At 39.4% G+C, this 51,144-nt stretch overlaps 2 protein-coding genes across 4 annotated transcripts; one reads left to right on the top strand and one right to left on the bottom strand.

Annotated features, from left to right (window-relative positions):
• Positions 1-1,007: 1,007 nt before the first annotated feature.
• Positions 1,008-4,630, top strand: LOC125014367 (G1/S-specific cyclin-D1-like). Of its 2 annotated transcripts, XM_047595360.1 has the most exons (6): positions 1,008-1,538; positions 2,119-2,334; positions 2,804-2,963; positions 3,912-4,060; positions 4,163-4,344; positions 4,464-4,630. In XM_047595360.1, the coding sequence occupies exons 1-5, from the start codon at positions 1,335-1,337 to the stop codon at positions 4,322-4,324; spliced, it is 891 nt and encodes a 296-aa protein (XP_047451316.1). In that variant the 5' UTR covers positions 1,008-1,334; the 3' UTR covers positions 4,325-4,344; positions 4,464-4,630. The 2 variants fall into 2 exon arrangements, with proteins under 2 accessions (XP_047451316.1, XP_047451315.1); XM_047595359.1 differs by having other exon boundaries at positions 4,163-4,630.
• A 6,884-nt stretch (positions 4,631-11,514) lies between these two features.
• bcar1 (BCAR1 scaffold protein, Cas family member) lies at positions 11,515-49,411 on the bottom strand. Of its 2 annotated transcripts, none has more exons than XM_047596451.1 (8): positions 48,931-49,411; positions 23,598-24,338; positions 18,930-19,079; positions 17,616-17,711; positions 16,528-16,917; positions 15,460-16,332; positions 14,698-14,787; positions 11,515-13,063 (listed from the first exon to the last, which is right to left on the bottom strand). In XM_047596451.1, the coding sequence occupies exons 1-8, from the start codon at positions 48,940-48,942 to the stop codon at positions 12,518-12,520; spliced, it is 2,898 nt and encodes a 965-aa protein (XP_047452407.1). In that variant the 5' UTR covers positions 48,943-49,411; the 3' UTR covers positions 11,515-12,517. The 2 variants fall into 2 exon arrangements, with proteins under 2 accessions (XP_047452407.1, XP_047452406.1); XM_047596450.1 differs by lacking the exon at positions 48,931-49,411 and adding an exon at positions 35,183-35,511.
• Positions 49,412-51,144: the final 1,733 nt, after the last annotated feature.

Below are 51,144 nucleotides of genomic sequence, written 5' to 3'. Positions count from 1 at the left end.
CTCTATTTGTCTATATAAGGAGTTCTGTTTGGTGCTGCATGAAGAGAGCGGTGTCAACGGAGAAGAACGCGAAGAAGAAAATTTTCACAACATTAGCAACTGAGATGATTGTGGCAGAGGTGGAGGCCAATTCATTTTAAATACCTATTCATCGACAAGCCACCCATCCTTTACAATGCGTCGCACGACCGCCCTTATAGATAAACTGCCCCTGGTTTTGATATATTATCTGTCCTAGCTCGAAGAGCTGTAGGGACTAAAAAAGGGAGGAAGATGGAAAATAAGAAGAAACACGCAGTATAACAATATGGCCTCGGGGTGTATCCAGTGCCTCGGGCGTTGCCCCGTGGCCCTAATAAAAGTAATTTTTAAGTATCAAGCGGCGATTTGGAGTTGAGGTATGGCGGCGCCCTGGTCGGCCATCTTGCCTGCAGTTGGGTACTCTAGGGAGAGAGTTTTCCAACAACTAAAAGGCTTACTTTACCCACTAAACTGGCGAAACTGTTTCTCTTGATGATAGAATACGACAAACTCCGGCTTGCCATATTATCTAAAAAGGATGTATAATTCAACTTTAACATCATATTTTGTTAAGTGCTGCCGGCGTGTACGCTCATAGTCAAGTTATCCAAGACTAGGTGTAAAATCGGAAGCTATGTGAATTATAGTTTATAGTAAAGAGAACAAAAATTGTCCGTTTGACTTAACAATAACTAGGGCCTGTGGCAGTAAACGTTCCAAAGTGTTTATCTGAGGAAACATTGACCACTCAATATCACATGACTTTACGACTGTATTTGTGAATGTTTCTATTTGACAGCGTTGTGGCCATCTACATGGCTAGATTACAGCAGGTGGTTGAATCAACCTTGCAAATGCCCTGATGTGATCTTCACTTGGTAGTAAAAGATGAAACCGTTATGGTCTTTTATTGTGAAATGCTTATTCGGACGTGCTGTCATTGTACTGAAGCGGACAAGTAATAAAGGATGGGACGGAGGGGGGTTTTATCCAGTACGGTGGAGCGAACCCTGCTGATCTGGTTGGTACACTTATTCTCTCCCGTGCGGCGATAGGAAGAAGTGTAACGCTCCAGACGGCTGTCTGGAGACAAAAGGGGAATCCTTTACTGCACTTTTTTGTAACTACTCCAATAGGTAACAAAAGGTGGTATTCAACCACAAATACGATTTAAGTAGAAGGATTTTAGTTAGACAAAAATATGTAGCGGCTATTATTTGTTGTTGGCTACACCGAGGCTTGGTTTGGTGATACCACACTGGCTTTAAGGGAACAGCTGAAACAGACTCAGTGCTAAAGGCAGGCTACGTTAAATGGAGCCTCAGTTGTTGTGTTGTGAGGGGGACAGGCCTGCTGTCCAGAGAGCCTACCAGGATTCCAACCTGTTGACTGACCGAGTCCTACACGCTTTATTGAAGGCAGAAGACAAGTACCTTCCCGCTCCCAACTACTTCAAATGCACCCAGAGGCAAATAGCTCCGTACATGAGGAGGATAGTGGCTACTTGGATGTTGGAGGTGAGTTTAATATTTTTACGTATTAGTTATCGCTAGCACCGATAATGCGCATGGTTATGCAGATAATTTACAGAGCAAACGTGGTGAAAGCATGTTTGTGTTTGGAAAATTTGACTCAGCCTTTTGAGTCTTTTGAGTTTTATTTTTTTTAATTTTTTTATTTTTACTTTCATTAATAAATTCCTATTTATTTTGTCATCCCATCGGAGCTTCTTTTCATTTTGCGTGATGCTATTCAGTCTTGATTTTCCACCTCTTGGTAAACAGTTTTTACGCGTTTTTGCGGTTTAATCAGCAAATAAACGCTTCTCTTATTATTTAATATAATCTTTATTTAGGCAAAATAAAAGCCTACTAACAAATGCTTGTAAATCGGAAAATTTTGGAATTAATTGTGCATTTTTAGAACCATATACTTGAACTATGACCTGTGAGATTTCTCTCATGTTGCTTACTTTACAATTTCTTTATTTTATTTATTTACCCATGGGAGTTGTGTTTGAGGTGCCTTTGGCAAAATTAGTAAAATTGTTAAACTGATGAATATATGGCATTCTGTGGCAATACTGTGATTGTTCAGGTGTGTGAGGAGCAGAAGTGTGAGGAAGAAGTTTTCCCTCTGGCTATGAACTATATGGATCGTTTTCTATCAGTGGAACCTACCAAGAAGAACCACTTGCAGTTACTGGGAGCTGCTTGTGTGTTTCTGGCATCAAAAATGAAGGAGACAATCCCGCTCACTGCTGAGAAACTTTGCATCTACACAGACAACTCTATCATCCCTTCTCAGCTGTTGGTAGGTCTTTCCGTAGTGGTCACTGCATTAAAACCCTTTGTGTGGAGAGTATAATCTTAGTTTCTGAGCATTAAGACTTTGTGTGGAGAGTAAAATCTTAGTTTCTGAGCATTAAACATAGTTGTGTGGCATCCAGCCTGCATGCCCACTTCAAAAATGTAAGTAGCTACTGAACTGATTGACCTGTGGTACTTTTAGTAATGTCCTAAGTTTTCCCTGGAGATCCCGCAATTCATTTAGCCAATTTCCACAAACATTTTAGACCACGACAAAGTCTTTTCACTGTAGATATTCATGGTCATCTGAGGATTATTCCTAATGATTTGGATCATGCTGAAATTTGTTCCAGTACCACCTTAATTCTCCAAATCACCAGAACTAAACCACCACCATCTTTTTGAATCCCTTGAATTAAACAGACACATGTTTAATTCACATTTGAACCTGTCCTCCTTTCACCCACTCACAGCAAATGGAGCTGCTGGTTTTGAACATGCTGAAGTGGGACCTGGCTTCATTAACCCCTCTTGACTTCATTGACCACTACCTGTCTCAGCTGCCTGTCAGGAAAGAGAACAGGCCTTTACTGAGGAAGCACGCTCAGACCTTTGTTGCATTGTGTGCCACGGGTATGCATGGGCCTACATTACATGCATGATGTTTTAATGACATTTCTGTTTCACTTTATTTCTTTGTCTGGTCATCATATAAAATGTCCTTCGTGGGAATACTGCTATCATCTAACTTTCAATTTAAAAAAATAAAAATAAATAAATAATTATATATATAAATATTAAATTATTTCGCATTTCTTAATGTTTCAATTAGCAATGGATCCATTGCAGGTGTTCTAGTATAATGCATTGTACTGCAAAACAAACACATGCCATAAGTGAAATGGCACAGTAGTGCTAATAGATAAGCCATTCCAGCTGTTGTTAATCAAGGTCACAGTGGGTTTCTATCTTGTGGAAAGTGAGTTAGAAATTGATTAGCTCCATTCAATAGGTAAAAGGTTGCTAAAGAGGCAATAAAACACCTAATCTACTACTACACCTTTAAACCCACAATACAATACGTAATGTTATAATATACATTTGAAGTCTGTTACACAGTGAATTAGGAATTGAAGTGACTTTAATAATTACATAACAAAATCATAAATGAAATCTGAAATCTCAGAAAAATTGCAATTAAACACTTTCCCTTCATCTTTAAGCCCTAGTTACTAAGCAGTTAATTCCTTTTAAAAACAACTTACTACTCAATTGTGGGTAGGCTTTCGTAGTATCTTGGTGCCAGAGGCCTTTCGAGGAAAATTGTAGCTACAATGCTCACTTAGTTTGAATCTCTGCCGTCTAAGATTACAGGGTCATTGGGCAAAAAAAGTTTAATGTTGCATTTTTACAGACATTTTTACAGTTGTTCATTTTTACTCTTTTTACCACATATGCGTTTCTTTTGCTTTTTGACTCCGACTATGATTTTGAGTATTTTTGGCTCTTATTTGGCTCTCTTTGCCATTAGTACTTTAAATATGTCATATTAAAACAAAGTTCCATTATCATACCCTTCAGATGTTAAATTTATCGCCAGCCCCCCATCCATGGTAGCAGCAGGCAGCATGGTGGCAGCAGTGGAGGGCTTACAGATGAGAATGGTGGGCAACACCATGATGTCTCAGAAACTGACAGAACAGCTGGCACAGACCATTAGAAGTGACCCGGTAAGTAGACTGTCTAGGACATAATTGATACATATTATATTTACACTCCTGGACTAAGAATGTTTTGTTTTTTTGAAATTAACATGAACTCTCACCCCTCAGGACTGTCTCAGGGCATGTCAGGAACAAATAGAGTCATTGTTGGAAACCAGTCTGAAACAGGCGCAACAACAGCAACGCTTAGTGACCATGGAAACTAAGAACATCGGTGAGGGGCAGGGCCTCTCAACTACGCCTACTGATGTACAGGATATAAACATCTGAGTGTTGCCAGACATGCTTCGGTATGAGAAAAGAGAAATGGAATGAACTGATAAAGATAGCCGTCATTTTGGCACACACAAATCAAAAATACATATGTGCATTTACATACATTATTTGATCTGTGTCCTGGACTATTCAGTGAATGATGGACAGACTGTCCAAACTCTTCACATGGAGTCCAGAATGAACTGTGGCAGCAACTAGAAGGACATTCTTCATCATGTCCAGGACTGGAATTCAGCCGTTACAGAAGAAATGACTAAAAATAATAATGTATTATAATAAATTAAATGTATGTTGTTTGCATGCTTGCAGTTTTTTTTTTTTTTTTAAATTACAGGATAACAACTACCTCCAATTAAGGCCTGGTCACATAAGCTTTGACCCAACAGAGTACTTAATTATTTGCAAAAATCTGCTGGTTTGTACAAAATAAGCCTTGAGTCACAATTTTTGCATCAGATGTCATGGTGTTGCCTGCACGTCATATACATAACACAGAATCAGTGGGTGCTAAATCATGTTAGATAGTGGACACAGATTTGACATGTATCCCTAGTGCACTGTCAAAAAAAAAAAAAAAAAAATGTTAGACCCATTGTCAAGCTGGTTGGCATTTGGTAAACGAGGGAATGTGACCACGTGAAAGCACAGTTCAAGCTCCAGTTCATCAAACTCACTTGATTATACAGCTGTATTAAGCTTTTAAATAATGGCATGGTATTTCTATGCATCTGTGCATCTACTACACATTTTTAGTTGGTATTGGTTACTTGACCTCAGAAGCATTAAACTGTGCTTTTGGTTTGACAAATGTGTCTCTGGCTGCTGCAACCGTCAAGTGGACCAAATAAACAGTAGAACATGTCAACACTACAAGCAGCCTCCCATCATTTGCACCCACCCACAGGAGTCTACCAACACCACAACTGAATCTATAATAAAAGATGCAGCTTTATTACATGCAGTATATTTTATCTTTCTCTTTGGCATTTTAATCTGTACTTGTGTGGCTTGACTTAAAGTTTTGGTATATCATTGAATATAATTTAAGATTTAATAATAATACTTTAAAAAAAGTAAACCTATTTCTGTTATGGTTTGCCAGGTAAAATTTAGAAGAAAAACAAAATGAAAAACTCTGCCAAATAATCTGATAATAACCTTCCATTTTGAGCTAAATAACACCTTGCAATATACAGTTTCCCCCAATAAGTGGGCGCACATAATGCTACAAAATTGGTCCACTTCTATCGAACTCCATTTGAAACTTTTTATTAATTTTAGTTCAGTTACATTTTTATTTACATAGTGCCAATAACGGTCAGTCAAAAGTGTCTTAAGTTGCTGTATAAAACCCTTGGCCTGAAAAACAAACCAAAACAAGAGCAAGCACGAAGGGTAAAAAAAAAATCAGGAAAAAATTGCCTTTGTTAGATCAATAAATGTTCATTCTGAACTTACTTGATCTCTCCTAATTGAAATGAAGCACACCTGTGCATATGATGAGGATTTGAAACCGACAAGATCCCAGATGTAATAATACATTAGTATATTACTAAAATATCACTGAAATCAGTGCATAACTACATAATGATTTATTTATTTATTTATTTTTTGTCTGCATTTGTCTACATAGTTAAACACCACAGGGTGTCAACGTCATATGAGGTTGATGCAGTTATATTCTAGCAGCTGAATATTTTATTACTTCAGTGCGTGAGTGTGACCATCACGAGCCCTCCCTGGGAACTATACTGTTGATCTTTATTGAGTGTAGTAACCTTGTGTGGCAGGGAGGGCAGTGCTGCACCTCAGTGAATAGAGGGGGCACACCCCCCAACCACCGCCAACCGTCCACGCACTGCAACCGAGTCACACCAAGAAATAATGAAAAGTGACAGTGTCCCTTTTACTGTGCTTCTTCAGTCCCTGATGAGGAAGCATAACCCTACACTGTGACCCTGTGACCCTGCATGTGGTGTGGTGTATTAAGACAGGGGGCAAACAGGAGGGTCGGGTGGGTCAGAGGACTGCAGCACACTACTGTCCTACAGCCTACCCTGACCCTGACCGATCCTGGGTGGACCCTCAAGGTGAGGTGCATTAAAAACTTGGGATGGGTGTATGTGGCGTACCACAGGCAGGCAAGTGAGGGCCATGTCCCCGGCGACAGGGCCAAGGCGCAGCAGCGGCCCAGGGGACCCACAGGTAGGGCGAGGGCCCCGGGGACTCAGGAAGTCCCCTGACCAGACCCTGCCCCCAGCCCAGCACAGCAACCAGGATGTGACAGCCCCCAGAAACCCCAAAGAACCAACGTCGACCAGCCGAGCAATGGCAGGAGGAGGGGATAGGGAGCCCGCCAGCCCAGACCGCCACAGCCCACCAGGAGATCCAGGAAGAGTAGTCCGCCAATACACCTCGACCCGCAGGAGCCACAGGGAACCCCAGGCAAGTCTCCAGGGGAGTGGGAGGCCAGCCAAGTAGACTGCTCAGGGCCGGAAGTCAACCCAGGGGTGAGAAGGAGGAGGGCACCCCTAATACATACTCAAGGTGTTGTGGTCCGGGGATCCTCCTTTGGGAACCTGGATGTAGAGGGCAATAAAATATTTTCCATAACAACAGTCATCATAGCATTACAGTGAGTGAGTGAGCAAAACAAAAATGGCAAAAGCTAGCAGACAAAGTCAAGATGTAAATTAAGGTTGAGGGAGTCGCAGAATACAGACTGTTTTTATGCAAATAGAGTCAATTGATTTTTTCAGGTAGCAGATATTTTCTCCAGTGATATATGTTCAGAAAGAAGGTTCAGCCACTGGGAAATGTTTAGTGACTGTTTGTTCTTCCAGTTCATTAGGATTGTTTTCTTGGCGATGGTGAGAGCTACAAGGATATATTGTGATAGATGGTGAGGTAGACTAATTGTTGCCAGGTCTCCAATGAGGCACAAGCTAGGGGTTAATGCAGTCCAAAATTAAGGCGAGTTTCTGTGTTACTAATGTCCAGAAGTGCTGTACTGGAGAACAAAGCCAGAGAGCGTGGAAAGAGGAATCTGAATTGTTTTGGGTGCATTGGGTACGTATGTCGGATTGGGAGAAGCCCATTCTATGCATCTTGTATTGAGTTGTGTGTGATCTGTGGAGTACTTTGAACTGGATCAGCTGTAAATTCTATTTTTTTGTCATTATATATATATATATATATATATATATATATAAATATATTTTGGCAGATCTGAGTCCAGAAATCAAAGTCTGTAGACAGGGAAAGATCGGCTTCCCATTTTGATATTGGTACATGTATTGAATTTGTGGTTGAGGGTTTTCTTCTTTTTTGGTGTGAGTTTTTTTAATGTTGGTGATGAATTGTGGTGGCTGTATGCAGTCCTGGAGCACTGGGATTTTCTTTCTGATTGTCTTGGTCACCTGTAGGTATTGGAGGAAGTTTCCATTTCTTATTTCAAATATGTCAAATAATTACTTATGATTCATAAGTAAGTTTCCTTGGAAGAGGTGATGGAGGTGGGTGATTCCTTTATGCTTCCAAGTGCTGAGATGAAGAGGGACTTTGTTATTTACAAAGTCAGGGTTGTGCTAAATCGGGGAGAACCTACAGGGTTCCACTTGGGATCCTGTGGTCTCTAGACTTTTCCACCAAGCAGACAGGGTGGAGGCAATAATAGGGTTTTTGAAGCAGTTATGGTGCTTAAGGGTGATTGCAATGAAGGGCAGGTCTGAAAGGCATATGTTGTGGCAGTCTGCCTGTTCCAGTTCAAGCCACAAATTGTCATCTGCCTCTGAGTTTATCCATTTGGTGATGTATTGCAGCTGATTTGCCAGGTAGTAATTTGTAAAGTTTGGTGCATCTAGTCCTTCTTCTGATTTATTTTTTTGAAGGGTGGTGAGGCTACAGCTGTTTGAGTTTGAAACAACTGTAACCAAAATAACAGATATCAGCAACAGCACAATATTTACTTTTCACAGCCAAGCCAAGGTTTTTCAGTTAAATCAAATAATGGCAAAACTTACATTGGAAAAAATTACTTTTTACTTTTTTAAATACCTGTTTATGGATGTAGTGCCGGCTGTGTTGAACAACCAAAATGGCTGTGTTACCTTGCCTGTACATTCTGTTGGAGTATAAAGTGACCCATATCAAGGCAGGCACACCTGTTAAACCGAAACACATAGTCAGGGCTGAACGGGAAACATTTAACCCAATTTTTAACTCCCACCTCAGGGACGTTGAGGACATGGAATCCCTAGTGGACCATGTTGAAATCCTCCATCCTCCAACTTCAAATTTTTGGCGTTAAACTGAAGCTTATAGTTTCTAGTTGCGCTGTCTTCTTTAATTAACACTAACACAGACGGACAGTACACACACTACTTAATTCTTCTGTACACTGCATGTTTTCAGTAGCATGCGGACAGGGAGATCGTCTCACTTGGTTTGTTCTACCATTAACAAAGACAGGCAGGAAAGAACTACTCTAAGATTAGGGGATCATAAATAAGCTTCTTAAATGGACTCATAAACTCAACCCTGCACCAGCTTAAGTACATAAAATAGTGTGACAAAACTGCATTAAAAAGTAATGCACAATAACTAAGGTCATAGCCAGGCTATGAGTAGAAATGTCCTCATTTCAAATCAACTTCAGAGGTGTTGAAATACAAATGGAACCCTGGGGTCAACACAAATAATTAAGGAATCTGAATATACCTCTGATTTGCGTTAATCGGTTAGTCAGCTCCACACGAAAAATAAATGACAGGAAGAAGACAGAGTTTCCTTCTGGCTCTGGCAGGCACTTGTGGAAAGTCAGGGGGCCAAAAAGGCAAAGCCTCCGACAAAGGAATAAAGAAAGGGCTGGTGCAACTGATGTGTCCACTGCAGGTGGCACAACTTAGTTATATCTTAATAACAAACTGAAGCAAAGTCGTAAAACAATATCTCACTATTTAGTAGCCAACTTAACATAAATATGATAAAACCACATTGAAAGTAATTTTCACATTAGTTAAGGTGACAACATTTTATAGTTCCAGCAGTGAAGATTTGTTACTTTTCCTTGTAATTCAACTGAAATAACCTTGTGTGACTGGAGAAGCATTGCATGGCACCATTACGCCTGCTTACAGGAACGATTTTAAAACTACTGGTGTCTGTTACTCTTGGTTTCTAGTGAAAGATTAGCGTTGTTTTCAAGGTTTGTAATCTGATTATGTGTAATCACAGGAGAGAAAAAAAATTAGGGTCACTTGAGCACTCCTAACATCTCAAAACAGTATTAATAATGCATTTTATTACTATTTTATTAGCCAGGTTTACATATACATAGACTTGTGTCTAATTCCGACTGAAGGTTTCAGGTCACCTCTACTGCTTTTAATCCAAACAGCCGTTTTACAGATGTGTGACATGTGCAGATCAATAAAAACATCATGTGACGGATCAAAGATGGTGATCTTTCATCTCTTGTTTTTATGTTATACATATTTATATTATTTGGGGGTATACAAGAGCAAGAAGGATCAGGTTAGCAAAAAGGGAAGGTAAAAAAAAGTGTCTGAACATTCTAGACAAGATCTTCATTAAAACCCCTCCTGTTTAACGATGTATGCTTCACCTTATAAAGACAAGAACAGGGAGACACAGTAAGAAATAAAGATAAAGCAAGATGTTGTTCAAAATGTTTTGCACTCTGAGTAAATGTTTATTTTGTACAGTGTTTTCGGGACACTCCTCAGAGGTTGACTTGTATTAACTGATGGGCTGTCCTGAAGCGTTGTAATCACTCACCTGAACATACATGCCCTCAGCTGGAAGGACGCGGGCAGTTACATCTTCGTCTAAACATTTTTTATTAATATTCTTTTCACATTTTTACATCAGCAGCATTTTTTTCTTGTATATATATTAATAATAATAGTATAATAATATACTTGTATATTGTTTTATATGATGCAGCATAAACATGTTAGTCTTAATTTTGTCTTACAAAAGTATAGTTAAGTATAAATCAATATATAAAATTCTGGGTATAATCTGTGTCAACACACTAAATTCTCTATGTGAGGTATATTTCCAAAATGAAGAGCTATTCATTAACATATGTTATGTGACATGGTAAAATTTATGTCACTGGCTCCAGAAGTTGACATTGTATTTAGGATTAAAAGACCTTCCATTTTGATACGGGAAACTTCCACTGTTGATATGGGAAAAACAATGGATAAGAAATACTGCAAGAGTCTGTGGAAAATGCTCAAGTAATGTGAGGTTTGGTGTAAGCAGTGAATTATTTTTTATTTAATTTAGAATTTATGCTTTTTGTATTTTATCTTTCCTGTTTGTTTTTCAGTTAGTGTGATCATTTTCAATTATCGACTACAGTGATGTTCTGTCACTTATTTTTCTACCTCATCCACCTGATGCATCTCTATTTTTCATGAATAATGAATGAAATTATTGTTCAAATGTCTTTTCAGACTGTGGATCCATGGCATATGTTTAATCCCATTATTCATCTTGCTGGAAAATAATATTAGTTTTGAAGCAAACTGAGTAGACTGCTTGGACTGTAGTCAATGAAACTAAATTGTGGTTGAATGGAAAAAAGTTTCGATGGTCTTCAACCAATCAGTGGGTGCTCAAATAAATATCAGCATATGTTCTTTAAATGAACTGAACTGGCCACAGTGACTGACTGTTGCATTAGCCTAGTTTAAAAGCTATGTACATATTAAATCATTTCAGCATATATATGCCCCATGTCTGATGTGTATGCATTCGCCTCCAGCTATTTCACTAGGAAGTTGATGTGGTATTCTAAAACAAGACATATTACCTTTGTGTTAGTTGTTGGCTTGTGATATGCAAACTGCTGTTTTAGGAGTTTTTACCTAACATTTTGGTAATCCATTTGAAAAATATTTAACCACAATAACTTCCTCAACATGGTGTCAATGTTCAATAAGTGAGATCCAAAATTCAGAAAGCTACATGCTGTTTGCAAAACAAATATGTAACACTCGGGTACCACTCAGCACTGAGTTTGACTATATTAAGATCTTTGGTGTTACATTAAGAAATTAAAGCAAAACACTTATCCTAGCCTACACAACATTGTCAGGTGATTCCATATAACTGAAACTTTTCCTTATTTTAAAAAGTATATATCACTGTACCAGAAAAAAAGAAATGCAAGTTTAATATGATTTGCTGTCTTACATAAATTCTTTTCTAATACATGCCTGTTACAAATCAACATACATACAGTTTAAAAAAAAAAAAAAAAGCATCTATGATGGCACTGATTAACAGCACCTGCAGTAGTGCAGCTGTAGAGTTCTGTGGACATGTTTTGGAAGTGATGCAGTGATGCCTGCCTTAGTGGGCAGAAACCACCTGAGACAATTCATTGAATCCCAGGTGGTTACGTACTGTTCAATCAAAGAGGCATCATGGCAGCATTAGACAACAGGTGATGTTTGAAGGTGGTTGTGTGCTCCAGTGTGTTTTTTGGAAAGTGTGACTTTGTCCAGGATTGAAAAGAGCATAGACATTTTACAGCACAGAGTCATACATATCACCTAGGATTTATACATCATGACAATAACAATATAAGAATCAGAACTGTAATTATTTGGAATTAATAGCAATTATACAGTCAAAAAAAACTACACTTGTATTTTCATCTTTTCTTTCTTCAAAACAAAAAAGAACAACTTATTTATATTTATATTCTTGAAGTTCTTTTTCATTCAGGCTTTCTTACTAAGTGAGTAACATAAATACACTCTATTTACAGTGATTAGTTTACAGCCATTGGCCCAGCCTCTGAAGTTAAAATGTTCCTTTTAGTTTGTCTCCAGTAAAAAGCACACAGAGGAAGGAGTGATGCAAAAGGAATGGTCCCAGTTAAAGGAACAAAGAGAGGGGTCACAGAATGGAAGTAATTGATTCTGTGACCCCATCAAAGACCTTCCACTTTAGAGTCACATAGTGTTTCCATTCTGCATATGCAGAAGATGTTATGGAAGAGGTGGAAAGCCTCAACCCGTCAACCATTCGGTGCTACGGGGAGTTCCAGGTTTGCAGAACTTGTGGGACACTTAGGGTCCATCCCAAGGTATTCAGGGGGTATTCTGGGATGGGCCTGTTTGTATTCTCCTCCCTCTTCCTCCCTTATATCATTAGCAGCTGCCCCAACACCATCCTGAACTGCTGTGTACACCCTGCCAGCTCGTTCATCCTCTCAGTCATCTCTCTGGCTGCTCCAGGGGAGGGATACTGAAGTGCTGCTGTCTTTGTACTGATCACAATGTCTTTGAGTTTTTCACAGAGACTATTGCTGCTCTGAGCCACCCGGGCCCTCACCTCAGGAGACTTGGCCTGACGTGATAGAGTGTCACCGATAAACACCAGCTTGTGCGCACTGAGGATGACAAATTTGCTGTGTGCCACAAAGATCTTCGGTGGCTGGTTGGAGTTTATGGCAGTAAAGAAGGCATCGATGGCATTGGTTACGGTGGTGATGTTCTGCTCACATTGCTCCTGGTAAAACAGAAGGAGCTGCTGGTCGCCGTGACACAGCTTGGAGGTTGACTGGCCTCCAGAGCTGTTATGGACCAGCTGGTTTGCCAGAGGGTGGTGAGAGGGTGGGACCCAGCCCGTCATGTCGTTGTTGATTGGCCGGCTGACTTCCTGCTCCAACCGCTCAAACTGTGTAATCTGGAAGACATAGAGGTGGATTGAGAAAAATGTGCTTATATGACCCTATACATTTTGTTACTTTGCAGCTTTACTGATGTTTTGTAACCAGGTGAAGCACGGGAGAACATCTCAGGAAACATTCTGAGTGAAATATCTGAGAGACAACGGCGAGATATTGATGATTTTTTGATTTTAGTGAGTTTATCTTGGAGACTTCTGTAAAGCAAAAGTCGTGTTCTGTGGACAACAGACAGAGCACCAAGGGCATTTTACAGTGTCTCTATTGTAGGTGCAGTATGTGAGGAGTCCACGATATTTGAAAATGCTGTCCTGTTCAACTGGCATTCAATGGTTCGGGCTGGCATGACATGGGTTTGACGTGGCAATGACCAGTTCCTTTGATTGTGAAGGTGAATGTCATCCAGGTCAAAAAAAGCTATATTCAAAGCTAAAATCAAAGCTAAAATCACACATTCCTCCTTTATTCAATTTTATTTATATAGAGTCAATAACAATATAAATTGTCTCCTTGAAATCTTGAGCAGAACCCAACTCATATATATGGACACATCTGTTTGAGGCCAGCCGCAAAGTCAGAAAAAGAGAATAACATACACATACGTCTGTCATAGACACATATGTTTGACTAAAGCATACATGGACGGGCTGTGTGTGCTTGATGGCACCCGGAGGGAGTGTGTTGTGGGAGGTGCGTCTGTGCCCAGGACTCAATAGGTGGACACAGCACATCCCTCCCTCAGCGACAAGGAAACACCATGCGACACAATCGACACTGCTGCTATGCAACTGCATCAACCTCATCACCATGGACACTGTTTTGCCAAGTACTTTTTCTACATTTGTTCATAATACCAATGCTGTATTTTTTATTGATTACACTGTTTATTTTATTTTACTAGATAATAATTATTTTAATTTTATTTTAATCTAATCTTATTTTATTTTATCTTTCTTGTGTTTTTTAAGAGTGTTATTTTGTGTGCAACAAAGCTACTGTGACCAAGAAATTTCTCTTGTCCCATAAAGTCTAAGTCTAAGCTTTACCCCCTTACTCTGCTCTTTGAAACTCTAGGGACCACAAGTAAGCCTGCACTTTGAGACTGAAGTGATCTCTTGGTAGTTTTGTGACTCCATGCTTCTCAGCTCCAGTTTGTAGGTCTGTAGAATGTGGAGTAAGGGCTCTTTTAGAGAGCTGAATGCATTGGTTCTTGCCAAAACACAATTCTTTAGCTCACCACTCTCCTTGTGGGGGCATATGCATATTAGTGGAATGTGGGCAGAAAAACAACCTAGCATGTCTAAAATCAGTTTCTATCACAGATAAGGCTTCCTAAAACTTCATACTCTAACAACAATATGTCACAACTGTGTTCAGCAGCTTTTTTCAAAGGTTGTCTGTCTCTTAGTAGCCGAGCTTTTCTGATTCTGATTATGCTTTTAATGACCACAGTTGACCAACTTATTTAATCCACGTATCCACATATGGTCACACAAACACAACAAATAAAGATTACTTGTCCTCTTCTCCCTCGGTCTATGATAGACCGAGGGAGAAGAGGACAATTAATCCTTAGTGACAAGAAAGAGAGAAATAGAGAGAGAGGGAGAAAAAGATAGAGTGAGAGAGGTACCTGTTGCTGTTCCAGTTGTGTCTTGTTTTGTCGGATAATGTTGCCTTTCTCCAGCAGCTGTCTTTGGTTTTTCTCAAACTCTTCCTTTCCCTGGAAGAACAAAGCACAAACAAAGGTTTATGTCGCTTGTCTTAATTACAGTACAAACTTAAAAACACATCACAAGTAATGAACGACTTATATCTGACTATTGTGGTGACAAGCAGGACCCGCTGGAAAAATACTGGAACTAACTCACAGTAGAGCCACAAACTATTGTGCAGGGCTGACCTCTCCTGAATTATGCTGATTCTCAGCAATGTTTTCTCTCCAAATGTATGTGACACTACTGCCAGTCCAACATACCCAACTGGCTGATAAGCCGTGAATAAGGATAAGATCAGTACCAAGGCTGTGGGACAAACAAAAACCAGGGTCCAGGGACCACGGATGTGCATCAAAAACTCAACCCTGGTTAGTGGCTGACAGCTTGCTTGGTGTAAGGACATTTTAGGGCCATCACCACAGCCCCGGTTGTTATTGTTTAATAACACAATTTGTAATAATATTACACCTTTTGAAAACTTTGCTTGGAATCAGCACATCCATTAAATGAGGTTGGCACTAATTCATTCTGCATGCTCTAGAATTCATACTACTTATCATCGCTTCTTTACTACCAGCTTCCACTGGCAAGTTTGCTCGGATTTGTTCCAGTGCAGTCTTACTGTCAAGCTGAAATGCATCACGTTGCATTAAAGAGTTTAAATACTGTGTGTTTACCTGTAGGTGCACGTAGTCATAGTCTTCCATCCAGCCTTGCTCTGTGGTCTCATATGGGCTGTCCACAACTTCCTCCTGCTCTGCAGATGTAAACTTTGGTGGAGACGGGAGGGGCCGCGATTGAATGTTCACCTTCTCTCCTCCCTGAAAGTTTCCACTTCCTGATCCAGTCATGTTACCACTCACCTCCCCAGGGATGGGAGGAAGGGGTAGCTGCTGCTGCTGCCGGGTGCTCCGTTTGAAGAGAAGTGAAGCATTACCGTGGAGAAAGGAAGCAAGCTGCTTGGTGTCATCAGGTATGCCCCGTGCAGTCATTATTAGTCGATCTAAGTCATCCCCTCCTGCAGGCGGTGTTGTGAGTGCCGTATGTGACCAAGCTATTGTGTCTAAGCTCTGACTATGTTGAATCAAACTCTGGAAGACCTCTTCCATCTTCCCTACCTGACGGACCAGCTTGTTCTGCAGTGAGCGGTCAGTGGCCTGGGCAGCATTTGCCACAGCCCCCCGGGCAAATTCTAGGAAATCTCTGACAGTGGCACGCACCCGGTCAGCAGCCTGATGAATGGCTGGGAGATTCCCCTCCAGGTAAGCAGGGCTTCTCCAATTACCTGTGATGAATGACATCATGAGGGAAATGCTGGACTCAACACCTTGCTGGAGGCGGGTCAGACGCTCCATGGCCTGATCAAGGTCCAAAATTAGGGGTTTCCCTGGAATGGTGCCAGAAGCAGTGAGTGAGGAAGTATCGCGGACAGGAACTAGGTCTAATGATGACGCTGAGTGGTTGCTCCGTGTGCTTCCTGTACTGGAGGCAGACAGCCGCTTGAAAGACATGGTCAGCTCGTCACTGGTTGACTGGGCATCACGTACAACCTGCAGAACAAACCACCATGGAAATAATGCAGAGACTGTGGATGAATGCAGAATGCAAACTAAACTGCTAGCTATTTTCATTTGATCAAATACAAATACTTTATTAACATGACAACTAAATCTAGACCTCTATCTACAGGCTTGGCAAACAAAAATTTTACCCAACATGCACAACTGTCCCTCTAACTGTCATACCTGTGGTGGGACATCATAGACACACTCCTGTCCCCTCTCCCCATCTTTCTCCTCTCGTTCTCGTGGAAAGTCGTAAACATCCTGGGCAGGCTGACCTCTGGAACGCAAGATGGCTGGGATATCATAGATCTCCTGGGGGGCCTGGCTGACCCCACCCCTGTCACCATGATAATGCTTATCAGTTAGGATGGGGGGCGGGACATCGTACACATCTTCTGGAATTGGTGGCTCGTTGTCATCGTCAGTAAAGTTATTGTGCAAGTACTGGCCAGGAGGGATGGAAACTTGTGGCTGTAGTTTGGCAAAGTGGGGTGGCACATCATAGGTTTCCTCACTGAGAGACTGAGCGTCAGGCACATCTTTACTAACAGATGGGGGAAAGTCATAGACCTGAAGATGTATAGGGAGAGAAACATTCTGTATTACTGAGTGCAATACAACAAATGTAATTTTATTAATTGCATGTACAGTACCTGTGTAAAAAATACATTATTTCTTTCCACTGCCAGTGCCAACATTAGTTTTTGTTGTTTTCACCTAAAGTATACTTAGATCTGATAAGTCTGAATCACATTATTATTCACAGTATCTGTGTGTACTGTTATGAGGTATGTGTGTGATTTTACACAGTATATTGACACATTTTAAACACAGACAAAGAACAATTACATTTAAAATAATGTCATGAATATGTTTCTTTATAAATACTGGCATATGTTAATCAAACTGCATCAAAGGAAAACAAATAAGATTAGTTATTAGTTATAGGTATTTAGGGTAACCACCCTTTGCTTTGCCAGGATACTTCCTACAATATTTGCATTTAAAAAAAAATTAAATAAATCATGTCCTTGTATGATTACATTTTAGTTCCTGTTTTATATGTAGGAGAAACATCCAGGACTGTTTTTTTCCTTGAATGTCGAGTATGTCTAGTGAAGGTGCTACAAATTGTTCTCCTTGGTGGTAGAAGGAGTACAGAATTGTAATACTAAAATAATACCCACATATACTGTATATTCAAATTCTAAGCAATTATAACAAAATATATTTATATTGCACAATTACTTCCAAATCCAAAGCCTTACAGTCTGCTGTTGGTTCTTGTCTGTGCTTGCTGGGGTGTCATATATATCTTGACCACCAGAGGGACCCTTCACAACCATGGGAGGAGTATCATACACCTGGACACAGAGGAACAGACAGACATAAATAGCATATTTTATATATGTTACAATGGACGCACACATACAGACACATACATTTTAATACAGCACGTCTAGGATAGGCCTGTATTAAACTTAGACTTACCTATCTGTAAATGCAAAGTGCCCACTGGTAACATTGTCATGCATCAAGCTGAGCTAATTCTTTTCTTTATTTCTGAGGTTGTGATACTGAGTGTGGACTGAACTTTTTTTGGATGGATTCCTATGTAATTCATATCCCTACTACAAAATGAATAAAATGCCAAAAATCTGTTACTAACTGGCAAGACTTGTTGAAGTCTAGTTAACAAATTTTGAAAAAGAAAGGTGGTTTACAAGACCAGCTTAGAAGAATAAATGTAAGATTCTGGTTTACAGGTTTTATCCGGATCAACTACAGTGCTGCTTTAAAGTTTCTGCATCTTTCAAAATGTTCTACATTTCTCCTTAAAATGACTCAAAACATAACTGGATTTTCACAAAAAACTGAAAGCAGACCTAGAGAAGCCAACCAAACAAATGAAACAAACATTAAATGAAGTGTTTTTTGTTTTTCATTTAACCTAAATTATTTTACTTTGGTTTCATTTGTCCTCAAAAAAATTTCCCAGTAGTCTACTGTTTTGTCCACATGATGTTTAGGTAACTGCAGATGGGCAGAAATGTTCTTTTTGGAGAGCAGTGTCTTTGTCATTGCCACTCTGTCATGCATACTATGATTGTTCAGTGTTGTCCTGATGGTGAACATTAACATTGCCAATGTGAGAGAGGCCTTTAGTTGCTTAGAGATTATGCTGCGTTCCTTTGTGACCTCTTGTACTATTGAATCTGAAATCTCCATTTGTTCACAAACTGTCAGATCATGGATAAGCAGATTCCAACTCTTCAGACATGGTTTAGTAACACTTTCTATCCTGATGAGCAACAACTCTTTTGGAGTTCCTCAGAGAGTTCATTTGTTTGAACATTATATATTTTCACAAACATTTGTTGTGAAGGTCAGATGGTGACATATAAACAAACATTGACATTTTCCTGAATAGACAAATACGCAAGTATAATATGTCTGGTTCAATTGTTGATTGGGTTCAGATAGTCTGGTTAGAACTAGGTATGGTCTTTGCAAATTGCACAGTTAATTATTATAACAGATGTAACATATCAGAGATATTAAGCACACAGAAACATTCTGACCTGTGTGTTATACTGCTGACGGGTGGGGGGCACATCATATATGTCCTGCTGAGACGGAGACTGATGTCTTGGTGGGACATCATACTCGTCCTGGTCTGATTTCCCCATGTCATACACGTACACCTGTCCAACACGGGTAGGAACCACCACCTACACATAGAACCACAAAGAATGGAGAGACAGGTGACAACAAAGACATTAGTCTTAAAGTGAGGATGGTACACACACACACACACACACTCAGAAAAATATTACTGCAAAATGAAGTCCTCTATTAGTCCATATAGTCAATTTCTCTAAAAAAAAAAACTCATTAAGCGCGCATAGACACATATCAGCCAGAACATTAAAACCACTATTAAGAAAAGTAAATATCATTGACCGTCTTGTGACAATACAATGTTCTGCCGTGAAATGTTTTCCTGGCATTCATGTACTTATACAGGCATACCGGCATTTTCAGAATGTAACAGGCAGATACATCAACATCAGAGCCAAAAACCCGGGTCAATGCAGCATTCCTGGGAAGAGGCCATAAAATCGCAGGTCGATTGCCGAGTCTTTGACGACACGAAAGGGGCTTTAGACAGGTACCAGACCAGGCACCCCCACCCCATAGCAATGACGCTCAGTGACGGCAGCAGTCATCCCCAGCAGGATGCAGTGTAACACAAGCACATACACAAAAACACTTTAGGAACAACAAAAACATAAAGAACAGCTAAAGTTGTTGACCTGGCCTCCAAATTGACTAGATCCCAAACTGATCAAGAGTTTATGTCCAATTTGCATTGCATTTCTCTGAAGGTTCCTCTTTTTCACAAACTTAAATCTGGTCACCCTAGGAACACAATGAGGAGGCACAGACAAAAGAAACAAGGCAAGACAAATAAGTAGAATCATTAAGATGGGAACAGACAGTCAGGAAGTAAAACTTAAATCTAACAAGAAGGCTGATTCAAATTCAACATTCAACGCCATGATAATGTGAATTTCATAGTATATTTTAGACACAACAGATGACCTTTGCTCTATACAAGACAAGAAGCCCAGTCTTCAAAATGACCACCATAACCACAGAGAAAGAAACGGCTGCAGCACAAAATATCTGATGGGAAGGGGTGATATAATTTTTATATAAAGAGAAAAGAAAAATTACATGTTTTATTTGAACTGGTAAAAATGCTTGCCATCATGATCTAGACTGTGTTGTCACTCTGCTTTCTGCTTTGTTCCTGCCCATCTTACTGTAGATAATCCCAGAGCATTCAGCAGGGCAGAGAACCTGCAACTATGACTCTGTTCAGACCTGACAATAGCCTCCGTTGTGGGGAATCCGAACACAGGTGTGAACACATCTAGAACTGTCATTTGAGAGATCTGATCTCTGACTACATTCGAAGGCGGTCTGGGTTGCATCTGGATTCCTTGGGTAGTGTAAACACACAGTGCATCCTGGGCCACATTAAAGACCACGTACTCAGTTAGTGGAGTCTGCTTTTAGAAAAAACACAAGGCTAGTGATATCTGTTCATTTGTAATCAGAGACTTAAGATATTTTGTATTTTGTAGCCTAACTAAATATTAAATACATCAAGCAATAATTTAAGAAATGAAAGTACTTGTTTTAGTATACTGTAAGGAATTTTGTCATTAAATAATGTGTGGTTAAACAAGTGGTTAAATGGTTAAATACTGATGTGATCATGTTAATGTATAGAAGATAGAAGATTCCAAATTCTGAGTTGGAATATGGGTTTTGCACAGGTCTCAAAGTAATAGTCAGGGCAGAGATCAATAAATAATAACCTAACATGTGTGCCCCAAGTCATGATACATACACAAAAACAGCTGCTTTTACATAGTCTACTGTACTCCAAAATATGTTTATTTGCATGCAGAACACAAAACTGAGATTAGCTCAGAAGAGCTGGCTGGGGGTGCATGATGTGGAGATGATGTGGATATTTTAATGCCGGGCATAAACACAGGTACCTGAAGCTGGTCACTTGCAATAGGATGTCCCAGATCGGATTCCAATGCAAGGTCTGAACAGGACCTAAGTTATCTTATTTACCAAAGTCACATGTGGACCCTCTGGACAATAGCAACAGTGTAAGAAAGTATGAATTCTTAATCAATGGGAACAGAGAATGGTGAACCTAAATTGGTGCTCTTCAACGTTTTTATCCACTGACAGTTCTCAGGTTTTCAATAAGTGCAGTCAAATCCCAAATCTGAAATTGAACATACACATTAAGTGCTAATTAATGTTTGAATAATCAATTATAGGACACACCTGGGTAACAAAACACACCTTTCAGTTGTTTTACTGACAGGACTTGTTCAAACTTGTGTATTGGATCCAAATACACCTGAGAATACCAACAAATCTTGATCTCTTGTCTCATATTCATCTATTGATATCAAACTAATCAAAATAAAGCACCTCACTGTTCCAAGACTTCTGGAGGGAAGAATACTGTATATGCACAATAGTTGTTTGTATTCCATCTGCTCTTAACAGCAGCCGCCCGGGCACAGACGCACTGTGGTCCTATGAGCCAAGTCTCCAAAGCTCTTCTCAAGACACAGTCCCTCTGAGTCAAACCAAGCGCACAAAGTTCATCCATCCTGCCGCCAAAGACCTCACGTTCCCCCCAAGGGCAGATGGCACCACCGACTTGAACCTCCTTCTCCGCTCCTCCACTGCCAACTCAAGCCTGGCACCCCCAGCACCTTTCCTGAAGCTCAGTGGAAATCCCAGGCATCACTCCGGGCAGCTCAGGAGACATGGACAGCGCTAGCAGGATCGCAGGAACACACCAACAGAACACAACGGCGGCTCCGCCGAACTCCACAACCAATAACCAACGACACAGCCAAAAACAAAAATAAAAACCGCACAAAAAGACAAAAACGACAAGAACCATTTGACTGGCGCAATGCACTGAAAAACAACAACAAAAAGTAAGACAAAAGCAACCATTAACACACTCAGAATAACCTAAACAGGTTATTCTCCGTGGAGGTACTGGCGACATGCAGGCACTCTTTTAGGTGCATTGTTCAAAAAAACAAACAAAAACCAAACAAAAACTTTCATGTCAGGACATTCAACTTTACACTCACGCAGCTCCCTCCATAGGAAATGGTTTGTTTTAGTTCTTTAGACCAATGAGTTTCTCTCTTTACACTTTATTTCTCTCTTGACCACACAACTGGTCTTCTTTCAGACAATCAGGAACATAAAAAATGTAGATTTCTACTACTAACCAAGACTGAATAAAATGATTTAATCAGCAGCTAAGACGCAATCTTTACATGTTGTAGTTACCAGCAAAAGGAGCAATGACATAGGTCACATATGTAAGGAGAACAAAGGAATGACTAGTTTCTTCCAAAGTGCATCATCCAGACATAGCACAGAAAATACTGCATTCTTCATTGGGACAACAGCTCTTCCCAGCTGGCTCACCTACAAGAGACATATATCTGACCTGTGGAGGCCCAAACTACATCTGCTGCCGTGGCCTCATCAACCCGCCCCAGTCTTCATGACCTCCTGCAGTTGTCCTCTACTACCTAGATGAACAATTTTATAGCCTGCCCCTGATTCCTCTTATACTCTCACATAACAACATGTTTACTTCAGCCCAATGTACAGTATCTCACAAAAATTAGATACTTTTGCGAGATATTGTATGTCTCTATGACAGAAATTTATCTTGTTTCTCCTGCTCTTCTTTTCTCTCTATCTTCTCTGTTTCTAACCGGCTGGCCTTCGGCAGATGGGTCCCTCCATATGAGCTGGGTTCTGCTCAAGGTTTCTTCCTGTTAAAAGGGAGTTTTTCCTTGTCACTGTTGCCTTCAGGCTGCTCTGGAGGTTTCAGGCTGCTTTTTTCAAAGCGTCTTGAGACAATTTGTGTTGTTATTATTATTAACTATATAAACAAAATTTAAGGGGGGAGGCTCAAATCTCTTACTCCACAAGTCTCATGTTCTGACCTAACATGCCTTCATGTCCTGCATGCAGACACACAGAGGCAGCACAAAGCCAGAAAATCTTTTTGGCACACAGCAGCTACATTTCACTCACAAGCAGGTTCACACATACCTGCTCCTTATCTAGATTAAACTGAACTATATATATTGTGTGTGTTTACTTACTATGAATTATAAGCTTGTCAATCATTTTGTTGTTTATTTTTTATAAATCCAATTCCAATTTGATAATTTAGAATGTTATGAGACTGGTGCCAATTTGTAATGCTGCGGCCTGATATTAAGAGTCGATGCCAAACACAAGCAGACTTATCAGTCTAATAAATTATTACCATCTGGATGAAGACATCAAGAACATAAACCCTGTCTGACACCTCTGCCAGCCTGAATAATGTCTAACTAACTTTTACTTCTTGTGTTAGAATAAAAAAAGGAACATACAAAAAAACATGAACTGTGAAAACACTTCTACCAGCCTGTTAATACCAGCAATAGATCTGGTGATAATAAACACCAGATCAGTGATAATAAACATTCTGTTCTTATCTGGTGTTTAAAAGAAATCAGCCTTTAGACATACCCATCCAAAAATAGTTTTTGTTCATTCACAATTATATTTTATAACGAAAGCAGAGTTACTTTATGCTCTACTATTTCCCTTACCTTGCCAAGGGGCTTGCTGCAACTCTCCCAGTTCTTCTTATCTAAGGAGGGAAGCACCTGATACACATCCTGTGCAGCTCCTGTCCCCCCAGCTGGAGCTGTTCCATGTACAGCTGGCCCTGTGCATGCAGTGGGGGGAATCTGGTAGATGTCCTGTGAAGGTAGCTGGTACTGTCTCTGGCCTAAGATTGGGGCCTTGCTGGGAGGTCCTTGCCAGACCTGTGTAGGGAGTCCACCTGGACCAGAAGGAACTTGGTACACACTTTGACTTTTTGGTTTGGGACCGTGGGAAGGGGGCATCATGTAGACAGGATCAGAGCTGGGCTGTGCAGAGCTGGGAATGGAGTAGGCTGTGTGCATGGATGTGTACTGAGCCGAGGGGAGAGACTTGTTGGCAAACCCAGAGGAGGACATAGTCGCAGCAGATGATGGGGAAGGTGATGGTTTGGCATAGGTGCTCTGAGGGAGGAGAGGTCGCTGAACCTGGGTAGTGGGACAGGAAACAGCTGGATCTGGTGTAGAAGGTGCAGGCTGTTGCTGTTTCTTACTGTCATACATGCCGACCAGGATCTTGAGACGGTTCCCAGGGACAATGCCTTGGCGGCCATGGAGTGAGCAGAGCCACCAGCCATCTAATCCTTGTGTGTCACGCTCCAGTACTGTCATGATATCACCCTTGCGGAAGGACAGCTCATCTGGAGACTCTGCCACGTTGTCGTACAATGCTTTGGCCAACACGTTCTGTACAGATGAAAAGACAGACAAATGTGAATATTTTGTGGATACCCAAAATGGTTCAACTTCCCAACAATCATTAAATGAGTTTTTATAAAACAGGAAACAGACTTTCTCAACAAATGCATTATGGCATAACATTTCTTGTTTAGCCAAAGGTATGCTTATGTATGGTTAGATGTTGGAAACAAATAAACAACAATAAAATTAGTACAGCAGTATTAATGTATAGGGCAGCACAGTGGTTAGCACTGATGCCTCCCAGCAAGAAGGTCCGGTTTCGAGCCTTAGGCCTTTCTGTGTGGAGTTTGCATGTTCTCCTTGTGTCTGTGTGAGTTTTCTCCAGGTACTCCGGGTTCCTCCCACCCTCCAAAGAGATGCTTGTTAGGTTGATTGGTGATTCTAAATTGCCCATAGGTGTAAGTGTGAGTGTGAATGGTTGTGTGTCTCTATGTGTCCGCCCTGCAGTAGAGTGGTGACCTGTCCAGGGTGTACCCCGCCTCTCTAAACCACCTAGCAGGGTTTGAGAACATCTGGAGCCCCAGAGACACCTGTGCATTGATGGGCCTGCATGTACCTATAACCTATATGTTATACCCATATTTGTGAGTGGAGACCAGGATGTATGGTAGGAGTTGATCTGATTGTTTTTAATGCCATTTGTTTTTCTGTAGAGATATGATATTGAGATTTTTGTGCTGTCTTTCCATTTGAGGAGATTTGTCTTTGTAGCAATTTGATTTGCACCCAATTTGGATTGTTCATATTTCAGAGCCAGATGGCATGAAAGTAACCATGTTAAGTGATTGTTGTGCACCAGATGCCATTTTCTGAAATTCCCATTTTGTGTAATACTATATATGTGTTGGGTGAAATTGACTGTGTGGACAATTTTGCAATGAATGAGGTTTGTGACAAAAAGATGTTGTAGATGCACATCCAGGTACTGATTTCTAAGGTGTTTTCTTTTTTATATATATATAGTTGAAATCTGCTTTCTAATATCTTTTTGACACTCCCTGGTGGAAGGGACAAACAATTCAAGTTTCTATGAGGCTGTAAGTGCCTTTACTTGACATTTTGAACATTTCTCACACGTCTTGAACATATTCAGAATCAGAATTACTTTATTGATCACAGGGGGAAATTACTTTTCGTTACAGCAGCTCCAACCCAAAGTGTACCAGTGTTAAGAACAAAGAGCAATCAGAATAAGTAAGAGAATGTAAAAAATATAAGAAATATATATATAACCATATGTAGAACTATAAGTGAAGTGAACCTGTGTTCCGAGTTATTGCTCTACAGAATGGGGATCACATTGCATTGGTGTTGACGTTTTGCACGGATCATTGTCATTCACTGCCTGTGTAGCAAAAACAAACACACTGTCAAGAAGGTACACGGTCTTCATGAAGGTATGTTCAGGGCATAACCTTGGGTTTAACAAAACCAGACAGCCACTTGATTCACAGCATACTCACTTCGTAAATTTGTTCACAAAATGTGTTTATAAATTGTATACCTTCTAGACATTTATATTCCTGGCACCCCTGGGATTCACTAAAAATCCACTTGAACCTGTGTCCACATCTGAGGTCTGCAAAGCCCTGACCAACTTGGATACTAAAAAAGCAGCTGGTACAAACAAACTGGACTCTTTTTTACCTGAAGTTGGCTGCAAACTCCCAAAATATTGAAAGTTTGCTTTCGTTTGTCCTTTGTTAAAAACAGGAGGTGATCCAACTGATGTCAACAATTACAGGCCAATTTCGAAATTGTGCATTATTGCAAAAATCCTTGAAAAATGATCAGTGATCAGTTAAAAGATTTCTTAGAATCCAATAATGTTTTAAATAAAATTTAATCTGGTTTTAGAAAGCAACACTGCACAAAGCAACAAAGTCAATGATTTTACTGAAACGTTTGATCTTAAGAAAGTCTGTGTTGCCCTTTTTATTGATCTTTCAAAGGCTTTTGACACAGTTGACCATGCAATATTGATCAGTATCAAATTGGCATTTCTGACCAGGCATCTACCTGGTTTGCAGATAACCTGTCTAACAGGAGCACTTCAGATGGCCAGTTCTACATCACCTTTACTAAAGATCACTAAAGATGTGCCACAGGGCTCAGTCTTGAGATCTATTTTATTCTTTATCTATATAAATGATCTTTATGTCAACATGTCTACTGCTGCCTACGCTAACAACACTGTTATTTACTGTTGTGCATCCTCTGTAGTGCCTGCACTTGAGCAGTTACAGTCTGCTTTTAATGTTCTCCAGGCCAAAGCTTGGTTTCTACTATGGAAATCACTTGAGGTTAACACACACACACTGGTGAAACAATCTCATCTCATCTCATCTCATCTCATCTCATCTCATCTCATCTCATCTCATCTCATCTCATCTCATCTCATCTTTTACTACTTGGGTCACAGGGATTGCTGGAGCCTATTCCAGCTGTCATTGGGCACTTGACAGGCTGCCAGTGCATCGCAGGGCCAACACAGAGACAAACAACCATTTTCACTCACACCTAGGGTCAATTTCAAGTCACCAATCAGACAAGTGTCTTTGTAGGTGGGGGGCAACTGGAGTACCCAGAGAAAACCCATGCAGACAGAGGGAGAATATGCAAACGCCAGAGATAGAATATAAAATGGAATTAGCTTCAAACAAGTTGTAAAGATAGGTCACCACATCATATGGTTGCACCCTATAATACAAAAAAGAAGAGACAAAAATCTAGCAGATCTGCTGTGACATGCAGTTATGTCTACATAATATGTGGACAGTGATACAAGTTACAACTGTTTACGAAAACATATCCAAAATACAGTTATATAATCAATATGGGCTTTAAAGTGCACACTACAGCTTTGATTTGATGGTGTCCATACCCAAATTGGAGGAAGGGTTTAGGAGTTCCAGCTCTTTAATATGTAGACAGTGTTCAAAAATAACTGAACAATTATGTATTTTATAAAAGCTATTTTATGGCCTGCATGGCTATTCCCTCATTAATCCTTCATCACTGAATCAGGGGAATAGTCTGGCATTGATTCCAGGCATGGTATTTGCATTTAGAAACTGTTGATGTGAACCCACAACATGCAGTCAAAGGGGATATCAATGAAAGTAACAGTAAAGCCCCTTTCACGTCGTCGACCTGGGTTTTTCGCTCGATGTGAAAGGTTTGACTAGAGTCAAACGACCCAGGTCATCGACCCGGCAATCAACCCGGGATTTTATTATTGTTGATGTTGTTGTATCTGCCTGTTACATTCTGACTCGACGGCCTGACAGACTGTATCATTGTAGAAGCTTCAGCTCAAAAACTTTTGGTCTACTCCCATAAAGATTGATCTCTGAAGGGTAGAGATTTTTCTTAATTTTTTGTTTTTCAATCAAACAAATCAAATGTGTTGTTACATGATCATTAGTGGCAAACGGTGACTGTGCGACCGTGTTTATAGTTTGTGTAGGGATATCCCACACGTTTTTAACAACCGTGACCCTCCTTAGGTTAACTTAAAAGGGCCTGGATGTTCATGTTAGACAACAGTGATGATTGTAGGACCCGCTTCACAGCATCAATCCAAGTGAAGAACACTTTCCAGGAAGTAGGTGTGTCAGTATCTAACTCTACCAAACAGAGAAATTTTCCTAAGTGCAAATACATATGGTTCACCACAAGGTGCAAACCACCAGTCAGCCTCAAAAATAGAAAGGCCAGATGTGCAGATGCACAAATGAACAAATGAAACTAGGATCAACCTGTATCAGAATGATGGGAAGAGAGAAGTATGCAGAAGGCTTGGAAAAGCTCATGATCCGAAGCACACTACATCATCCATAAAACATGGTGGACGCAGTGTGATCACATGGGCAAGCAGGGCTTCCAAAAGCTCTGGGTACTGATGGTTGAGCTACTGATGATGTGATGAGACAAAAGCAGCAACATAAATTCTAAAGCATGCAGGGATACACCAAAGAGTATTGGACAGCGCTTCACAGTACAGATGTACAATGATCCAAAACATACAGCAAAAGCAACCCTGGAGTTTTTAACGCAAAGAAATGGAACAGTCTGCAATGGCAGAGTCAGACACCAGATCTCAACCCAATCGAGCACACACTTCACTTACTTAAGACACAGTTTAAGGCAGAAAGACCAACAAACAAGCAACAACTGAGGAAAGCTGCAGTAGAGGCCCGGCAAAGCATCACAAAGGAGAAAATCCAGTCAGTACATTTACATGCATGTGAAAATAAATGAATTATTGCCTTAATCGGACTATAACTGGAGAACTTCAGTGCATGTAAACACGTTACTCCAACTAAAATCAGAGGTCTCATTATCCGATTAAGACACCCAGATAATGCGACAGGAATTCGGTTTTCTCCAGCATGTACACACCTTAATCGCACTACTCACAAGATAATGCATGTGTGCATGCTCCAGAACGCTGCGCTGGCGTGTGACCCCGGAACAAAAACATCCAAGAAAGCTGGTCGCAGAAGAAGAAGGTAAACAGCCAGTAGATGGACCGTCTGAGGGATAGCGCGCATCTTATCTACACGAGAAGTAGCATGCACATTATGTACGAGATTAAAAAAAAAAAAGTACTACTGTTTGAAATGCTGGTCTGCCGCATGAACGACTCTTGTTTTATTATATGACGTAATAGGTCGTAGGCCGTATTAACGTGGTGTTAACTCGCTGAAAAGAAACATATCGCCACCTAGTGTCAAGAAGGAAGACATGTTCCCATCAGTTATTCGATTTTCTCTGCTGCATGTAAACTGGAACATGGACTGTAGTGAGACAGTTGAATTTTGAGCATAGCTTGATTAAGCTCTGAGTGTATAAAGGCACTGACACTTTGGAAATGTCCATGGGTTCCAGAGTTCAGAGAGCCATGACCTGCAAAGGATTCTCTACAAAGTATTAAAAATTTTGCTCATGGTGATGTTAATTTGTCCAATTACTTTTGAACCCCTGAAATGAGATCATAGGATATCATAGGATATTTTTGTTCAACACCTTAAATTAAACTAAAAAGTCTGCACTTCAACTGCATCTTAGATGTTTAATTTCAAAACTAGTATGGTGGCATATAGAGTCCAAATCATGAAGATTGTGTCACTCAGTGCGTTTACATGCAGAGCTTAATCGAGCTATGCTCAAAATTCGACTTTCTCACTATAGTCCTTGTCCCAGTTTACATGCAGCGCAAGAAAATCAAATGTTCTCCTCTTCCACACTAGGTGGCCATATGTGTCTTTTCAGGGGTTAATAACGCATTAATACAGCCCGATTTCTGAGTTGACCTATTACGTGATATAATAAACTAGAGTCGTTCAGGCCGCAGACCGTCATCTTAAACAACAACCAGACGGTTATTAGCGAATTTTTTTAACCTTGTACGTAATGTTCGCGCTATTTCTGGTGCAGGTAAGATCCGCGCTATCCCTAGTTATTTGGAGTAATTTTTTTACCTCCTGTTTTTAACTTAAATTCTCCAGTTATAGTCCGATTAAGGCAATAATTAGTTTTTTTTACGTGCATGTAAACGCACTGACTGTCCAATTATATATGGGCCTAACTGTATAGACATAGACTGTTCCAACTACACCCTCCTCAGAGTAGCTCATGTTACAAACCAAATAGTTACAAAACCAGAGGGGGGGGGATAAACAGCAAAACAGAGAGAGAAAAAGATAAGTGACGTACCAATTCGATAGATTTGTGACTTGTATAAAATGCATATCAGATGGCAAGTCTGTTACAGCTATAACAGGCCACACAACCACCAACAGTGGTACAACAAAAGGTAAAAGCAAGAAAATATATCAAGGCGAGGCATATCAGTGCATATCAGACTGTACAAGCACTATGGTCGGAATAGAGTTGGAATGTGATCTCAAGAATGTAATGCAGTTAATAGGCCTGAAAGTACTACTTGAATGCATGGAAGTGCAACAGTAGTGATATGTACTTATTTTAGTAAGAAAAGCTAAAACATTATAAGGTTTATATATTAAATTGTAATTAATTCAAAACAAAGAAGGTACGACTCATCTAGGGTAGGTGGGGTCATTTACAACATTTTTGGTGGAGAATACGTCATATTATTATTAATGGATTACTAAACTTCCCAGTGCTACAAGTGCCATGTAATTAGCAGTACATGTATAAACAGAAGACACTAATAAGGCTAATAAGGGACAATATCAGCTTAATTTTACTAGTCTGAAACATTCTGCAACTTCAGTCAGAAAATGACTCAGCTCATCGAGAGAAGGCGTTTTTTGCACAGCGCTAATATACAGCTAGCATGCACTCAATATTCAACTCCAGAGCACGATACTCATCACATTTCATCATAATGAGCTTGAATGAGACCAGTGAGACCTTTATTACAAAATCCATTGTATTTGCAACTAAATTAGCAGCTAAAGAGCAGTGGCACCTGGGCTCAGTTGCATGAATTCAACACAACCATTGCATTTTATAGACACACAACGTTGCAATGAGATAATTCACCATAAATTACAAATTTTCAAATTTTGCTTGTTGATCTTTCAAATTAGCAAAATGAATAACTCTTTTACACTCGGTCAGTGTAAACAAGAATAAGTATTTGATTGAATGCAGTAGAAAAAAAGTATTTCTTTCTCTCTGGTGGGGTGATCTGGTGATTTTTTTTTTTTTACAATAGCTCCTTTACTCTGGAAGTTATATGTGCATAAACGGGGCAATACAAACACACAAGATGAACAGATAACAGTGTGATCTGATGTATCAAAGGCCAGTGGAAGCAAGGCAGTAAAACCTAGGATATATTTTACTAATGCACTACCTGTTAACCTGAAACACACTGATCATGTTTGTAAAGCATGAGTATACTATGAGGAATGTGAAAACGCTGTGATATTGCCCTTGGGTGTATTACAAGTGTGGTTTTACATTTAAGGCAATACCCAAAAGTAAACATGGACACCAAACATGACCTTTCAACCAAATAAGTCTGAGAAGTTTTCATTCTTCTGTAAATGTAATTAATTGAAATTAACATGAAGTGATTTAAACAATGATCACTTCTGAAAGGCTGTCCACCAAGTCTATTTCTCATGTGAGATTTGAGTCCATGATGAAAGGACTTCTCTGTCTGTTCTTACCAAGTCTCAGCATAGATATGAACACAGATACTGAGGTCATACTAGGTCACATACATACAGATAGAAAGTAGACACCTGGGCAGAATTGACTACAGCTTAATTTTTTTTCCCCACACAGTACACTACATGCACAATTCCCTTCTTTAGTCTAATCCAATGTTCTGAAAAACAAGGCCTGTATTGGTCATCAAATGTACTACATAACGAGTCTCCTTAAATTGTCCAAACTAAAAGGAAATATATTCTGGCAGGAAATATATTTTAAACACTTTGAGTGCTCGATGCACAGTCATGCTGCAAAGCCCTAAACGTCCTTGCCCTTACTGATGTTTGGCTCTGTCAATAAGTGCACTTTGGTTTTCTGTTCGTGTAACTAGTGAGGTTATTGTTAGGTTAGGTTAAACACCATGATTGTTTATATTTCACATACTGTAGAAGTTGCATTTACAGAGTAATAACTCTGTAAATTAATTTAAGTTTCAAGACAAAATATATTTAACAAATGTAATATAAGCAACTCCAACAAAGGGAATGTGTGAGACAGGAGAAAGGGGAGACATGTAATGAGGACAGGAGCAAGCTCAGTATGGACAAGAATTTTAGTTTTGGTTTGTTCACTGATTTGCAAAGGAATTTTGACTACTACCTTGTTGTACAAAAATTGTAAAGGGTTAAACATGTATCATCCAAATTTTGGCAAACGTAAAGCACGTCAATTCTTTTTTCCTCTTGGCTTCCCTCGACCCTTAGCCAGCTCTCTCTCATCCCCCACTTGTTTCCAACCTCTCGTTTTCATTCTTTAGCACCCTTCTTGAGAATTCTTAAGCTCTGAGAACATGCCTGATTTGTACACTAGCAGAAAGATTTCTTTTACTCAGTGGTGCATATGGCACCAGGTGGACTTGGTGTAATGCGGGGCAGGTTTGAAGAAGGCCTACAGCTTGACAGGTTCTGGTTGTATGTTCTAGTCACGAGACTTATGGTTTCATGAATATTCCAGGCAGAAGAATTCATGCCTTTAAGCTATGACTAACAACAAAAACAACAGCAGTGATCGTGTAGCCCGGAGCACAGGATAGACTCAAGTAGGTGTGGCTCGATATTGCTTAACCTGTTCACAGACAATCCTGGAACTTATGCCTAGCTGTCAAACAAATCACAACAGGAGACTCGCTTGTCAATAGAAGCACTGTCTCATGCACAACAGAGATAAAGAGTAGAAAGGAATTATTTATGCTGTCTACGAAACTGGTCAACTAGTTCTCCTAATATAGAACTAACTTGGCCAACACCAAACCTATTTCAGTCATGTGTGTGGCAATTAGGGATTTGAAACAAATGCAGCTCCAACAAATATGTACTGTATGTTCAACTTTTGTCTGATGTATTCAGTATCACATTTTAATTTATAAAGTCTTTACTTGGCTGGCTGCTAACATGAACCAGCTAGAAATCTTGTGAGATTCCACAAACAGGATGAAGATTTAGAAATTTGGGTTACAACTAAAATTATGTGCAATATAAAGCAGAGGATCCACAGGGCATGTGTTTAAGGGCTTTACTAACCCACACTTACACATGCAGCAAAGGCCACAGTTAAAATTGGGTGACACACCCATGCTATATGTTTACACTCAAAACAATTCTATGATGTACAAACAAAGTCTTTTGATAAAACCTTGAAAACGCAGATGCTCAAAAAACTTGTGGCGTTCAACTTCATTTACTGTATTATTGTCTGAGTGTTTTAACAGATTCTATAGAAAACAACAAAATAAGGTGTCTGGTTTCACAACCACAGGAATATAAATCTCCTGGTGAACAGTGACATTTTGATCATTCACATAAATCTGTTGTGAAAGCTGCAGCTAAGTCTGCACTGTTTACTCTGTGATTCAGCACTGAGCAGCGGGGAAAACATCCAGTGATTCATGGCTTGTAAGCAAGTGTACTCCACTGTAATATGAAACCAAGGGAAAAAACATACGGTCCAGTATATATTTTAAGGCATACATACTCACATTCTGAGAGACCAGAGACAGTTTAATGGTGTTTACCAAGGAATGGAAGTCCCACAAACATGTCATAACATGTGACTCTAGTCTTTTATGTAGCAGATTTCAGATATTGATGATAGATGTTTATATTAAAGGTGAGTAGTCTAGCATATTGTTTTAATATATTAAGTTATATCATAAGTTTGGTAAAGTGTCTTGGCAGGAATGGATAACACCTGTGCACCAGACTAGGGCAGATAATAAACATGATTGCCAATAACTATGTTCAATACTGGGGTTCAATACGATTACTCTCTGGCATCTCTTAAACTGATAGATGTTCTGTGCAATGTCCTAAAAGCACATGGTCTCTGCATGAAAAGTGACCATTTACTGACTCATACTTACTGGCATGTGTGAGTCACACAGCACTCCTTCAATTCTCACATTGGCATATACTGACAGGTTAATTTTAGATCCGGGTTAAAACACTGTTTTCATGTGTCTCAATGAGAGAACACACGTTTATTGAGGGTAACATCTGTGTGAGTGGGTATGGGTAACGCCAATGTGTGCTGTGGTCAGTGAAGACAACTGTATTTGGTGTGTGGTTTGGTAGATGGGGCTGAATGGTGAATCACTGGAGCCAGAACACCTTGGGGGAGGTTGAGACTGGAAGTATGTTTTCGGGTTTTCAAGAAGACAAGGGGGAATTCCTGCAGAATGCCACACCTCCATGACCCCATGAGTCAGTGGGTCAGGACAAAGTACATGGACAAAGAAACGACTATTGACACAGTTAGCAGTTACTGAAAATTCTCATTCCATTACTGTTTTTCTTCTGATATTCATTGCTATGTCTTTTAATCAGCCAGGATCAAGTTATCTGGGAAAGGACAGACAGATAATAAGAATAGTACTGACAATTAAATTCAATGAATGATGTTAAATTTGTTCCTTTATAATATAATATAATATAATATAATATAATATAATATAATATAATATAATATAATATAATATATGAAGAATCACTTTCTAATCTCTAGGATCTCTCCTGCTCTAGTTCAGCTAAATGTGTTGAGGGAACATGTTCTGATTCTGTGCAGTGATGCATAGATGGAAGAAACTGTGTATTTTTAGGATCAAAGAAAGCTGCTTGCTAGAGGACTACTGCAAACTACTGTCACATTATTCACAGCTTATTTTAAATGTCTTGTTTCTATTCTTGTTATATTTAAAGGCTAGCCTGAAAAGTTTTACTTTTTGATTTTTTTTAAGTACATGGTACATGGTACATGGAGTTTTTTGTGACCCTTTTCTCCTGGCGCATTCCATCACAGGACAACAAAGTTTTTTTTCAACCTGTGCACTCCGTGCTGAGAACCAACAAAAGGTAGGAATCCACATTAAAAATGGTAACTCCAGTGTCTCTCTCCACCCCCTTCACATTTTCCTGTTCCTCAAACTCAAGTCACACAACCCACTCCAACCCCCAGCAGCCCCAGTCCTTGTACAGTTGGGACATACTAGGTTCTGCTATATAAACCACTCAGGATATTGAACTGAAGGATATGAAGGAATACGCAAAAGATTAACAGAGTTTGAGAAAAGAAAATTAGGTACAGTGTTGTTATAGACAGGCATGCAAACCCACACTCACCAGATAGTTCATTTTGTCCCTGCTGCAATGAGATGGCTGTGGTAATTCCAAAGCAGGGGTTTAGTTCGGCCCCCTTGTGACACTTTTGCCAACTAGATCTAGAAGGGTAAGAAGATCCCTAAAGATCGTCAAACTCCTCCAAATCTCCTCCACCACCCTCCTTCCGTCCTTCTGTCCCTCCTCCCTTTTATCTCCTTGTTTTTCCTTCTGTCTTGTTCAGTCTTGTTTTCATTTGTCAAGTAGATCCTGAAAAATTCTGCCACTCCTGTGATTTCACACAGCAAGAATGAGACTGCTTGGCCTAGTTCTAAACTACTTGCCCCTTCTTTCTCCCTTGATCTCTTTCTCTCTCCTGAGGAAAAGGGGGAGGGGTTTGTAACCTGACACATCACTTCCTGTTGGATCTTGACATTCCTTTTATACAGTGAGACCATTGGCCTTGGGAGCTTTTATCTTGCAAATAAGCTTTTCCCTCCCACTGTTCCTGTCCCGCCCTCTGTCCCTCCCCTTGGCTGCAAGAGCCTGTCTGGAATGCACACTCACTGAGCGTTAGCACACATAAGCATATACCTCACGACATTATCTTTATCCTCAGACTGGCATTTCTTTGTTGTCCTAAAGTGCTGCTAAATAACCTGGAGCTACTTCAGCAGAAGTGATGATCAGTGCAATTCCCTGAACTCTTATTAACTGCAGCACCAGATCTGCTGAACATGCAAAAATGTTCTATGTGGACAAAAATAGAATATTTGAACATTCGATTAAAAAACATAACAATTCATGAACTCTTCTGTAAGCCACTGTGAAATATCTAAAAAAGAGAGACTCAGGTAACAAACTCCACCAGTATAAGCTTAATCATTTGGCTATAAGCAGCACAAAACCTTTAATGATGGTTAAGGAAGGAATGTATCCCAACCGGCAGTGTGCCTGCAGACCAGTCAGAGTATCCATACGTTTTATATACAAACAATACAAAAAGGGGATTATGAAATTTTTCATATTAATGCATGTTATCATTTAAATTATGTGTTTAAGACCATCTACTGTCAATATAACTGAATACTGCTGGCTGAGAGTAAAGACCGCAGCAGCAACAAGATGGAACATGCACAGAGAAAAATGCCAAGACCAGTGACATACTTCAGTTTCAACACAAGGTACAAAATTGGAAAATATTTCAATAATCTCCTATACAAATCTGTTTAATAATCTGAGAAACATGGCTTAATTTAGAGTCTTAATGTAATGTCCTGTATATTTAAAAGAAATTCTAAAACAGCCTGAAAATTAGTTATGTGAAACAGCATAACTGAGAACATAACTGAGACATTTGTCAGTAGTTTCACTCGAATAACTGTTCTCCTCCACACTAGGTGGCGATATGTGTCTTTTCAGCAGGTTAATACCACGTTAATACGGCCTGCTTTCCAGTTTACCTATTGCGTCTTATAATAAACAAGAGTCGTTCATGCGGCAGACCGGCGTTTCAAATAATAAAATAACAAATATCAGCACTTTTATCTCTGACTTTGCTCACACACAGTGGAAAGGCTTTGCTACAAAGTGAATGTGTGTGTGCTTTAAAGCACTTTAAGCACCAATCGGTTGAAAAACGCAATATAAAAACAATACTATTTACCATGTCCACATTAGTTCAGATTCACCAGAAATCTAAACATCTCGTTGCTTCTCTCTGGCTACTGTGAGGCAGTGCATAACTATTGGTATGCCCATTGTCTGGTATGTACTTTGTATGTACATGTATAGATGTATATATACACTCACCAGCCACTTTATTAGGTACACCTTGCTAGTAAAAGGTTGGACCCCAATCTGCCTTCAGAACTGCCTTAATTCTAAGTGGCATACTTTCAACAAGGTGTTGGAAACATTCCTCATAGATTGTGGTCCATATTACCATGATAGCATCACACAGTTGCTGCAGATTTGTCGGCTGCACGTCTATTTGTATCAAATTTAAAATTAAGATCATTTTGGTCATTAGACTGACTTGAAAAATGCCCCAGCCTCCTTACATTGGTTTTATGGAAAATAGCTAATTGTTTTTGATTGTCGCCTCCCAGTCAGAAGGTTCAGGTTCGAGTCCAGCTCGGCCCTTCTGGGTGGAGTTTGCATGATCTCTCTGTGTCTGCGTGGGTTTTCTCTGGGTACTCCAGTTTCCTCCCACCTCCAAAGACATGCTTGTTAGGCTAATTGGTGACACTAAATTGACGCTCTGTCCCTGTGTTAGCCCTGTGATAGGCTGGAGACCTGTCCAGAGTGTACCCCACCTCAGGTGGGATAGGCCCCCACTTAAAATAAAATCTATGAAGAAAGGTTCTTTGGACTAAATTGTCTGTTTTTCATTTTTCAATTTAAGATCATGATAAAATCGAAATCACGATTTTATTTTTACAAAATTGTGATATGATATTTTCATATCTGGGTCTAAACAGAGAAGCGCAGTTATTCAAAGGAGAAGCTGGTGAAACATTTGAACATTTATTGGCACTTTCGCAATAAATATAATTACTTTGTACAAGCAGTGTATTTCACTATTCATGACATGACTGTATGGGGGTCATTTTTTTCTAACTCATTTGTTTATTATTTAATGTTTAAAATTCTGCTTAATTAAGGGCGTTCCCGTTTTGAGTTGCAGGTGACATATGGGCACTCTGCTAATCCTAACCTAAGCTAATGACAAACTCTAAGGTGAGTTTGAGGTTTTGGGCCATTTTGGATCATTTTAAAAAAAACAGCTGTCTGCTTTGCTGCACCTCCTACAAAAACATCCGGTAAGTGAATTTGGAGAATTATTTAAATGGTTGTGTCAGTGCCCAACATAGCTAGTCTGGTAGCTGAAGTTAACTATCCAATTAACCATCTAATGAATTAGCCTTAGAATAGCCTTCCAGTGAGGCTTTGGTTTTGCCAGGCTAACCGGAGGCTATCTATCAAATCGCCACTGAAGTCAGAACGTAAATGGTAATTAATAATAGTATTAAATAAAGTGTCTCGTTCACATTACTTGATCCATACGATCAGTGTTGGTTCGGTTTGATATAAAGTGTTGAGCTGTGTTCAGTTATATTGAAATATGAATATAGTATGGATCCAGACATAATGTTGTTGAAACAAGGTTATATGTTAGTAGTTTAAGTTAGACGATAATATAAATTAAGATCGAGGAACCAAAATGTGAATATTTATAATATTACATACACATACACATTCTGTGCATATCACACATACATTATTTTACATGTCTATTTGTCTGGGTTAAGTTTTCTTCCAGGTGATCCAGATGTTCTACATGAGATGAAGAACTGGACTATCATGACATCTCATCTGGGTAGAGAACACACCAATTTGTATTACTGCCCAGATGTGTTAGCTGCAGTCTTGATGTTTTGATGATTTTGACTTTAATTTGGGATTTTTACTATTAAAAGTATTATGATTAATTATTTATTTGCATATATGATATAGTATTTGCTTGCGACAGAATTTATTGAAATGCGACCTAACCTGTAACAGAACTCTTAGATTTTGTTTTAATTAAAGACATTAATCTTTAAATCATGACTATATTTAATATATTATTTATTATATTTTAGGAGGATAAATGGCATCAAACCGGGAGCGAGGCCACCATGTTAGCTGGCTGTTAGCACCTCAGATAGTGATTAACCTAGCTCAGTAGCCTGAGCTAACCCAGTAGTGGAGAGTTGGGTGGGCGGGTTTCAATATTCAAGCTGCCTTAGCTCCACCCCAACAAGACCACCTATACCATATTTGGACTATCTGAGTGTGGGCGCAGTAAAGCACAATCAACATGGCGACCACAGGCTCCACCCACTTCAGGCTTCATTTTTGAGGTTCAGAATCCAATGGGTGACGTCACGATGGGTTTGTCTATACAGTCAGTGGGTACAAGTCTGACACTTATGATTGCGTAAGGAAGATGATGTGAAATCATAGCATATCACTGTGATAACAGAAACATGTCCAAGTCGGCTTTGATTTCATCATTAATGAAAATGTTGACTGCAAGATATTGGCAAAGCTGTTAGCCTTATGCCTTAAGATTGCATCCTGCCATCTGCAATTTCCCTGATGTCAGATAGGTTTTACTAAACATAGACACGCCTCTTCAAAATATCAGACATTCATTATCTCTCAAGATGCTGAGAAGGCTTTTGGCAGGGTGAAGTGATATACCTTTTTCTGTACCCTAGGGAAATTCAGCTTTGGTGAGAAGTTTACTGCTTGGATCAAGCAGCTGTACTTTTTCCCTTTAACCTATCATGTTACTTCCCTTTCTTCAGGGCAAAGAGACTGGGTTGCCCAGTGGCCCTCTTGCTCTCCAACGCTATGTATCCCCATACCGATTGACTACCATAGCTAGGCCAAAGGACTAAGACCTTGCATTAATGCTTTATGGGGCAAGGAACCATATTTGGTAACTTCAGCACATTTTAAATTGCATCCCTGTGTCTCTCAGTGAGGTTTAGAAGCATGTGGTTTTCACTCAGTCAATCAGTGAAGACCAAGGAAATACTCCACCTCTGCATGAATCCTGAGCATAACTGATTTATTAGGTACCAAGGCGAAGTGTCCTAATGCTGTCTTATGTGATAATGTGTATGTTGACCAGTACCTGAATCAGCACTTATGTTCTAATGCTCTAAATACATGTTTACATTTGTTTACAACTTAAAGGCAAGGAACCATAAATGGTAAATTAATTAATCTTGATTTTCTATGAAATGAAAATTAATAATTTGAAAAATTTCACAAAAGTAAAAAAAGTCTTCTTATGCCCCACAATAATACTCTGGGGTTGAAATGTATAATTCCCAAGTATTTCAATGAGTGCCCTACAAAGAATTAACATCCAGTCTAGGAAATTTGATCACAGGTGCCCAGCCTTAAATGCATGTATTCACACCTGGTCTTAACATGCATCTCAAGCCAGCTACTTCGTGTCCATCACAGTTCTGTGTCCTGTATGCTAATAAACTACCATATAATTTGGAACAAAGAAGAACATTATCATAGCTACTGTCTCTAATGGATCTCTACCCATTTCAGAACCATGAACAGCCCTGTTTTGAGTGTGTGCATCATGACTTGGTACACACGTGACTCACGTTATAATTTATTGATCTGCACACTGACGTTAGTTGCTTCTGAGACAGAAACAACTAACGCACAGATCTAAAATTGTAACTCGGAAGCTTTCATAAGCACCATAATCTCAATAATTAACTACATGATCATGCATTTTTAATGGGAGAATCACACTGTGTACTCATATTAAACAATTTAATTTGTTAAATTCTTTTTAGATTAATGTATTTTTTGGTTAGTTAACTGCTACAAGGATGTTGTTGTTGTTTTGTTTGTTTTTTTAAATGCTGTCATTACTAACACAAATGGAGACACATTTTAATGCCAGAATACTTGATCACTCAGAACACACGTAAATATCATGTCTGAACATAGCCTTTGTCTTCTTTTGTCGAAGTTTAAACAGTTGACCCATTGTGTAAGTTAATGTTTCCTACATCAGAACTTAAACAAAATAAAACTAAAAACTTTCGCATTCTTTTGAATATCCACAGTAAAGCATCAGCTTTTCCTTGTCTGATACATTAGAGTCTGCATCAAAATACATGCTAAACCCAGAAGTTAACAAATACAGTTTTCCTGTATCAGATATGGAATGGCCTGACTCTGTATTGTGCCCCCTATGACTCTCTAATATTTAGCAACAATGCTTACATTGTGCATGTTGCTTACAGCTCGAGTGCCAATTATGCAGCACAACATACCACACACACACACACACACACACACACACACACACATTCTTGTATGGCTATCTTTGTGAGGACACTCATTGGCATAATGCATTCCCTAGCCCCTTGCCCTAACCTTAACCATCTAAGCTAAATGCCTAACCCTAACCCTAACCCTAACCCTGACCTAACCTTTACCCTAAAACTGAGTTTTAATCTTCAGTCTGAGTTTTAAGACCAGCCAAAATGTCCTCAATCTGATTGTGTAAAACTTAAACTGGTTCTCAGAAAGATAGCTGTACAAGTACACACACACACATTTGTCCTACTACCCTTTCTGACAACAACAGCCTCTGTCACACTGACATACAGTACAGATGATAAGCGCATTTCACTCATTCACAACCCTGTAATTAACTAAAGCAGATAGACAGACAGACAGACAGACAGACAGGCTGCTGGTAAACTCCCAATGCAATTTTTCTTAAAGATGAATACATTGTCATAGTTGTATATAGTGATTGTTGATGTACAGTCTCCTTCTCTCTATTACTACAGGGCCTGAAAACATTTGGATGTTCAAAAAGATAAATACTGTATGTCAGCAAGACAAAAAACTACTGGCATTATGGCAATAACGGCAACCTCTGTGTTTCCTAATGCACGATTAGAGGACGTTTTGCTTTCTTCAGGAAAGAGCCAAGAGCAAGTTATCACAATTATGATTGAGTAGATAACCAGAAATATGCTGTGGGGTTTCATAGTCTGAAGGGACAGATTCCTCCTTGTTTTCACTTCTCCCTACCCACTCCAATAGCACGACCATTAGGCTTGCATTTAATTTATACCTCAAATAAAATTCCAATGAGCAGATATAAACACTTTCATTCCGAGGGTGAACCGCGCCCTCATTCAATCACAATCTGAGTGATAGCAACATCAGAAAGACAAAACATGAGAAGCTTGAGAAATACCAAGGGCCGATGTGGAACTAGAAAAGATGTGGAAGGTTACTGGAACAACATATGAGATCTCTGTCTAGAAGAATGCAGTACTATGAACAGCTAAGATACTGTACAAGACCCTAGCACTACTGAGCCTCTGGTATAGGACCGAAGCTGTAAGGGAAAAAGACACAGATACACAGTACTACACATTGTGACTAATTTTGATTTTGACAGCACTATGATATTTCTGCAGTGATGGCGAATATCAACTAGATTTACGTTAGCACATTGCCAAGCAGAGGAAAAGCAAGTACAGATCAGTCCCATTAAGATCTCCAGAGGCAGTGATGTCTTTTTAGGCCGTCCGAAGTAGAGTAGGCTAATTAACATTCAGCACCAAAACAGAACACAACACTGCACTGAACTCTCTACTGCATATTACTGGAGTGGCATAAAGCTAGCAGTCTACATGGAAATCACAGCTGAAAACATAATCTCACTTCAACCTGTATGCCTTTTCGGTTAGGAACTAACAGTTGACGGACGACTTTTAAAGCATCAAGCTGTGTCTGTGATTTGGGGTGTGTTTTTTAATTTTTTTTTTATAGAATAGTTTTTTTCCATTTGCTCTCAAGATCATAAAGGCTGTGTCAGCAATTGTGACTTAAATTTTGAGAAGCAGTTTGAGTGCAAAGTCAGGGTGTCGCTTTACAGCACAGACACTGATTAATAGAAAAATCAAGCTCATAACCATCAGAAAATCTTCATGGCTGGTGAGATGAAAGAGGTGCATGACATCACATTTTGATGGACTGAATTTTATTAATTGATGCATTACTGCATTTATCAAATCAGTAAAGGTGGAGTTTTACTCGTAATTGCTTCCATAGCATCAATACAGTCTCATCACATCATGTTTTATTTATTTTAATTATCAATAAGAACCTGTAAAGTTGTCAATAGATATAGTGCTGCAATAATAGTAATAAGAGTGGAAGCAGAAACTAGCAGAGCCTTATACAAGAACATTATAGCAAAACATTATATCAGGGGATAATAATGTCAAAAAGTAAAATATAGACTTTGCTTATCCCATAAATCACATGACATCACAAGGTCATACTAATGAGTGAATTGCGTTAATAAAAGTATTTTTTTGAATCAGCTTCAGATTTACTCTGTGACGGGGTATCAGCCACGAAAATGCTGATATGATACATGCTGATAAACTATGGACCTCCAGGTCCCCACTGCATGAGCTAGAATAATCCTAAATTCATTACAAAGCTAAACTCATCCAGTGAGATCAAGAATACGTTGTACAGAACACCAAACGTGAACGCTGCAGAACACAACACGTGTGTTGCATGGTCTTAATCGTCTCAATGTCTCTGCAAATGCACAAACGTCAGAATCAGAATCAGAAAACATTATTCATATGTGCAGATGCACAGTGTAGTCTCACTGGTGTGCTTGACAAAAACACTACAATTTCATTGTCAAACTTACTGGACGTTTAGTTGCAGTACAAAGAGAAGGCTTCAGGGAAACACCCAGTTGGACCACCCATCTTACAACATACTGTAGAGTCGTCATCAGGGACGGGTTGGTGTCAACTTTACTTTCATCACATAACGGTCGACTTAAATAAATCTGAAACGGTGCAACCCCTAATCCAGATAATACATCATATATGAGACTAAATTTAAAGGTGGAAGAGAGGGAAGCACCTTTAAGAAACATATAATATGCAGCACTTAAGGACTTAAAAAAGTGGAAGCAAAACAGGCACATTAACAGCTTCTAGAAAATGTGCAATACAGAGAACATCAGAGAATATTCGTTTGAATAATTTTGCAACTCAAACAGTCTGACAATCCTTCTTACAGACATACACATAACTTCTTCTCTCTCGTCTATCCAGTGTTACACATATTAGGAGGCTCCACATACACACACAATATCTGAAGAATGTTCTCCTGAGGCTGATGTGGAGTGCTGTTCTTGGAGGAGTCAGCAGAAAATGTGTGACTTGCATGACTCAGCAGAGGCTTGTGTCCTCTACACTCTACACTCCTGCACTTGGTCAAAATGAAGCTTTTGGAAGCCTATAATCAGGTCTGAGGTCAAACCAAGTGAACACGCGGTGAGTATTGTAGATAACATAATCATTCAGTTCTTTCTGAACAACTCCCAATTAATTGAATCCTAATTAAAACCAAACTTATTGAAAAGTATATCTATGTGAAATAGGCACCACACTGATGGTAAAACGTGTCATTCTTGACTGAACAATATTCACTACATTATAACCTTGTGATATGGGCCAATACAGAGTACGTAATATAGTGCTGATACTAACTATGGTTGAGCAGAAACCAGGAAAATACAAGAAAAAATGCAAAAAGCAGAGGCCAAGAAAGTCAGAAAAATAACCAGATGTTTGTGACCTCTCATCTAGTCACCTCTAATGTTTAGGCCCATACCCCGGCTCACAATTTCCCAGACCTCATATTGAGTGAATTGAGTGTTTTGTCCAACAAAATAAATGAGAAGGTAAACGAAGGGAACAGTCCAGCAACTGAATGTTTCTGGTGCTTTTTGGCATTTGACCCATCCATTCATTCACACAGTGGTGTGTACACTTGGAGCACTAGCTGGGATAGGTGGGATCAATACAGTACTCTGGACTGGTTGCCAGTCTATCACAGAGCCATCACAAATAACCATTCACACAGTCCATTTCGAAACCTTTCACCTTGGATCTGTGAGAGGAAGCCAAAGCACTGGGAGAAATTCTACACAGGCAAAAGGAGAACATGCAGACTGCAAACAGAAAGGCCCCAGGCACGTTTAAACCCAGAGCCCTCATCAGTGCTGTCCATATCACCACTATGCCACTATAGATGATTTTTGCAACTACAGTTCCTCAAACACTGAGGGTTGCTGTTTTCATAATGGGCCGTCATACTGTATAAGAATCGGATTACATTTTCTTTCCATGAATCTGTGTTTTCCATCGAAATGTACAGTGGTACAACGAATGGGAACATACAGATATCTTACCATTTCATGGTATGATATGATATTTTCAAGTGACTTTTACCTATTTTTCTTTTACACAATTTTGTAGTCAGATTTTTAGTAAACGTTATCTTTAAAGCTGTAGGTTTTTGTTGAATATGTCTTCTTAAGAGACTGAAAACTCATAAATTCACCTTACTGTATAATTCTACATTGAGATTCATTTCCCTATTTACTGACATTCAGATTTTCTTCTACTTCAGGACATTTCAAGTATAAATGTTATAGTAAATTCAAACGCTTCCTGATTTCTATCATGTTTGTTTTGCTCCACATCATAGAGTCTTGATTGGTAAGCTTAGCCTCATGTTGATTCTGGACCTTTAGCCCAAACCTGCTCCATCATTTACAGTCTGGTCTCTACCGCTTCCATGCAGTCTCTTGCCTCTCCTGTCCTTGGTTTGTTTTATTCGGCTCCTTTATAATATTGTTTAGCTGACATCTTTCACTTTTGAACCAGAGTCTGCACCCTGTGTTAGTTCTTTTATTTCTCAGTGTAATTCTTGCCTCTATCCATATCCTACCATATAACTTATTTTAACATTAAAAATATCAATTCACCATTGAGCAGAACAGAATTCCTTTCTATGAAACTCATGCACTAGGCTGCAAGCTCTGGTGGTGGTAGATTCAGAAGCTGGGTTTGTTTTTCGAACGGGGTGACTGTTGTATTGCACACCAACAATAGTTAAAAGGAAAATGTTTATATCTGTAGACAGATTTAAGATTATTAATGTTAATGAAAGGGATGATGGGACTCCAACTACACGTACCACAACATGACGCAGTACGTATGTTAAATCAAAATTATCCTAACTGTTGACAAATATGTGACAAAAGAATAAACTAACTACTAATGAGGAGCCGTGGTCTCATGATAGCAAAGCTAGCTATGGTTTTTGTGACTCATGCCCACTTTTCCACCTGTCTGTATATCAAAAACACATACCAAAATACACATGGGTTGCGCAATATGCACACTTTCCTGTTGCCCCTAGCAACTCCCCGTACAGCATGTGGAGAGCTGAGAGAAAATTAAGATGCAAGGTGGTGTGTGCAAGATGGGAGGCAGGGTCTAAGTAGCATTGATTAATAGTGAAAAAATTGACACACACATACAGTCAGGATTAGAGTCAGGTAGTCCATGTACAGAGCCTAAGGAGCCCTATGTGTGCCGTTTGGGTTGTGGTGGGGGACTAAACAAAGAAAACAGCCTGTCTTAATATACTTTGATGAGGACAAACAAATAAAACATTCACATTCACACATTTTGCATTTTAAATGACTACTATCAACTATGTTTGTATTTACATACAACACATACAGTCCACCATTATTGGCACCCATGAAATTTAAATACATACTGCAGAATATAATACAGAAAAAGTGAAGCTAGTGAAGCAGCTTTGGTCTACAGACAACTCATGTTTGATACTGAACAGCAAATGATAAAAAAGAAAAAAAAAATATTTAAAAGTAGTAGAAGGAAAATAATAGAGAAACTGAAAGATTGCCCTGGAACACTGGTATTGGCATCTTTTAAATCAGTGTGGGAAAACACCCATGCCCACATGACATCAATTAGCCAATGAAAGATGGCTTTAATGTTTTAAAAAGCAACATGTTATGCATTGTTCCTCCGTCACAATGCTAAAGACAATGGAGCTGTCTGAGGACATTCAAAGTGTTATTTTTAGGAAACACAAGACTTCTAAAGGGTATAAGGCCATCTCCAAAAACCTTGGTATCCCTGCTTCAACAGTGCACAATGTTATTAAGCAGTTTGCTGAGCATGGAAGTGTCAAGAACCTGTTTGGATGTGGGAGGAAGAGGAAAATTGATGAGAGAAGTCTTCAAAGGTTGGTGCGAACTATGGAAAAAACACCATGTTCCCAATTTTTCCACTAGGGGTCACACTGTTTCAGTAACAGTTGCAGACATCTATAGATGACAGTAGCAATTTAGGCCACACCCCCATTTGGGTGAAAACAAACCACTAGCGGTAAATACATTTCCCCCCATAGTCAGTGTCTATTTTGTGTTGCTAGCATTCATTGGCTAGAAAGCAGGCGAAATGGCTACCGTTAGTCAGGCAGACACATATATAATGTTGTTGCTGAAGAGAGAACTAGGTGAACAAGCCCACTCAGTGACTGGAGGTGTCATACCCGGACATTTACTCTTAACTAACTGAATCTCCAGGTAATATATGACATCTGTCATCAATTCATAATCATTCCATGATGTTAAAATAATCAACCATGACATAAATACAGCATGAAGCTTAGCTTACGTTAACCCTTGTATTAAAAACATGCTTTACAGTAATGTAACTCTGCTCTGCCTACAGTCATTTGACATTTTTAATATTATAACTAACAACTCTGACAACTGACATTAGTTAAAGTTAGCATCATAATTTAAAGTGATACAATGTTTGCTAAACACATACACATACTGACTACCAGAGTCCCACGGTTTTCCACCTCTGTCCACCCATTTTATAGCCTGAAGCCATACATTCTTCATTCATCTTTTAAATTGTTCGAAGAATGATACGCAACGCAGCAACTTCTCCTCTGTTTTCACCCATAAGGGGGCGAGGCCTTTTCAGTGACGTAAGGTTACTCTCTTCCATACCATACCACAAACTAAACAGCAGACAGCAATGTGCCTCAAACAATAACCTCAAAACCTCAACCTCAAAACTTGAGGTTATTCATAAAACGTTTTGTGATTGGACAGTTCATTAAATGAAATAAATAAGTAATACATAAAATAAATTTTCATAATGTACTGGAACTTCTTTGCACTAAAGCAAAGGGACTAGTTTGGAATTGTTGTTATTCATAGGTTATCATGCTATTATGTTGCTGGTTCAGACCCCTTGAGATGCGTTTTCTCTGTTTCTTTGTTTTGAGCAAACATGGTCTTGCATCACGTTACTGAACATGCATTGCGTTTCTGAACTTGTCGAGTGTTTCTGAGTTTGCAGGTGTTGTAAGTCTATTTGCATATGTTTTCTCGAGTTGCAGCGCGTTTAGCTCTCTCAGCCACCGTACATATCCAACCGTACACTACCTGTACACTAATCCAAGAAAATATGAATAGCGATGTGGTGTGACCACTTAGTTTTGGGTAAATATGAGTAGTAAGCTTCCTATGGCAAAAGGTTAAGACAAGGATTTAAATATATTTAGACTATGCGATCTTTCTATATATAAGATATGGGGTAAATATAGTATCTATCTATCCTTTTCATTTATCATGCACAGACTGACAGGGCACTCGCACACACAGTGGTGCCATTAGACCCTCCAGGCAGATTGTGAAACAGATCCTCAGGAATGTGATAGAGAAAAAAAAAAAAAAACACAACAAGCTCCATCAAGGTCATTTTCAGCAGCCTGCATGAAACATGTGAGACTGTGGGCAACACAGATAAAAAATATTGACACTAAGCATAACACACAATTTCATTAGCAGTATGAGTGCGGAGAAGCCAGGCCTGCTGAAAACAGCTACAACAGGACCGAGCCAGAGTTAGGGTTAAGCTACACCAGTCGGTTGATTGTGGCAAGGGAAGCAAGATCAGCATATTAAAAACTAATGTATCCTTTTAGAACTGGTTTACACTGCTGATTGTAATGTCTAGCTAGTGTAATGTCTAAGAGAGCATTAACAGCCCTGAATATTACAGCCTTTTCTGTTGACCAGATTGCTGGTAACGGTGGTCTATACTCTGGGTGTGTGCTGAGCTGGGGCAGAGCTGTCAGCTGGTTCAATATGCGATGTCTTGCTCTACAAAGCAAAAGAGCCGTCTCTACAAATCTAACGTCAAACACTGGATGAGAGAAAAGCTACCAAAGACACGCTGCTTTCCGAGCCTCGGGGTTGGCATACTTACAGGGACAGACATTTTGCTGGCGCTGTCACTCTACTTGGCTCCTAGCTTTAAAAGGCTCGGTGTTTTTCCCTTCTTCAGTTTCTACTTTTATTTAACACAACGGCACTTCCAGTGTTATTCTCTCTTCATCCATCCCATGATTAGCTCCGTTGCAAAGACAAACATCCAGTAAGAGAAAGTGGTCGTTTGGTTTCGAGAGGGGGAAAAAAATGTATGCGCAGCAGAAGCGGGGATTTGTGGTAAGAGCAGTGCGCCGCCTAAAAGTCCAGCAGACCCGGCTGTCTCTCCTCTGTTCTCCGCTTTCCCCTCTCAGCGCGTCGGCCCTTTGCTCAATTCTTGATTAATCTTCACAAATGCGTCAAGTCCAGTCCAGTAAATGCAGCAGCGATTAAACGGTGTGGCTGTGCGTGTGCTACGGTTGTTCCGACAGGTCCGCACCGCTGTGTGCTGTCCTCCCACCACAGGCCCACGGACCATCGAGTCCAGCCTTAAAGGGACCGTCCCACGGTTGGTTCACCAGCCACGGCGTCGTGCCCCCTTGGGAATGTTTTGGATAATAAAGAAAAGCTTTCAATAGTTGTAAGGGATTAGTATTTGAAAATGCTTGATGTACTTTTACATCAAGCAAGTAGGTAGAGCGGGCTGAATGGGTGGATGTGTCTCTGACTGTAAAAGCGCTTTGAGTACCTTTGAGTAGGTAGAAAAGCGCTATATAAGAGCAAGACCATCTACTATTTACTTAACTGTATATGCTTAAGACCATTTGCTTCTTCATTCCGTCTTGACATTAGCCTGCAGACAAACATCCGGGCAGTTCAATTGAATGTATTTGAATGTATCAACATACTATTTACAGATGCGCCTGAGCTGTTTGTCTAAATTTGTCAGGTATATTAAAACTATTTTTTAAATACACGGATCTTTCATATTGAAAGTTAATATTTAAAATAGGCAAGTTACAACACAGAATTTATTGTTAATAGATTGTGGTTGGCAAAATGGAATTTTACAAACACTGTGAGAGAAAATAAAATAATGCATTAACTATATAATAACTATATGTATTTGTAACTATGTCTATGAGGTAAAAACTGAACCCACATGAGACAATGAGATAGATGGAATAGAAAAATGCACCATAATCTCATTTACACAAATGTGACGTATGTCTTTGGTAATCGACATGTTTATTCATATCAGTGCTGTCAAATCCATGCAAGTAAACCATTAATTATTAATGTATAAAACATGTGGAAAAAATCATTTTATTCATGTGATTTCCAAAAAATGTGATTGACTCCTCTTATTTATCATACTTACATGCAGCTCTTAAGAATAATTTCAGAAAATATTAATTTTAGCTTCTGTTTTCAACTTTTATTGTTGTCTGAACCCCCAGAGTATATGAGCAATTCATTTGTTTTGTTAAGACAAGATTATATAAGATCTGCCTTTATTCATCCCACAGTGGGGAAATTCTGGTTGTTAACAGCAGCAGACATTTAACATTCAACATCACAAGCAGTGCACACAGTGCACATAGAATAGAACATAAATGTATCAAAAATATATAAGAGAGCTATATTTCAACAATTGTTATTTAATGTATTTAAAGGTCAAGGTCTTTACCATTGATATTTCCTGTCAAATTACTTTTGAGACTGTGTATGAGGGAAACATGTCTGGTTGGAGGCGATATCTACATTTATTGGTCAGTAATGCCAGGACAGTTTCCTGTAATCCATAAAAATAATTCACTACAGGACACCTTAAAATCTAGGCAGAATGTGTCACTAAAAAGCAACTTTAATAAACTTACAACAAATGGCACTGCAGTTTTCAATAAAAGTTCATACATAGTAAAAATAAATTACGTCCTACATGCAGTAACTTAACTGCACCGATTAGTCCCATATTTATAGTAGTACCTGCACTCTTACTCAGTACCTCACAAGTGACTTTTCACTGTTCTTTACAATGGCAATTTCAACACTTTTAACTGCCAGGCATCCGTTTAATTTACTACCCTCTTGTGATCTTCCATGTCCAAAAACTGCTATATAAACTTAACTGATTAAAAGATTTATGCAGAAAAAAAAATCTGAAAAAAATATTAAACCACTTCAGCACTTCACAAGACTACCAACAATTTTGTCATTTTGAGGAATTTTAACCCTTTAAAGGTTTGATTACTTGAAGTCACTGTTGTCACTT

Source organism: Mugil cephalus, chromosome 10 (genome assembly GCF_022458985.1).
Source record: "Mugil cephalus isolate CIBA_MC_2020 chromosome 10, CIBA_Mcephalus_1.1, whole genome shotgun sequence".
NCBI lineage: Eukaryota > Metazoa > Chordata > Actinopteri > Mugiliformes > Mugilidae > Mugil > Mugil cephalus.
The sequence above is the reverse complement of the archived record's forward strand: the minus strand, read 5'-3'. Positions and strand labels throughout refer to the sequence as shown.

What these genes read in the sequence shown, in the direction of transcription:
- bcar1 (XM_047596451.1), bottom strand. An exon ending in GTCAGCAGTATAACACACAG is followed by an intron (nt 17,712 to 18,929) that starts GTCAGAATGTTT and finishes CTCTGTGTCCAG; the next exon opens with GTGTATGATACTCCTCCCAT. An exon ending in TCTATGATGTCCCACCACAG is followed by an intron (nt 16,333 to 16,527) that starts GTATGACAGTTA and finishes TTTGTTCTGCAG; the next exon opens with GTTGTACGTGATGCCCAGTC.
- LOC125014367 (XM_047595360.1), top strand. Translation starts at nt 1,335, where the DNA reads ATGGAGCCTCAGTTGTTGTGTTGTGAGGGGGACAGGCCTGCTGTCCAG. An exon ending in TGGCTACTTGGATGTTGGAG is followed by an intron (nt 1,539 to 2,118) that starts GTGAGTTTAATA and finishes GTGATTGTTCAG; the next exon opens with GTGTGTGAGGAGCAGAAGTG. An exon ending in TGTTGCATTGTGTGCCACGG is followed by an intron (nt 2,964 to 3,911) that starts GTATGCATGGGC and finishes CATACCCTTCAG; the next exon opens with ATGTTAAATTTATCGCCAGC.